The sequence below is a fragment of the Drosophila sechellia genome, chromosome 2L (assembly GCF_004382195.2).
Source record: "Drosophila sechellia strain sech25 chromosome 2L, ASM438219v1, whole genome shotgun sequence".
Classification (NCBI taxonomy): Eukaryota; Metazoa; Arthropoda; class Insecta; order Diptera; family Drosophilidae; genus Drosophila; species Drosophila sechellia.
The window spans coordinates 14,066,552-14,138,640 of NC_045949.1; the positions used below are offsets into that span (position 1 = coordinate 14,066,552).

Below are 72,089 nucleotides of genomic sequence, written 5' to 3' on the forward strand. Positions count from 1 at the left end.
CTGTGCCAACAATTTGTCAACCAAGCAGCCCGAAATACGCTTCATAAAATTAATACACGGAATGTTTTTACAATTATCATAAAATATACGAATATGAAACTTTCATAATTCTCAAAAGTAAACAAATTGTGACAGGAATACGAATTTAGAGACTTAACCTATACGCATAATGCAGATTCTTGAGTGACTTTTCTCGAAGGCAAAATATTTGTCTGCGATAAATCTCCATCGTTTCCCCTTCATTTTTTTTCTCGACCGCCACACGACCCAACGAAAAGATCAAAGCCAAATAGCGAACACATTTTTTATTGTCGTGCCTTATTAATAATGCTGAAAATGCTGAAGTTTTTAATACTCTTGCATGATTTGTGGCCAGTGACAAAATCCATTAGATCTGACATTTGGTGCGAACAGATTATGTTTAAATATATACCTTTTCGGGGTCTCGACATCTATGAAATATGGCTGAAAAGGGGTAGAATAAAAAAACCACATGAATTCCATTGGGAGCACATTAAATGCTTTATGTGTTTATGGTTACGCCTTTAAATAGGATATTTAATTAGTTTCAGTGTTTTGCTAGAGCATTGCAATCAATTAATTAGAGCAAATCAATTGCTTTGACCATGTGCTAATCACATGCATTTTTAATTTGTAATCGATTAAATTACCTGGTAAACTGGAAACTCAATTGGTCTCTCAGTACTACAGACTTTCGGAATGTGTCATTGTGAGTGCGAAATATCGTTATGTAGGACAACTTTATTTACCCGTTTAAGTGCTCTGAACTAAACACAGTCAATGTTTTTTATGGCAACTGATTTAATTCAATTGAGTTTGCTTTACACACATAATGGTTGAAGTTTCTTTTAAATAGTATTTTTCTGCCTTTAAGACCACCGACTAGTTCTCAGAGTTTTCCTCTGGTACATCCACTGAGTTCTGCTGTTGTATCTTGTGCTTCCTGCGATCGCGACAGCTGCCGCAGATTCTCATGCAGAAGAAGTAGATTAGCTCCAGGAAACTCAGACACGAGATTCCCATAAACAATCCGCAGATACCGCCGCAGTTGGAAATCAATGTGGATACTCCGAAAAGAATAGTGCGTTTAATGGCCGTAAACTGATGCTCCTTGAAGTAGACGGATAGTCGGGATCCAATGGCGCTGAAAGATGGTTTTGAATTTATAATATTATACATTTATATACAAACAGTGATGTGAGTTAGGCATACTCACTCCGTATGCTCGTATTCTTCGCGGAAGGCTCGAATGGTTTTGGCCACATCGTATTTGGCCCTGGATATCTCGAAATTATATTCCAGCGAAGTGCAGGCTGGCATGCAGTTGCAGGTGATGTCCACACTTTCATCAATACTCTTTGCCATCGTTTGGTTTTGCATCAGGGTGTACAGCTCATCCTGGGCCGATGTGTAACAGTTAATATCCTTGAGGCCACAAACGGGAGTACCAACAGGTTCTATACATAAAATCCGATCAGATTAAGTCAATATATTTAAAATGCCAAAGTTCACTCACTGGGCATCCAGAATTTGGCACAACCGCATTTGGAAACCGTATAGTTGGCCAGACATTCGGTTTGGCAATTGCTCTGGGAATAGGAACGGAAGAATCGCAGCGATCGCTCATCATCGAACAGACATTGGCGTCTAAATAGGGATATATATATGTTTTGTATCGCATAATGTCATCCGTTTTAACACGAAACCACTCACTTTTCGGGTGTAATTTCGTGCAAATTGTCGGTGGACACGACATATGCCGGCAGCACACTGACAAGGACCTCATCGCCATGAGGGACCAGGATATAATTGCCCGTCGTCAGCGGCACACTCTCCGGGGAGTTGAGAAAGACCTGTCAAATTACACATTAGCTGTGCACAGGTCCACACCCAGTTCTAACCACACACACCTTATAGCCCTGTTTGAAACTGCGACAATCGTAGTCGAAATTGTGCTGCAAACCCTGCAAAAAGGCGAAGAACCCATTCTTCACCGATGAGAACACCGTCCTTTGGGGATACGCATTCTGGCCCTGGTCCACGAAGCCAGTGTCCAGTGACCAATTGCCGGTTATGTTGTTCCAGGGCGGCAAATCCACATCGAAGTACTTGTTGAAGTCCACCACATCCGGATCCACATAGCTAATGAACTTCTCGTCGCGATAAATGTCCTTGGGTCGCAGGCCATTGAATTGGTAGCAGATGCCCTCGTCGGTGGCCACAAAGTCGAAGATCTTGTCGCAGAAGTAAAAGCGACCATTCCACTTGCAAAACGGCCCAGTCTCGTTCTTCGATATACTCAAGTCAATCAGAGTTTGGGTTACGTCCACGTTCGGCGGGTTAAGCTGCGATAGCAATGGAGTAAACCGCTGCACCACTTCCGAATCACAGATGTGCATTGCAACCGCCATTCGAGCCAGGCTAGGGATATGGAAAATGATTGGGGTTAAGACTGGTGATTTAACATATCAAAGCTTTTGAGACAAATAAGGATTAAAGGGTATACTCATGATCATGAATATCCTGAAATACTCAACTCCTCATCATCCAAGTCGCTGATATTGCCATTCTGTTTGTACTCCTCCCAAAGTTGTCGCGATACGTTAGTATAGTCAAAGACATTGCGTTCCATTTTAATTTCCGGGCAAATGGTAATTGTGGGAAAAGGTATCTTATGCACTGGGACCAAAGTCTCGTCGAAGCCAAGAATAACCGGGGATTCCTGCCACTTAAGATAGGTGTCCCAGATAAGTGAAACGGCAAAGTAAACGGAAATGCACGTGAAAAAAAGCCAATAAAGTCTGGAAGAAAATAAAGATATATTACAAATTCCTAAAGAGCTCTAGTTTCTAAAAACGCACTTTTCATAGATCGGTCTGTGAACCTCGAAGATGTAGCGTATGCCGTGAATGGTCGTGCTCTTCGCATACTCCAATAGTAATCCTTTGCAGGCTGACAAAGGACTTCCGTATCGAATGCGAGACTTGATGATCACATCACTTGGAACATCACTTAATGCAGCCGATGCAATACTGGCCCGGGTATCGAAGCCGGGAAGGGCCAATAGTTCCGGACCGGGCAGAATGCTGATGCCCGACTTCTTTTCCTCCTCGTCCTCCCTGATCTCGGCCATTGTCCACAGAACAGGACTCGTGGAATTCGACTAAGCTGCGCCACACATGCGGAGTGTCCTTTTATAGCCGACCCACTGCGATGGAACACCTCAAAACTGGGTGCGCTCTCCAGTTCCGGTGGGTCCTTGCCTGGGGACTTCAATTCGCACGCACTCATTTACTTAAGCTTAATTACTGAGCCACATCGCTGGCACTACTTTCATTTACACCATGTACTAATTCTTTATTTAAACTATGGAATAATGTTGTGCCTTTAATACAATGTTCCTAACCTACATCTTCAGATATAAGAACAGATCGCGCTACAGAAGAGTTCCTCGACTAACAGATACCCGTTACTTAGCTACCACCTACACTTACATACAGCTCATAACTCTTCGACGTCATTGAGTTTGTTAACAATCCCTAAGTTTATATTTTAATATGTTTCTAGGAATCAACCGAATGTTTTATCATAAATGTTTACCATTCTTTCTCTAGCGAGTTACGAAGCAACGAATTTTCTAATTACTTATAATTTAATAATGGAGTAATATTGAACATAGTTATGATACACAGAACAGTGCTTTGCTCGCAGATGAACTTCAAAGGTTTACCCCCTTCAGAAATTCTTTCCATCCACCTGGGAATAGGTTGGAATCCTTGCAATTGTAAAAAAGGACCACTTATCAAATCATCTCGTCGCCGACTTACCGATTTTGGAAGTATCATACGAGTAGTTACCGTGATTTTATGCTAAAAAGATTGTCACCCATGGTCGAAATGCCGGCGAACATTACTCTTTTTCCGAATGCTCGACATCGTTTAAACATGTTCCTGGAATCCAGTGGGATACTCTCCTTTTATGCCGGCCTGGTATTGGCATTGCCATTGGTATTGGTGGCGGTATCGTCTGGTGGCATTCGTGCGTGGCTTGATTTTGTCTGCGTGGCAGGGCGATGCACACACCCCACCTCCTGTTGCCAACTCTTGAATGTGGCTCAGTTGTTGGCACTTATTTGGGGACATTGTCATCGATATAAAACGGAAAGCGGGGCTTTTTGCCATGTCCATTGGTCAAGAGGCATCCGTTGCGCATTTTTCGAATATTCCGCCAGCTCTGTGTGGGTTTGGGTATCTGCAGTTTTTCTTTTTATTTTTTTTGGGTGCATTATCAGAGTGTGTGCATCAGCATTTGGATTCGCGTGAAATTCACTCACGACTTGTAATTATTTAATTTTATTGTTTGTTTTGTGGGCAACCGACGCGGCACATCGCCTTGTTTGCCGGAAGGAGAGTGCCTGCCTACTGTTTAACAAGATTTGGGTATCAGATCAATGGGCTAAAGGCCTTTTAAAACTACACTAAATTATTATGTAGATAAGTAGTGTAATGTCCGTGGCGAACAACGCCTACAGTGGGCGTCATACGTAAACTGCTTTTTTATTTGCGTGCAAATTGTATTCGCATCGGGGCGTGAAATTCTGTTTTTGTGTGGCTCGAATATGGTTATTAGTCATTAGGCTTATAGAGATAATTATTACTGGTAAGTGGTGGGCTTAACATGCCCTTAACTGAATTGATAAATGAACTTAATGAGCGGTAGTTATTTAACACAAATCACAAAGCAATGTTTTGAGCTCACATTTACGTAAGCAAAAAAAAAACTGGGACAGGTCGGACTTATTCTTGTTTGCATTTCGGTGACGTGGGCGAGAGTAGCTTAAAATCAATAAGATATGACAAAGTAATTTGTGTCCATTTATTTGATTTTAAAATCCACAAGCTCAAGAGCAATTCGACGTAAATAATTCATATTTTAATGTGTTCATACATAAAGGCCACACTCACAAAATATTAATGTACAGACGCTCTCTGAAATGGCACAAAAATTCAATGGTCTGTCTGCATTTTTAAATATTTTTTGCTTTTGCCTTGAGTGTGTGCATTTGATGGAACTGTAATTAAATTGGCGAGTGCTTCGAAACGTCACGACAGTTTACATATTTTAGCAATTCTATTTGAATAATTCATGCTTTTCCTGTGGGTGGGCGAAAAATTGTCGGAATTACCCTTTGAAGGTCCAATTCGAAGCTGTTGAAGAGCTGTACATCGGTCAACTACTTTTTTTTTTGCCAGCAGAGATATTCATTAAACATTTACAGTGGTCATCAAAATGAAAAAGTAAGAAGTGGAAATAGATTAAATATTGCACACAAAGCGCTGGAATTTTCTATCGAGGTTTAGCAATATAAATTCATTTGTTACTGCTTTTTTTAATCTATTTTTCACTATTGGAAAGTGGCGTATATTAGTTTTTTAAGCATTATGATACCAAAAGTTAGCCGTTATTGGCAATATATTAATTAATGCTAAATGATCAGTTTTTAATTCTTTTACAATAGCATCAAAGCGTTTGTTACAATCATTTATTCCCAGATTTTTCGATTGCAGCTATCATAATTAATAATTTGCATAATGCTCTGACTTTTTCAATTCCACTTGTGCCAGTTGACTGGCAATTATATATGGCGTCATAACACACGTTATGATCTCATCAATTCAGGCTGCCTGCCATCGAGGGCATAACTACGAGCATTCATAACCACCCAGTTTCGCCTTATGTATATCTGCCCCAGTCCACTGGATGGATGGACGACTGTTATTCCCTTGTGGCAAACAAGGACCACTCTGCCAACTTGGACGATTCGCATTTGTTTATAAATTATGAGGCAGGGACAGAGCTGACTGCAGCTGCTGATGAGTAGAGTTGAGTTGGCTGGAAAGGCAACAGGAAAGGCTGACACGCTGCTCACTCCTCGGCTGCTCGGTCAGTTTTCTGTAATAAATCAAAAGGAGTTTCGCCAGCAAATCCTCTGTCTTGGCCTGGAGTCTGTCTGCTTGATGTCTACCTGTCTGATGATGTGCTGTGCAGTTGCAGTTGCAGTTGCATTTGCAGTTGCAGTCTGTGGCACTTGCGAGCTGGGAAAATTTATGCATGGCTTCACATTTCTTCGAGTTATCATTTGTTACCTAAATTATGCATGTTGAGTTGCAGGTTTTGTTGTGGAATTACTCCAGACGATTAGCCGACCCAAGGCTAAATGTTCACTGGGATGGCTGTTGATGTCAGCTCGCAAAATTACAAGTTTTGCGCCCATTCCACATTGCCAAATGCATTCAAATTAATGCCCATGTTCGTATGCGATAATGCTAATCGAATATATTATAACTTGGGCTCGACTAAACAAAATTTCAATTATGAAAACTGACCAAACAAGACATTTATTGTATTATCCCTTCGGGAATCCTTGGCACATTTGTTGCGATAACGTTCGGTAGCTGCAAAAATCATGGAATATAATTAAATGTATAATTTAGTAAGCGATTCTATCCCCAAGCGCAACCACAACAAATTGTTTACAAATGGCCCACGTTTAATGTAAATTGTTGCTCACATTAGTTGCCACAGATTTTCGCTCATGATTATCCTAATTAAAAGCGTAATTTTCCACCGCATCTGCTCTTTTTCCCGTATATGTGCAAATATATGTACATTTATTGCTTCGGCACCATAAGTTTGGTAATAAATGTTTGCGTTTAGCTTAAAAACTTTTGCGTTAAAGTTGTGCAGTAGCTGGAAACGCTGTTTAATTATTGAAATTTTTATTCTAGTGAATATACAATTATTGTTTATTTAAAAGTATAATTATATTGCTGTTTGGCTTTTGTTTTTCTTTGTTAGGAGATACATTTAAATACTCTAAGGTTGAACAACACTAGTTGACCTGCGGAAACATTGTTATACTTTTTAACTGGCAACAACAGTGGCCAATATCCAGTGCAACCGTGTGCAATTTATTAACCTGACAATCCTAAGTCATTGCCATGACGTTTATGGCCGGCACACAGGGCAGAATATGGGAATTAAAATCAACTAGTACTTAGTTAGATGCGATGTCGGGTCGTATAAACAAGTGCATAACTATATGGCTTAAAATGACTGTGTCAACGATATTTATCATGGGCTTACATTGTCATTAATAATGCCGCCAACTTGGGCGAGAGAATTGTGATTCGCCGCTGGAGTAGGAGGAGTGCGGTGCACAAATTGCAATTTCTATGCAAATTTATAACAAATAATTACTGACAGCCATATTTCATTAGTAATTGCAGGCACTGCACACGGCGCTCGCACTCTCTCTCTCCATCGCGAATCACTAACTTGCAGTGTTGGGTATTTCAAAGATAAATTCGCAAAGGCAAGTCAAGTGAACTCGCCTCGTAACAGGCCACTTCGCACAGTGAGGCAATTAAGCTGATGACGTTGATAAAAATCAACAGCAGTCAAGCTGCCATAGCCCATAATTTATGGCCACCAAGCGGTCGAGTATCGGGGCAGTAGGGAAATTATCTACATATGAATATGTGGCGACACATTATTAAAAGGTTGAGAGTCTGTCGTATAACATGTCTCATATATGCACGTTTATGTGCCCGTATATCCGCCAGTGATCTGGCCGGATGACATACGATCGTTAACAAGTGCGATCAACTTTGTAACTATCTATCAACAATGATAGTCGTGCTAAAATAAAACTTAGTTAAATAGCAACGCTGCATTTGCCGATCGATTCGATTCTGGCCTTGTGCTTGATTTGGCCTAGTCTTTAACCGTTAATAAGTGGGCTTGGCTTGATTTATACACTATAGGTAGAGATACAAAGCTCATTTACATATGTAAATTATTATCTCATAACACGTTGTCAATTACTTAAGGTGATATTTGTGGCATGTTCAAAATTTGTGTTGCAATGGGCATTTTCAGTAGTTTGCAGGCGGCAATAGTTTGCAAAAAAGCGATTTACATTTCTTGGACTTATTTAAGTAAGCTAAATGTACAATATGTACATTAAAAGCATCCGATTTGCATTCAGAATCATTTCAGAGAAAGCATTTGCATTTGAATGCCAAGTAATGACTTGCCGTCAATCAACGCCTTCAAAATACAATACAAAACTAATTAGTGAACAATTTGATTTGATTGACTGACAGTTAGAATATTAAAATACAGCACGATCGAGAAATATTATTCGAATTTCTTTCGACAATCGCGCGTGCTAAGTGGTGGCTATAAAATCGTGGCATATATTCGCGGTGAACGCGAACAGAAATTAACATGCAACACGACAGCAGCCGCTGACAGCAGTCGCGATGGTGTGGCAAGGATGGGGCAGGAAGATGGCCGGAGTAGGGATCTGCGACAGAGTACGTGAAGTGTCAAGCTGCCAGCGAAAATTCCCGACAAGATTGCACAACAGCAGCATTGTGCTCATATTTAAAATGGCCAACGATTTTGACCAACGCCACAATGGACTCGGCCCGGTGGTTGGCATGGGATGGCAATTGGCCGTCGACGTCAGACCGCCAGATATAAAGTATTTCGTGCTTTGTGGCTCTCCACAGATTCTACACTGTTCAAAAAGGTTCCAAGAATCGAATAAGATAATAATTGATATGAACTCTTTATTCTTTGGATTTCTGTTTATCCTGAAATATTCTTAGTTGTACTAGGATACTATAGGAAGTACTTAAGCAGCTCCTTGAATGAGAGCTTCTTAGCTTATGGTTTGTTCTATTGGCTAGTGTTTTTTTTTCAGTGCAGTGGCTCCCAGAAGGCCTGTCAAATGGATCGGTTTCATGGCGGTCCCCAGGTACCAGTCGAAGTCCCGGTTGCAGACGTTGCGTGAGCACCATGGCTGCAACTTCAACACCTTCGAAAAGGGGCATCATCATTACCATCATCATCGATAAAATGCATTTGCAAGCGCATTGCATACAAACTGTTTGCTAAATTTATTTATATGTAATGTTCTCGGTCATGCATATTTAATGTTCACGCATTTTTCCCTGTTCTTCCGCGGCGTAAAAGAACCCGAAGACCAAAAGATAAAATGCAGTTGCCATTGACTTTGGCGACCTCAAACCAGGGAGCTCCTCCAACTTCATCCCAACCAGCTTGGCAGACAAGTAGCTGCTGTTCTCTCTGCTCCTCTGGTATCTGCATTTGTGCTTCTGGTTTGCTGGCCAGAACGGTTAGCTGTTTTCGCCTTGTTCCTCTCGTGTAGCGGTTGTCAGCCATCAAACTGGCCAACAACGACTTCTGATTCAGATTTGGTGTTACTTCGACGGAGCTTTGGTGCTTAGGCATGGCTAATGGGATTGTTAGTGTGGATTATAGCGTAAATAAAATGATACTAAAAACTAGGGAGGTATCATCGTCATCTATATGAATGGATAAATTTATAGGAAATCCTTGTGCTTCCAAGTCCTACTTGTGCCTTTAGATATGTATCTTACTGCTGATTTCTATATAATTTGCATTATGCATTCACCACTTCCAAAGCCAGTTTTCTGTTGTTGCCTTCTTTTCCAATGTGACTTTTACTTCGAATGTCTTAATGCTCAGGAGTTAAACGCCCGCATCCCTTATCCACCGAATACGAGTAGTGTATAGGAAAGTGTTCCCGGTGCTCATAAATCAAAGTGACATGACCAACTCTCGGCATTAATATTTCAACACCACAAATGCGGCGTCAATTCGCACATGTGGAGATGGGGCATGGAACTGAAGGAGACGACGTGACAGGGACAACATGCACAACGATGTCTGCAAAATTGTGTGCATAATAAATAAATATGAAAGGCCTTCATCATCGTGGCATAGCATCGCATCGCATCGAAACTCCTAGCACCACACACACCCAAATCAGACCGAGAGTCGATTCCAAAGTGCAGCTCACTCTGGCCATCAAATCAAATCAAGACAAGCGTTCAAACATGCAACATGAGCAGCAACCCCGACCAAAACCAGACCAACAGAGACACGCTCGACTAATTATGGAAATGTCATCAGACGTTGATAGTTCCCCCCTGTGAGGTCTGGTCTCACTGGCCAAAATGGAAAAATGCATACATTTAGTGCGCGCAATTTGCCTGCAATGCCTCGACACATGCGACAATTTTTAAGCAGCACTTGCACGGCAATTTATTAAACTCGTGCGACTCACTCCTTCGTTGCTTTCATTCTTGTTTTGTGGAAGAAATTAAAATTTTCGAGCTCGATTCGGCGGCAGTGGGGAATTGGGGGATTGGGGACTCAAGGAGTCGGGTGGAGGTGACGACAGACACTGGTTAAGACAGCCAGCGACGCCTCTCTGAAGTGACAAAAGTTCAGATCGTGGGTGGCAAAGTCAGACAAGACGGTGGCGTTGCCTCCATGCACAATGATATATGGTTTTGTCGGCTGTCATTTGGTTTTGAAAATTATTGTTGTGGCCTGCACTTGGGGTTTGGGTGTCTTTTGTTTATACTCTTCACTGACTCCGGGTAAGAGCCACTGCACTACTGCATCATAGTTATTTGGTTGGCTAGAAACTAAAGGCTCATTCATTCATTCGTCGTTCAGTGATGGTTACTTTATAAAAGATGCTCAAGAATTCGCTTTCGTTTGCTGCTCAGTGTTATTATTATTAATGTGTTTTTTCTTGAGGAACAGTATTCCATATTCGCTTACATCTTCTACCGCCCAAGTGTTTAGCATTCAGTTGTTTTTCTTTCATTTGCCCGGCTGCCAAGCTGCTGCTGCAATCGTAAATTTCAGTGAATTACGATTTTACCTGCTTTCGCACACAGCCAGCATGTCTGCATTTTAAATATGCAGTCAGCACTTATCACCAGCAAAGTTAATGGCCGCCAGGACGGACTAAGTTGGATCAAACACAACACCCAGTGCGGTGGACAGTCGGATCGCAATGTAATATACTTCATATATCGCCGGAGGAGCTTTCTTTTCCAATTGGTGGCTACCTTAACAATTTACATGCTGGCCAAAAAGGACAGTAATATTTTATTCGAGCTTGTCGTTTCGCTTTCGCTTTCCATGGTTTTATTTCTGCTTCGCGATGTAATATTTTTGTATCTTTTGGCGATTTTTCATCTCCATTATTTTGCAGGAAAAATAAATTTGCAAACGGTAGGAGAAATATTTTCACAAAATCCCCAACCAATAAATTTCAGCCACCCACCCGTTTCCCATTCCCCACTCCCCATGCCCGTTTGCCATTTTCCTTTCTTTCTGCGCGCGGTTGGGTGACAAGTCCAGCCTGGTCGAATGGGTTTCGGTGGGTGGAGTGGGTTTGGGATGGCTTGGAATGGGATAGTGCCTCCAATGATAAATGGTCGCGGCTAGAGGGAACTATAATGGCCAGCGCGATGGCGGTGGCTTTCACCTGCGATGTGGTATGAGCAGAATAAAACAAGAATCGGAAAAGCGTATTGCGGAGGGCGAGGGCCGGCGAGATCTTCATCCTCGGCTTGTCAAAAGCACTGAACGTGAACATCACTTATATATGAGCTGCATGCCCCAAAGCCCCTACCAAAACCCATTTCCAGGTGCCCACTCCACAACCTTTTTTGTCCAGAACGATTCTCGGCTATATGTGGCGAAATGGACATTTATGAAAGAATTATTGATGCCAGCTCCAATATGTGTGCGAGTGTGTGTGTGTGTGTGAGAGTGTGCGGGTGGTTGGAAGGTTTGTGGCATATTTTTTATGACTCCTGCCAAGGGACAGAGATGGTGACCAGAGTCGGAGCCTGAACCGTGGCCTGGCCTGGCCAGGTCATAGGGTGTTCCCTTCTCCCAGGCCCGCTCCTCCGTCGTATAATACAATAAATTGTCAGGTGGGGCGGCTAGCTGTCAAAATGCAGGGGCATAACTCTCTCTCTCGGCCTTCTCCACCATCCCCACCATACCCACCTTACCACCCAACCCACCCCATCTATGGCAAAAACGAAAATTTTAATTTATCGACGCCATATGTGGGCAGTGAGCAGAGGAACTATTGCCAGTCAACTGTGTGTGCCTGCCTGCCCCTTAAGTTCCACCTACCATTTCTCAACTTCTTTTTGGGGAAATATAAAACTTGATTTACTGCCATTTCGTGTGTGTGTGTGGTAGCTGTTCCAGTAGCTCGACTGGTATAATTTAGCGGCAAACGTAACCGAAATGTTATGATTTGTGAGCCAATGGATACGTACTAGCTATGTTACACACAGATATATATAGACTTTTTTCCGGTTGGTCTTGTTTGCCTTTGGCCATGACTTAAAGCCTTTCCGATACGATTTTGGGCATCTGGTTTTGGTCTGAAGCCAACTGTTTGTGTCACTTTTCCCTGAAAAATGAACAGGAAGCCAGGGAAATGAAATATAATTGTACGATTTTGAGTTCCAGCAAGTGCTTGGTCCTAAATGGGCACAAACCCTTTTGTGTGGCCTTAATCCCGAATTACTACTATCAAAGTTGCCTTGCCCAATTATAGAAGAGAAAACTGATTTGGTATTTAATTTTCTTTGATTTATTGATTTCTTTGTAGTGACTTAATTGAACATTAAAATATTGTTCATAATTACACATTTATGTTTAGGCATATGTATAGAATTAATTATAAGCAGTTACTCATATATTTTACAAGAATTTTACAACTTTTAGTTTTTGGACAATCTTTTCATTTCGTTAATTCCGTAATCGTTTCGCTTGAATAGAATAAATTAAATTAAAATTACCGTTTGCGTTTAGTAGCAACCACAAAACACACAGACACACAAGGACGAGCGATATTTGATGTGCTGCACTATGTAATATATATCATCGATATTAGATACATATATGTATGTATATCTAGACGCTAGACTCCTTAAGCTAAATTGTAAACACATTTGTATGTAACTACAGTACATTAGATCACTAGCTTTTCGTTTCACGAGTGAGTCATACATATACACCAAAAACACATAGAGATACGACGACGACTCAAGAGAAATGATGGGTTTGACTGAAGGCCGAACTTCCGCATGGTGCTGCGATTCAATCAGCGGCCTACTACGGATGCGAAGATCCCATCCTGGGACCGTATAACGAGTACGGCGCAAAGTATTGGGCCAGCGCCGGATGCGGCGGCAGTCCGGGCATTCCGGGTGGCGCCAACGAGGGCGGCAGCATCGATGGCTTTCCGTACGGATGATAACGGGCCGCGGACAGCGGACTCAGCGGCGGGGTGGGATAGGTGCGCTGGAAAAGCGGATGATTGGGCGGTATACCGCCGGCGGCCGCTGCACTCAGTACCGCGTCCGGCACGGAGGCCGTGTGGGTGCGCAGATGCTGGAACAGATCGTCGGAGGTGCCGAATCGCTTGCCACAGTACGCGGCATCGCTGCCGATCCACGAGCAGACGTACGGCATCTGGGAGGCGGCGGCCAGGGCGGCCAACTGGGCGTGGTACGAGGAGGCAGCTGCCGCCGCCGCCGCTGCTGCCGCACTCGAGGATCCACCCGATCCGCCTTGGCTTCCGCTGGATTTTGATGAACCACCTCCGCCGCCGCCACCTCCCTCGCACTGCGGACATCCTGCCGGACACGGCTGACCCGCCGCCTTGTTGATGTAGTGCGGACTGGCCGGACATCCTGTGCAGTAGGGATCGCGGCACACATTTGGCGTGGCCGCCATCATCGACTGCTCCGTCAGCCCCTTCATTCGGGCGTAGTTCAGATACGGATTCATCGCCGACGCCTTGAACATGGCGTGGTGTGGCGACATCAACGAGCTGGCGGTCATCAAGTCCATGGAATAGGGGCTGCCGTAACCTGCAACGGAAGTGTAGGGAAATTCGTTTTAAATAACTTATAAAAAATATGGCTCACTAAACAAAACATCTAGTTTGGGAATCGATTTTCTTAGCAATTTTGTCAATCAGCAACCTGAACTCCTTGATTTTGCTTATGCAATCTTTTATATATTTTCAAAGAATATTTTTGAATATATTTTTAATAGAAAATTTAAGAAACTGCCACATTTCTAAGCTTCTTACAAAGTACTCGCTTGCCTGGTCCCACCTAATCTCAACCACCCACAATTCCAGATGGCACTTACCGGGTGGATAATAGGATGCAGCAGCTGCTGCGGCTGAGGCGGATCCTTGCTGGCTGGCCGCGTGCAGGGCCTTCACATAGTTGGCCTCCTTGGCGGCGGCGAGGGCGGCTTCCTGCAGGCGATTCGAGCTGGCGATTTGGGCAGCCGCCGCCGCCGCTGCCGCTGCACTGGGACTGTGCATGGCGGCCGACTCTTTGGAGTTGCTGCGACCGGGCGTGGTGGAGGCGGTTGGCGGCAGGCCGGGACTGCCATTATGCTGCATCACACCACCGGCCAGTCCCGAGGTGGGGGTCCTTCTCAGTGAGCCGGCTGCTGTCGGCGATTCCCGGTGCTGCGAGCTGGCACTTTGGTTCGAGTCGCAGCGCTGGCCACCACCGTTCGCCGTCGATTTGGGGGTCTTAACCCGCTGCTGGGCACTGGTGTTGTTGCTACTGAGATTTGTGGCGCCGCAATCGGCGGCTGTGGTTATATTGCTGATGTTGTTGTTCGGCTCGTAGGGCTTAAATGTGGTCGGTGTCGGTTTGCTGCTGCTGCTGCCATGGGCGGGGGGCAATTGCTGCTGCTCCACAGAACCGGTGCTAACGCTGGATGAATGACTGCTAACCGGCGAGGATTTATCGCGTGCACTGCCATCCATTGATGCCTGCTGGCTGAGGCCAAAGGAGCCGGATCCACCCGATCCATTCGAGCCCTTCGGCTGGTGCTGCAGTTGCTTTGTGGACTTCTCGATGTTTGCCGCCAGCAGCTTGGGGTTTGTGGTATCCGCCCCAATGGCGCTGCATGTTTGGGCCAATAGCGCCAATGGACTGCTTTTGTTGTCCAGCTGCTGGGTGAAAGAAGAGAAGAAACGCAAAAACTTGGTTAAAATTTGTGTACGAGTACAATATCGTGCGTTTTGTGCCCCAGCGATAAGATCGCGTCCTCATTGTCTTTCACTCTACTTTGTTCGGCAAACACTTCTTTGCTGACTCTGCCCCAGATCCTTATCTTTTGCCACAAAACTGGTGTGATCTTGAAATGCTCGTGCAACTCGACTTCATGCTCCTTTCGGGCGACATAAATAACAGGCCCATGGTCGTAAATATCTATAATCCCACAGCAAAATAAAGGGAATTATGAGGCCATTAAAATGTTTGCCAAAAAAGTCGAACGGAGTGATATAGAAATACATAAATATTGCAATGTGGTGTCGGAAAAAATCTAACTACGCCCTTGGGAGTGTTTGTTATTTGGCCCATGGGTACAAATAAAAAACTAAGGGCGTTTCCTGCCGTTGACATCACTTTTTTTGGATTGACTTTTTATCTGTATAAATGAAAACAATCCATGAGGTCCGAAATCAACCAATTTCTCTTATCATAAATTAGAGTACTTAATATGGTGGTATATAGTCGCCCAACTCAATCCATCTTACTCGATTTCTACAGTTATGTGCACAACTAATGTTAATAACATTTAATCAGCGCTCATCAGGTTTTATGACCATTTCCAAATGAGCAATTAGGCTAATGAAATTATTAGCCATTCGCGATGTATTGTGCAATAAACAAGTGCCAAAGTTATGTGAGTTATGTGGGTAAAGTCAAGTTTTGGGGAGTTAAGTGGGGTGTGAAGAAAGTTCTATTATTAAATGAGCCACATTTAGGGGATTTTTATAATAAAAAAGATGAAAATTTGTATTCATTATATAGTCCAATATAACCAAAAACAATCATTTTTGTATTTCACCGTAGCTGCTTTGATTGACTAAATATTTAAAAAAAATTTTAGTCAACAAATCGCTATGATATCACTTAGACTTTAACTAATTATAGATGGCTTTATGCTTATTGCTTATCAATCGAGGTCTTCGTTTTATGGCTGTATGTGCACTTCTAGCCATACTATATATAGTTGGCCCATAAAGGCGATCGTATATATCAGCATTTAGAGCTATACGAGTGAAAATTACCGATTGAGTAGTACAAAGGGTTATCGAACGAGTGCCGACAAAAGCTGAAATTACAGTCGATCGTAGTTATAAGTGTACATAAATGAAATGAATATTGCCCACTCACAGTTTGTGCCATAAACACGAAACACGGTTTTTGCAATAAAATCCATTTCGCCGCATGCCATAAATTATGGCCAACAGAGAAAGAAGAAGAAGCAGACGCCGTGGCAGCGGAAAGGGAAAACCCAAAACTGAGGCGAGAGTTGAACGTTCATAACTCATCGCCCAACTACAACGAGCGCACTCACAGCCACATTGAATATAATGACGTACACTCGGCTTGTGCGGGGTATGTGGCATGTCTGTATATATGTATGTACGAGAGCGTAATTACGCTTATGCCCAACTGGCGCAAGTCGTAAACTACAAAATATTGAAGCTTTTATAACACTCAATGGGCCGCCATAAATTATTATGATACTATTGTAAAAATGGCAGAATTTCTTATCGGTACTTAAGGGTACTTTGGATGCCCTGTAATCAGAGTGCTTGTGTGTGCTCATGAAAGGAGTAACATTTTTATTTTTTGCAAGGGTATAATTTAGTGGAAAGGACATTGAGGCTTAATAGTATAACAACAAAGCAAGGCAGATGGTTTAATAAATAAAAAAAATATTGCAGCGTGTTTCATCAGTTACTATAGTTTAATTTTTAAAAATTGATATTGGTATTTAAAGATTTTGGTATTAAGCAGTATTACAGGGTATACTCTTAGTCAACCTATAGCCAGCACCATTTCTGCTTATTCGATTTGAATTTCATGTGGGCATGCCAAGGAACCCCCACAGTCGAATCCTCCTCATCAACACTTTATTAATTATTGGCGCAAACAGTGGGGCGAAACTGAGTCTATTTCGTCTCGTTTTTAGCACAATTAGTCATAATTTATTATCATGTTGATAAAGTTTCCGTATTGATTTTCGGTATTACGCATATTCGTGTCGCACATTTTGTGCTTCGTTTGTGATTTAGTTTATAAATATTTCCCAACCCCAAACTACGTACGTATACGTATGTATGTACGTACGTGGGCAGATTGAACAGCCCATATGGGGCTTGTTTAATTTATGATTGGACAATGGCTTCATAAAACGTAGATATACTTTATTTATATGTGCGAATCGAAATGGTATTATTACTCGGTGTCTGACCTGTTCATACAATAATTGAGGCCATGTGGGGGTAATTAAACAAATCAACTTCTGCTGTAGTGTAACTAGGCCTATCAAAACTATTTACTAAGCGGTCTCGAATGGTTTTTTATGAACATGCTAAAATTCGAGAATATCCGACCAAGAAAAATACTAGTTTTTAACACTTAATTAGCTCTTAAAAGCCAATGGAAAACGAAAACCGAAAAAAACGTAATATATACGTATAAATTATGAGCATTGTGATAATTAAAATGTTACACCTTGTGAAAAATGTGTATACAAAACATCGACACTAACAAGGTAAACAAACAACAAGCCGAGTATGGCAATAAAAAAACAAGTGACTACGACAACAACAGTAGTCATGGCTGAGCAAGTTGGAAATGAAACCTCAACTGAAATGCATTTAGTTATGCCTTTGCACAATCAAGTCACAGCCGCTCGTTAAATGCGTATAATTTAATTAGACACTTTGAACTAAACACACTCAGCTGTCATGATTTGATTTGATTTATTATCGTCTGTGTGTACATATTTTTAAAATGCTAATTTTATTTTAAAGGTGTGTTAAGTTGGCCACAGGGCGAGGAGTTGATCTGTTCGACTTCAATTGTTTGGATTTTACCTGGAAAAACCACTTCCCTGTATGAAAGACTGGCAACGAAAGCCACCGATTACCAAGTTTGTCTAATTGATCCAATTGATTCAAGATCTTAGCCAAAAAAAAACACCATTTATCATCACGCCATACAAGCTATTTGCTTAGCATTTCACACAAGTGTCACTAACAAATGCCTCAAGTATTATACAAATTAACAAGAAAAGCTAAATGTGTCAAACTATTTTATAGAGCCCCAAGCCACTTCCCCGCCAGCCCATTGAAAACACTCAACATTTGAGAAGTATGACACATCGACATACTTAAGTCATCATCGCACGTAGACTTGGAACAATAAAAGAGTCTCTGGCAAATAAAAATAAAGTAAATTATAAACAAATAAAAGCGGCACGCGAAGCTTTCGGATTGATCGGGGGTCGAAGGCAAAGTGTATGGCTCACGCACTCGAAGAGCCCTTGAAAAAGCACACTTTATGTTAATATGACAAACAAAATGTTGAAACTTTGTGTGTTTCACTTTTTTTTTTGTTTTTTGGTAAAACACTGACATGACAGCCAAGTGGGGGGTAAGTTTAATTCGAAGTGTTGTAAGGGAAGTCATGCTGAAGACAACGTAAGTTGGTGTAGAATTGTTGACTTCGTCTGACAGCTTATCAAATTGAATATTTTGATCGATTTACTTTGAAAGCCCTGCCAAAAGGTATTAGGTTTTGAAAAGAAGCACTTGAATAGCTTTTTTATGAGGGTTATCGTCGAGGTTATTAAAGTAAAGTAGCTTTAATTTCATATATCTGAATTATGTGCTAGTAAACAGCAATAAAACTTATCTATAATGGATTTCCAGATTTATCTGGCCGACTCCTTCGACTCTTTCTTCCACATTTTTGCTGGCCATATTTTGTAAAATGCAATTTTCAAAGATTCAGCGGCTCAGGAAATTTCTTTCCCTCGCTCACATTACGATACAGAAATAGCTGCTATAAATATGAATTACAGGATAAGCATAAAAAGCGGAAATTGTGTGCCGCCGCCATCGTCGACAACGTTTTGCATAAGCCAACGGCAACGTCTTTAGCAGACCTTTCCTCCCAGCTGAAGCCCAAATCCCACCCAACCCAAACCCAAGCCCAACCCAATCCAAGCCAACCCAATCCAAGCCAACCCAACCCATTCCAACTCCTGACTCAGTTTTTTTAAGACGCCCTTGCAGTTTTGCCGGAGAATTATAAAATAAGCGATAAAAGCGGTATAAAACTTTATGCAGACTTTGTATTTTCTTCTCTTTCCAACGCGGGCACTCCCTCTCTTTCTGGCCCACATCGCGTATGCTCAAGACCCTGAGACTGGGAGTGGGTACTCTATCGTTATACATATTATGCATGTATATTATATCATTCCGCCTGTTAACACCTTTTTGTGTACGCTTATTTATATACGATTTTTTCTTCGTTTTGGGGCGATAATAAATTTTGGCTTGGTTGGGGTGAAAGAGGAACAAATATAAATGTATATGAGAAATTTGCATAAATGGCTATAAAAATATTAAGAGCCTTGGGTCCAAGTTGAATTAAATGATTCATCTAGAGTTTTAATATTGTGGGCTGGGCGGTTAAAGTCTAGAAATATAAAAAACTAGCTTGTCGCTTTGTTACTATTTTTTAACTAGTTATTAAGGACAAAACTACCATATATGAACGCACTCCTGATTTATGCAAGCAAGTATCGCCTTTTTGGATCTGTTTTAGATATTTCAATTTTAATTTGTTAATATTTTCTTTAACTTAATTATTAATGAGTGAATTTAATATCTAAATTTAATTGCTTGTCAAGAGTCAAACATGTTAAATGATACAAATATTTAGTTTATAGGGTGGCCTCACCCCTTCGGAAACCAAAGCACATGCCAAAAGGTCACAAATGATTAGACCCTCCGCCCAACCGTAACCCCATTACTTAGTGCTTCGTTGATCCTACCACATGCATGTAGACTGCCCGGCCAGTCCGACCACAATTGGAATTCAATATGCCTGTTGGTTTATTTTCAGCCGGCATGGCACAATGAGAGAAACACAAAACCCTGTCACATTAACTGTCAACTGCCGCACAACTGACACTTGTCATATTGACAACCGACAGCGTCATTTGACTGTCAAACGCGGGCCAACAGAGTGAACAAATAGCAAATAAAGCCGAGATCCGACGAGGCCATCCCTGGCACTCAAAAGGCCGACTGTTCGCCTGTACGACTATTCGACTATTCGACTATATCCATGTGGCATGTGGCAATGCCTGGCATGGCATAGAGTTGCCACTGCCTGTGAAGAGCACTTGGCGTTAGACAATGTTGCAATTTTAGACGTTGCATGAGTCCCCAACTGTCAGCCATATCATTGCAATTGTCACAGTGGCTTGCTGCTGCAGTTGCTGTTGCTGTTGCACTGGGTGCACTTTGAGTGACACATTAATGCCATTTTCATGTGTCACTCTTTCTTTCATTTGCAGTGGCCCCACTCGGCGGGGTCTCTTGGAAAACTTGGCTGGGGTCGTGTCTTGTTTCTCTGTTAGATTTCATGTCAGACTTTTGTCAACATTACGTGTCTATTTAGTTGTCAGTTGGCAGTTGTTATAGCTTCGCTGCTGCTGCATTTTCCGTTGTTGGCCTTTTTTTCGTTTTGGTTTCCAGAGCTGTGTATGCAAACATTTGTTTTTCGTCGCCGCATTCCTCACTACTTTTTTCTCTACCAGTATTTTTTGTATACTTATCTTAGTTGTCTATTTTTTTGGTGTAGCTGTGCAAATTACTCTGTTGTTTTTGGCCTCTTTATTTGCCTGGCGAATATTTTGTCTATCTTTTGTCAGGTGCGGCTTATTTGATTGCCCAGGTGGGTGACTCAAATTAGGAAACAAAAGCGATTAGGGTAATTAGGGGATGAGAATAAATATTTAGGCGCTTAAAATAGTTGCAATTCCTTGGGTTGCTCGTAAGCGAAATTTCCCAAACAAATAAAGCAATCGCAAGGTAGGTTCAATAGCTTTTGAATGGATTTCCCACTTTTTTAAGGTGCTACATCAAAGTCGTGGGTGATACAGTGCGTATACGCAATGCAATTAACCCCATAGCCTCTATCAAAATTAATTGCCACAGAATGAGAAAAACATTAACAAGGCAATGTTCTTCTGCAGATCTATCACTTAATCCCACTTCCCTAAGGCAATGTACATTTATATTTTTTTCTTTGCCATTGATGTCAACGCCAATTGGCATATTCCATTATCCCGCTCATCACTCATGTGGCAGCAGAGCAAAACACAGCGTATACAAATAAAATACGACTCAAAAATGAGGCCTCTCAAGGTTGCTCTTAGATTAGCGCAGCTGTCTCAGCCTAATGGTGTTTATTTTTTCAATTCTCGCCATCTCTATCTGTGTATGTCCGCTGTGTATCCATAATTTGGACAACGTGTTTATCAATCATACGCAACGTGCGCCTGTCACCTGCCATCCTCTGTCCAGCATTGTGATGGAATGCGTCAACGTGGGCGTTACTTTATGACGGGCTGTACTTCCTCCCGCCATAAAAAAAAAACACTGGCTATATATGGTTTTCGAAAAAAATATTTATACATATTCGTAAATAAATAAGGAATTAACAGCTGTGAGGGTTATGCAAACGCGTATCATTGTTATTATCACCAAACGCAATAATTTACTTTGCGAATTCTTTTTCAATGACTCTGCTCAAATTATCTTATTTTTTTTATACTTCATCTATCTTTTCGGCAATGTGTCTTGCATTAGGTTTGCTTAGAACTTGTAGTGCTATTAATAACAGCACTTTATTAAGATTTATTCGAAACTGGGTGAGTAAAGTATCATAAAGTCTACAAATATATGAACGTATTTTTCTGACTTGACTATTTAAATATCCTATAAGACAATCAATCTATCTAAAAGAGTATATTCTTCTGTAGATCAGCTGAAACACATACTTAAGAGCATATCTTGTTTTGTTTCTGACAATCTTATTAGCTGATTCTTTAATACATCAAGATCGTTGAGTAAAGTGTATGCAAACAGTTTAGCACCTCAAACTGGATCATGAGAGGGGTTCACAGAATTTAAATGCAACATTCTCGTACCCTCGAACAGCGATTATTTCACCACAAATCTTTGTTGTTCATCAAGAACAATAATTTCGATATTTTATTCCCCCCATTTAGAGGAATTCGCATTTATTTGCGCCTGTGTGCGGTGTGGCAGCTGTTGGCCTGGCAAATTAGCATAAAACCAAGCAAAAGGTGTCTGTCATTGCTGTCAAGTGAATTGAATGCCTGTGCCCACATGCGGCATTCATTAATTCCTACTTTCCGACTGATCCGCGCCGTGTTTGTCGCTCATTTTTTCTCGATTTTATTTTTATTAAGAAAAATCTTTAAGCTGACAGCTGACTAAATTAATTTGACAATAATTAGCATTTCAAGTTGTCAGCGTTAATGAATTTCCACCCCTTCACCTGATGCGTTCGCCACCATCGCGATCGCATAATGAACCCAACGACACTTTATTATTTCAGTCCACTGCAACTGCAGCATTATTGGTGTCTCACTGGCATTGTTGGCTGTCAACTGGCTGTTGCCTTGGCTCGCCTGTCAAAATGCCAAATGGCCGACAAGCATTGGGGCGGTTCGGGAAGTCACGTTCCGAAAAGTCCTAGAACTAGTCTCAATTACCCATTAATTAAGAAAATATGCATAAATTAAATCACATCTTAAAAGGAAATGCAAATCTATTACCATACGAAAAATTGTCAGTTAAGTTTTTCTTGGTTGTTTAGTTTTCTTACACATCCCTTGATAAAATCTTAAATCAACATGGTGAAAATCCCGAGAAAGTAAAATTCTCTCAGTGTATGTTGCTGACGATGAGCCAGAAGATGCGGATCAGACCCGCCCAGACCCACAAAATGTTCGTTCGGAGGTGTCATTCGCATTTGGCATCGCGTTAATTACGTGTTATTTATAATTATGCCGCTCTACAGTTGCGTTGACAAGTGTTGTCAGCATCCCTTCCTTCTTCCTGCCACGCCCTCCCTGCCACCGCCCTCCCATGATTATGTTTTCTCTGCACTCGCAGTCTCCTCGATTTTGGCATAATTCATTTTACCGGCTTCCTTTCCGTTTTTGATATGCATTTTTTAACAAGATTATTAAGTGGATTTGTTTTTATCGTTCTAATATGCACTTTTGGTGGGTAGTTTATTATAAAGTTTCTGGCATAATCTAGTATTTCAATTTATTTGTTTTTCTTTTAAATGGCTGCAATATTTGTTTTAATAAACATAAAATTAAACTTTAATGAATTTAGCTTAGCCATGGTTCACTGTACATATGCAATAGATAGCGGTACAGAAACGACTAACTGAAAGCTCGGTAAAGGAAAACAAATTGTTGTTGCACTTCCGTTGCCAGTCAACTCTGACAGCAAGAAAGAGATGGCGATAAGGGGGCAGAGGGAGATAGATGGAGAGTGGGATCTTCCACTATTTTAGCACTTCGCGCCGTTTCTGCCAAACTGACAGTTTTGTGTTGCACAGCTGTTAACCCATCTCCCCACCTCCTGACCATTACACAAAAAGTTTTTTTTACGAAAATTGCATAACTAGACTAATGACTTTGGTCTAAAATATTATTACAAAAAGGGTTTTAGTTTTCAAGTAGCAAATAATAAATATTTAAAATCTTGTGTTAAATTGAAATTAAATGCAAATTTGTACATTAATTTTGGTTCAGTGCAGATACAATTCGCGAATAAAAAATGCACTTGGCCTGTCTATTCCAAAAAACGAAACTGAAGCAGCTGGATTTTCGAGGGGAGCAACAGAGACAGGGAGTACGACTGAATGACGTGCTGACGCCTCTTCACTCGCTCGCTCCCCCTGTCCCTACCCCTGCCCCAATCCCCCTGCAAAGCCTTCTGCCTGTCTGCATAATAAAATGCGAAAATATGCAAATAGAGCCAAATAACGCGAGCAATGCAACCAACAACATACGGCTATGGAAAGGGGTTTTAGCGGGAAAAGCGGGCTGGGTATCTACCCCTTCGTTAGATTTTTTCGCTGCGATAAGCCGAAGAAACAGAAAAAAAGAAGAAAAAAACGGTGCACATTTTGTTGTATTTTTTATTCGCAAATATACGCCGAAATGACAGCGCGACAAGCCAAAAAGACAGCGGAGACAGCTGAATAAATGAATTGCAGTAGGTAAATTTTATTCGCAACACTCGCTCGGCTAATTTGAATAGGCAGGGCCCCTTAGGTTCCCCGCGATTTCCTCGATTCCCTCGATAAAGATGCTACCCACACGAAAAGTGTGGAAAGCCTTTGTTCGGTGCAAGATATTTGACACGTGATAACGCACAAGCCGAGCCTGGGAAAATTGCAAGAGGCGTGAGATGTGCATTGCATTGTTCTGTAACAGCTCGATGCACTTCCTACCCTTTTTACAGTTTTTCCCCCTCTTCAAAGTCCATGGAAATGGCTTAGATGCAAGTCGAACAACCAATGTTTATAATTACCGTTCCTGATTGATTTGTTATTCAAATGTTGATGTTATTCAGCATTTTTGACACACGATCATAATCAAACACTGCAGTATCAACTGAACGATTGTCAATGTTCGTGGGGCCTGTCAGCAGCATTTCCCTGCGTAAGTCAAACGAATGTTTTTATAACTTGACATTTGACATGACATTCAAGTCATTGGAAAGTAAAAACTCTGACAGTGTCTTTAATTCGTTTTATTTTCCCCATACGTTTTCTTTTATTTTCGTTTTGTATATTTCAACCTTGCCATTTTTGCCTTGAAGTGTCACAAGTACTGTCTATCTATATGGGCGGGGCGGGGGGTGGTGTGTTGGGAAAGTGTCAACGGCAGTCGAAAGACAACAAAGCGAAAGAAAAACGAAAGCCAAGAAGAGCTAGAAATTTGTAACCGAATAGCAATCAAAAAGTGTCACTTTGACACATGTCAGTTTGTATTTAAATGAACTTTTCCGCCTCTTTTGTTGATGGGGCATATTTCATTGTTTTTTGAGCTCAGAAATAAAATTAAACAAAGTGGGGATAACATTTCTGCCAAGTGTCAGTCGCTTTTGAAGGCTTGAATTCAATTTTTTCGGGGCAAAAGAAAAATAACAACAGTCACCCATAGTCCCATCTAATTTCAATTATTAATAAGAAAATTGATATAAATTTTAGTCTAAAAAATTGCACTGCTTTAAAGGCAAAGCTGTAAATATTTAAATCTAAAGATAATTTATATTCCATTTAATTTCTTTTGGTCTATTGTTGCTTCGTGTGACGACCGGGCCTCAGTTTCTTTATCGCAATCGGTCGAAAGTCACTTTCACTTTCGTTGCTCGCCGTAAATTGAGACCAGCTTGCAACACGAAAAGTAATTTGAAACGCTTTCAAATGACTGCCACAAAATTAATGGACACCAATCAGACACTCACACAGAGTGCGACTCGTTCAAGTGGCGCCAATTAAAATGATTAACATCGCGATAGAATAAATAAAAAATATACAGCCGAAAAAAAGTGTCCACCGAGCGGGCAACGGAAATAAACGGAATACCCGATGATAAGAGGGCTTTGATAGCTCACAAGTTGTTTCAGCGCATAATTGATGTGATTGAGATTGATTGTTTATTTGTTTTCCGCCCATTCAGTGGTTTGATTTGATTGAAATTGTCGCTCCCCAATCGGAACCCAAAAAAAAGGCGCCGGTTTGACCGCTTTGTGAGCTTATCAGCATTACATTTTAGCCTACTTCTTTATATACACTTTTTTATGCGTCCCGTCTGGTTTCCATTTTACAGAGAAACCTATAAATATGAACAGTCTTGAATGCTTTGGGTTTCTTTAGAATTTCAGAGCTTCAAAAGCAATTTGTGTGCACTTAGTATCAAATGTTTTCTTGAGCTCGGAAAGTCCCATTTTTCCAATGATCTGTTTTGAGGGTCTTTGTCAACGGGCATTTTTTGGCGGCCAGCTGATTAATATTTATACACAATCTTAAGCCAATCACTCATACGCCCCGTAACCAACTTAATGATTGATACCATTTGAAACCCATTTAATTTTCACCAGATTACCAGGGCATTAAGAATGCCGCCGTAACGGTCAAGCGTTTCCCCTGGACATTTGGGAATTATGGGATTTTTTTCACTCTGTGCCTCGGCTTTAAAACCAATTTGGGCAAATGTGTAAGGTAAACCCCGTTGTCACATGGCGACGCCATAAGCAAGTGCTTGGACATAATTAAGGTCGTTAGGGGGAATGCAAGTGCCGAAACCTTTTCAGCGAAATCTTTTTTAAGTAGCAGAAAAATACATTTTAAATATTGATATATGTATATTGCCTGCATTCCCTTTGTATTCCAAAATAACACGAAAGTACTGCACATAACATATACTTTAAACTTGGCGCAACCCGTTTAGTCGTTCAATTAAGTTTGTGACACATCTCATGATGCTGTTAATGGCGATGATGATAATGCAATTGACAGTTATCAGCGGGCACATTAATTTGATTACTTCTATATGAATTTATTGGTTAATTTGTTGGAGCATTTTACGATTATTGACTTTGACTGTTTTATAACCCACATTCGCCCACCCCCTTGGCTGGCCCCTTCCACCAAATCGATTATCTCGGGCCATAATTTGTAATGCCGCGACTTAACTCTATCGAGAAAAAAAATACATAAAAAACGGGTTATTATTTTGCGGTTTAAGCGGCGATTGCAATTCATTATCATAGTTGCCGCCTCGCGTGCATTTAAATGAATTCATTGAGTTTCACCCATTCAATTTGTACATACGCAAGCATTTAGCTTTCAAAATGATATTTGCCATGAATGGTTATGACTATGGTTTTGAATTGAAGGGGGATTTTCGGAGGTGTTGCCAGCACGATTGGTTGGGGCCGAGTTTTAACTGATAAATGCCGTTTGATTGTACCCCTAAACGGCAATAATATTGTTTGTCCGAATCGGAAACACAGTGTTGGACGCTGCTGTTCGAGTTTTATTGCTCTTTCTATTTCTTACTCGATATTTATAGTTGCTTATTAACGAAATTGGATCGTTAAATTTATGGTCTCACCATAAAATGTCATAAATTTATTAATGAACTGCCGCAGATATCGATCCAGTGACTGTATACTTTTTTTTAAGTCTGTTCCTAATCGGTTTCTTATCTCTCCGCAAACCCAAGTGTTTTCCAGATAATCTATATGGAATTCAGTTCAATTGCAATTTCAACAGGCGAAGCTATTGTTAGACAGATCGATTGATTGATTTGTTTGAATTTATTGTGCATTTTGATTTGATTAGAGTACAGTGCATGATGCATAAATGTGACTAATGCTTTATTTATAAACGCTGATAAGAAGCAGTCTAAAAATTAAATGATCGGTTTATTTCAGGCGGGATTTTATGGACTTCCTGTATTTTTAGCATACTATCAAATGGCTTAGCAAAATGTATACACCTCGTGTAAATTGACTTTTAACCCAGCCCAACCCCAATTAGAGTGCCATAGCAATTTCGCTGTATATCTTGTACCTCGCTTGTCTTTCTCGCATTTCACATATTTAAAATGTTCCAAGAATTAATTAACACTTTGGACAAAAACTATTATTTGTGTGCGAGTACAAAAAATTAACATGACAGCTCTAGACATGGCAATTTATCACCGGCATAACACGTTGGGGCAACTCTGCTCGACTCATTTGTTGTAGCCTGTAGCCTGGCATTTCAGCTGTTGATGACACTTTAATTAGAGCCACACGCAACACACAAAGCCCAAAGAATGGCCCATTGGGGGGAAAATTCGCAGGGGAAAGGCCTGAGACGGAGCCGTTATGTCAAGCGCACACTTTAACTGCCAGATCCGACCAGTTTTGTTGGGTTTATTTGGTGGCCCAAACCAAACCAAGCAGCCTGTGGTTAACTGAAATGAACGTCGGACTGCATAAATGGCCGCTTGACTGACACATTTAATTATATTAATGATGTTTGCGGTCAGCTGACATTTGCACTTTATTTACCTTTTTCTGCTGCTCTGTCAGTTTAACTGTCCGACCGTCTGACTGTCCGACTGTCCGACTGACTGACTGGTCTTGAGCTCATGTTAAGCTCTGACATGAGCCCGCGCGAACTGGAACCGAAGCTGACTTTCACGTTCACGTTCACATTTCAGATTTCAGATTTTGAGTTATTGCCCAACAGATAGCTCAGCAACGGTCGCATTTATTTCCATTTTGCGACGCCGCTGCCTTCTTCGGTCAAAAAGTTTTGTAATTTTTCAACGTGTGACAGAAAATTATCAACAGTCACTTTGAAGATCTCTCTTTCGGTTTCTGTGTGCGTCGCTGCTTTTATGGGGCGCCACATAAAAGATATACAAATGATGACACTGACAGCTGTCAGGCTTAGTTTATTTGATTTTATTATAATTAATTATAAGCAGCTGCCATTAATCATTGAATAATTTATAAGTTCGCAGATAGTATCGCAGATAAAGCACAAAAGAAGAAGGTTAGTCAGTCAACGGCAGACACGTAAACATAAATTAACTCAAAGTGCCGCACGTAAGCTCTTAAAGGAAAAGGTATTAGCAAGAAAAAGCGTATATTTGTCCATTACAGTACTTACTAATAGAACGTCATAATTAGTGCGAGTATACTAATAGAATGTCATAATTTACTGATCGACAGAAATGGAGATTACATCTCGTTGCTTTAAGACGCATCACTCAAATTTGTAATGAAACCCAGATTCACAAAATCTAGTCACTTGGCACCGGAACCAGTTCATCATGGGCCTCGTATGCAGATACGATCCGTTGATTTATGGGTTTTGGCTCATTTGCGCCACTGAAAAGCTTTCACACGACCAATATGGAGATGGCTGGGCTCTCCTTTTCGAAATCAGTAAATCACGTAGCTCCGAAAACGCTATTTCAAATTACCCAGTTAATGAATGTACTCATCGTGCTGGTGCCATAAACTGCTTCCGTTCTTTACGAACAAAATGCGCTCAACAAATTAAAATGAAAATTTATGAGTCTCACGGCAGTTCGAAGAGAGATAGTTTGGATAAAGTGAGTGGGGGAAATGGGGACCACAACAACTTTGACTCTGATTAACTGCCATAGTTCCTCGAACTACGGTCGTGTGTGTAAGTGTGCGAAATTGCATTTGTTTTCTGTCATTATAAATTCAAATTTGGCGCGCCATAAATTTAGATACAATTTCCAGAGGTGCACTCGACTCTCTAAACACTTTCAGGCGGAGGCAACTCGGCTGCAGATTTACATAGTTTAATATGAACAAACATAAATAAGTTTTATGTGCAGATATTGGAGAATTTATCGTTTTACGATTGTGAATTCGCTATTTGCCTCTTCCCCGCCCCCCGCAAACAGTTCCGTTTGCTAGCACATGGCCCAAAGTCTTCTGGAAGTTTGGAGGAGGTTGTTCGTTTCGGATTGGTGCGGTAGTTTCATACATATTTCGCCAGTGGCGAGTGCTTACAGTCGACATTTTTATTATTTATGAAATATGGCTCGACAATCTATTTCAGATGTCTGAAACGTCGATAGTTTGTTATTCATAGCTGCAAGTTTTATAATCGAACGTAGCGAATTGGCTGTTATTGCAAGAATCTGTACTACTCGTCTTAATCTGATTAAACCATGACAACTCTGGCATTTTTCTTATTCATATTTTGATTTATCCAGAACTTAACCCTTAACAAGATTTGTTCTACTTAGCGATCGGAACACCAAAGTAATATAATAATCTGTGTAGAGAGTGTGAAGAAAGCGAAAACAAACAATATGCAATTCACGTTCTTCTAATTAACATTTAAAAATATTATTAAATTGTTATACCAATCAATGTAAATATTTTATATAATATAATAATAGTTTTAAGGGCTTTTAGCCGAATCTATCCATCAGATACCTAACCCTTTCTATTCATATTTTATCCAATATTAGACAGCTAAACCAGCTCACTGAAAAATAAATCGCATTAATCAATGAGCTGTATTAGGCGATAAGCGTTAAGTCCATATAAACGCAATAAATTTCTGATTGCCAAATAAAATACCTTGTGAGAATTATCCCCAAAACCCCAAAAATGAGACAAAGAGATGGGCTTACCGCTGTTGGGGCAGCTGCAGCTGTCATATAATCCGGTCTTAAATAATGATGATTGCTGGATTGCAGCATTTTATTATAATTTGTTAAATCCACTTTGACGGCTTTTCTTTGGTGGTTCGGTGGAGGTGTTGAGTGGTTGTTGTTGCTTTTGTCCCGACCGCAAAGTACGGCAGCGCGCTTAACGGTAAATGCCAATTTATGTGGCGTGTGCTGCCAACTCGTGTGAAAAGCGGCGCCTGCGCCTTGCCTGAAATATTTTCCAGCTGCCTGACTTTTCGCTGATTAAGCCGTCCACGTTTCGCGGTTCTCGTTGATGTGAGTACTTATTTATGATAATTTATTATTGTGTTTATTTTTTTCCTCTTTTTATTATTTATTCCGATTTCGATTCGCAATCGTTATTGCTGATGCTTGCTGGGCTTTGTTTGTAATTCGATTTCATTAATAATTCAGTGCTGTGGCGCAGGGGGGATTTCTCATGCGTCGAGTTGTGACTTTCACGCCAGCGGCATATTAATTTGTTGTGATATGCTGGCTTCGCTTTAATTGTGCAATAAATTCATTAAGTATTATAATTGCCTCAGCGGTATTTAATATTTATATGTGTACACGATACAGATGTGTGTAAAAAAGAATTTACACACTACTTTCTTTGCTGGCTTGCATCTATTTACGTTTGATTCACGCATGGGCTTTTACAATGTATTCATTTATGGGTTTCCCTTTTGTTAGATATATGTATGTACTTTATTTATTTCTTTGGCTTGGCCGTTTTTGGTTAGTGGTTTCGCTCGAATCGTTGAGGGCGCGTTTTATGATGAGGCACGTACGTTATTAGATGGTTCCGGGAACGTGGGGATATCCAAAAGTTTGCTATTTACTGAGCTAATTTTGTTTCACATGTATACTTTGTTTTGAACTCAGTCTAATTTTGATAAAGCACAAAGATCACTCGAAAACGACTTAAAAAATAGGCGATTGTGTTGACTTTCTCGTATATATTTTTTTCAAAATTTTTTTTTTTTGCGTTTGGGGGAAGTGCATATGTATCCGCCTGGCCGATTTCACGCTTTCGCACTCACAACACAACACTCCGGTCGTAGCAGTCCGTCCGTTCAGCGCACGTACGAACTTTAAACGTGAAATAACGAAATTCGACTAAAAATCTATAAACAACATGACGTGCACGCTCCTTTTCGCTCTTTCGTATCACCCCCACTCTCCAATCGGCTCTCTCAGTAGTTTCGCGCTCGCTTGAAAACCAGTTCGCTCTTTGTTGTTTGTGGCCGTTTTCGTTTTCAACAAGTGTGCTTTTGTTGTTGTCCGAGGCCATGCGCTCCCCTTTTTCTTAGGGAGCGAGAGCGAAAGAGCCAAGTAGTTGGGGCACGAGAGCAAACGTTTTTAGTTCTGCGCTCTTTGCTGAGCGCGCATGCTTTTTGCTGAGGCAGCGAATTTCGCGTGGGAGCGGAGAGCCAAAAAGCGCAGTAGAATTGGCGGTTAGTAGTAGATGGGTACTATGTGACGGAGAAGCAGTGTTGACGATGGGAAGTAACGGAAATTTCTGGATATTTTTGAAAATGTATATTTCTGCTATAAATTTTATAAATAAAATAAAGGGTTATCAAGGTACCCGGTTTTTTAAAAAGTTAAAAAAATTTTGTATATTAACTTATACTGTACAAAAATTCTAAGGATTTTTAAATATTATTAAAAAAAATAATAAATAATTAATATACACACATGAAGTGAAAGATTTTTGGAAATTTTCAATTCTGGCCACAAGTATCTTCACACTTAGATCAAGCAATAATTTAATTTTGAATATTGCGTATACGCCCAGTTGGACAGTTTTTCTTTGTGCTATCTCTCAGTACTAAGCTAAAAAATTCCAGAAATGTATAAATAAAATCTATGAAATTAAAAATAGAGCCAACACTCACACACAACGCTGGGCACACCGACACCAACACGCTCATTGGACGATCGCCGCTTCTGTGTAGCCATTTTGGGTAATTTTGTTGCTGTTGTTGTTGTTTCACAGTGTTTCGTGGGGAATTTATTTCCACACATGTGTGTGCAGCCATGGCGCTTGTGTGCGTGTGGAGAGCGGAACGGCGTCGGCCATAATTGTTTACGAGCAGGTGGGCGTGTGTGTGGCGCTTGTTGGTGTGCTAGAATGAGTGAGTGTGTGAGGAGGGGGTGGGGAATGTGTTAAAAGCTGCAAGCCGAGGAAATATGATTTAGAGCACCAGAGACGCAACGAGAGAACCATTTCCGTGGAGAGAACACGATTCGGTGTATTTCCCTCACTTCGCAGAGAGAGTTTTCCCCACTGTAAACAGAAAACAGCTGGCGAAAATCTCGGCTCGCACATGAAGACGGGAAATGTCTGAGAAGAACTTTTCCCTCACTTTGCACACTGAAATCAATTTCAGTTTCTTACTTAGCAGTTAAAAATGCAACATATAGATTAGAAGGAGAATGTAATGGTCAAAAGTAATATTCTTACAGCTTTAACATCCTACAAAAATTATAAAATGTACAACAAATTTGTAATAAAAGTTGTTGATTAAATTTCTCTTATTGCTTAATATGTACATATGCCGTTTAATATCTAAATAATAGCTTGTTTGGTTGGGGTCATTTAAGAAATCAAATATAGGATTCATAATCTCTGGTTAAATTGCTCTATTGGGTCCGCATCATCGTAAAAAGCAAAAATGGTCGTAAAAACACAACCAAGACCACGCAATTGGTTAAATATTCAAAAGGCGAAATGCTGCTCTAGCTTTATGGCATTAAAATGTTTAGGATTTGAAAGAGAAATACACAATTATACTAATCGTGGCGCTTTGAATTAACAATCAATAATTTACATATTTCGGCCATATATTGACAGCTGCCACTGCTGCTCCACGCCTTCTTGGAGCATTTTTGGTGATGCTCTCATAAAATGCCCCCGTCCATTGTGGATTTTTGTCGTGTTCATTAAGAAGCTTTTGAAAGTTTCGCCTTTCAAAAACCATAAAATGTTTATTTAGATGCCACTTTAATGGCGGACAGAGTCAAACGTTTTATAGCTTCCTTTTGTTTCACAATATGGTTTTAGTTTATTTTTGGAATTAATAGACTCATTTCTGGTTTAACACAAAACAATCGAGTTTCAATTAACCACACAAAAAGTATATGTCGTTCTCGCTCTCCGGGTAAACCACAAAATTAAGTGGCTAACAGTATTTTGTGGCCACAACACATTACAAACCACACAAGCGAACTGAAAAAAGGGAAATTATAATAGAGAACCGCGTTTGCCCATATCCTTTTTTTTTGTACGCGCTTGTCTGCCGCGCCCAAGCGAATATCCCCAACAGACAAATAAGCAGGGGTGCGTTTTTCACGGTGCGGGGGTCGTTTCCGTTTCGGGCTTTTGTTAGCATTTTAGCAGTTCATTTATGCGGCTTACAGGGCGAGCAGGCGGCACATGTGACCGGAAAAGCCCTTTTAGTAACACAAAATGGTCACCAAAGTGGTTGAGTGCTTGTTAGTTTGCGGGATGTCTCGGGAATAATTTGAGATGTGACAATGGGTTTGGAAAAACTTTCTCATTCCTCTTACAGAGAACTATTTGACTATATATTTACTAGTCATTTAAAAGGTATCAGTATCTATAAGTATGCAATGTTTTGCTTAAAGTAAAAACCCTATCGCTTTCGTAGATCCTGCTTTTCTAAAGGTCTAAGTATTTGTTTTATTACAACGTTTAACTTTGAACTACTCAACAATATTAATGTATTCCTTGGTTGAAAGCAATAATAATAAACCAAAATGCATATGTAATTATCCGCAGTGCTGCCATTTGTATGCTGTACCCTCTTAAAAGATGCTGCAGTCCTCGGCTGCATCTACTTACCCGTTGCTCGATTGCAGTTGAGCTTTCCCCCTTGCCACGCTTTCTCCTATGCTTTTCATCTTTTTACCCTTTGGCCACATTTTCCGGGCGACTTTCCCGCTGTATATGTGTATGAATTATGTGCTGCACACTTTTTAACCCCTGGCATATTTTACAAGCTGCTTTACTAGCCCCGTACTTATACTTTGGTCTCCAATAAACATACAAACGCACTTACCCAGTGTTTGTACATGGATGTCAGGAGTGTGTGTTTGTAGGGTTTTGTGTTTTTTTTTCCTGCTCGTTTGTCGTGGCCTCAAGTGCGCTGGTGAGTTCATAAATTTGCCCACTGGGGCGTATGAGTAATGTGCCAAAGGGGCTTCGCTTTCTTCATGTAGAAGTGTGTGCAACACACAAAAACGGTTGGGAAATGAAAAAATCTAAAAGCCATAGGCCAACAGGCAACATATGCAGCCTTCAATTTAATATACTTTACTTTTGGAAATTGTTTTCAAAAGGGGCGAAAAAGCTTAAAGCAAAAGAATGTAAGCTGTGTCTTTAGATTGCATTTCTTTTATACAGGACAACCCTGAATACGTTCGAGAAACCTCAAACCTTTTTATTTTGTTCATAAAAATGAAATTTAAGAAAAACATTGTATTTTTAATACATCACGATGTACACCATGTTCTACAAGCTGCCAAGCATTTTAATTTCCTTTTCTTCGCAATCTCTAAGCATCTAATGTTTATTGCCCATTATTATAATTGCGCAATCTTTGCGATGCAAAAGGTGTCCCGGTCTTGGGCCAGTTTTCCTTCAGTTGGCCACATCCGGTCAACTGGCGGCGTTTATCATAATTGCAGTTCATTTGCATGCCCGGGAAAATGCAGTTCGCTTTTCACATGTACACTTTTTGCCGCTGCTGCTGGTGCTCCTCTCTTCATCTTTTCTGCTGTCGCCTGTCGCCGCCTCTCATGCGGCAACAGCAACTGTCGCCGTTGCTGTCACTTGATGTCGCAACGCATTAGAATATGTTGCATGTTGCCCCTGTTGGCCCACTAGCCGCTCGTCCCTGCCCAGCAACTGGCAACCTGCAACGGTTGCAGTTGCATATGCAATATGCAGGCGCGGGCAAATTTTTATCTTATGACAGCTGCTGCTACCTCTGTTTTTTTGTAATGCCCTTACTGAGGGTACTTACATGTTTTCCAAATTCTGTTCAAATATTATTTACAATTGATTTTTATCTTCATAATAATAAATATTAAATGTAAATGTTTTTAAATATTAAAGTGTAATTTAAGTTATTAAATAGTAAAAGCGAACTAAATTAATAATTAGTTAACTTAAGTTACAAAGTTTCCTCTGTTTTTTCCCATAATGTTTTACTTTCTTATCAAGGATTAATTGTTGTTAGAGCATTTATTAAGTCGTTCTTCCGTTCCACTTCTGGGGCGCCTATGCTGATTCAGTTGCAGTTGCTAGTCGGAAAAAATATGTTGCTGTCGTGCCCGGATTGTTGCTGTTGCTGTTGCCTTGTTACATGTTATGCCCTACGCACATGCGGCTGGTGGCGTAGCAACACACAGAGTCACACAGTTGCTGCAAGGAGGAAAAGGCGCCCGAAAACAAATGTCAGCTGTAAAAATCATAAATTTAATGCAAAATGCAAAAACGCTTTGCGCTCCGCTGGGCTTTTGCTCTCTGACAGGTGACCCCTTGCACCTCGCAGTTGGTCCACCCTAGCTCACAGCACTCTGAATTTCTGCCGCTTCTAACTGAAATATGATATATGCGAGGTTCTGGGCGGAAGCTGCCACAATGCTGCTTCCTGAATACTCTAAATGAAGGAAAAATTAAGGATTTAGGATGGCTGTTATTAATGGCATGGATATGTTGCAACTCAGAATTTAAGCTTGAATGCTATGAATAAGGAGAGATGATAAGGGAAAAACACCTAATCAACTCCTTCTATTGTGTTCCACAGACTTATTAATTAGTTGAGCTAAATCCATAAAATATTCGATATGCTATTGTCCAGATATGTCGAATGGCATTAGGCTAAACTATAGTTATAATAAACACAACATAAATTTCAATCAGAAAGCGAAGCGATCTTCTTGTTAGGTTCCACACGCATAATACCATAGGTAAACAAAGAGATTTGAAAAAAAAGCAACAGAAATACCTTTGAAGATAAAGCCAATCAATGATGTCACGCCTTCTTGTCTTTTGGCCATTAATGTGGGCTGAGAGCTAATACGGCAGTGTGTCTTGACACTAAAAGCATTTTTCCGTTCGACAAAATCTTTGTTGTTTACATTTCGCCTTGAGCTTTCATTAAAAACAAACAGAAATATATTTCATCGAATGACAAACAATCAAATTAATTGCGTTTTTATGCAAATTCGAATGGAGAAGAAATAAAGAATTCGAAATGATGAAAATTAATTGCCAATATTAACGCGTTTTAACACAAAAAGTATGTTAGATATTGTATAAGCGATAACCAGCAGCAGAATCAGCAACAATAACAATAAAGTAGCATTCAAGTAAATGTTTATATTTTTTGTCCCCCCTTTTTTGTGAGCTTCAAATTTGTTATTAATTAACATTCATTAATTATCATCAAAGTGACTCGGAAGAATATAGCAACTTGCCTGCCTTTCGTGGCCAGCGCTTAATTTATAACTTATAAATATGCAGCAATTTATTTAACACGATGCATGCGTTCGATTTGGCTCGCAAATGTGGCCAGTGAGTGAAATTTATTGGGGTATTTAGCGATCGGCTTTAATAATCTGCGCAAAGTCTTCCAAAAATTTTAATTTATTTTTAAGAGCTCTTGGAGTAAACCATACAGTACAGGAACATGTCTTTATCTTGATACTTTAATATCCCATTTCAGTTTAAAGTAACTTTCCCACTTGTTCTTCAGTTAATGGCTCAAATCGATGCACACTTTCCAGGTGATCCGCGATTGAAGCTAAATGAGTTATTCAGCACCTGCAATGGACCAGTAATTGTGTTGTTGTGGAAACCCGTTCGCTTATAGACTGTATAATTTGATTACCCTAATGAAATGTTAAAAGTTTTGAGTGATCATCTGATCCCAGGTAGTTTTTCGCTCACCGGTTCTACGTGACTCCATCCGGGATGCAAGATTTGCCGAGAAATCTTGCTCGATGTATGTTATAAATATAAATATATAATTTATATTGTGTCGGCACGTTGCTGTTGATGGAGCCACTGACGCGCGATGCCACCCAGGAACCTCCCCCCTTGATCCGCCGTACCCCTTGGACGAATCTTGGATCCCCATCCAATATGGAGCTCAGCAGCTCTGGAAGATCACCGCGGTCCGATGTTAATGGGCGTGTCAACTAAATTATGAGTTTCGCACACACGAACGAAAGGCGGCAACTCAGTACCGACCGGTGGAGATCACATCCAGCTGGGTATTAAGTATATGGGGAGCAGTGGAAAAATGCTTAAGTAAATTACAGTGCGTGCAAATGTGCTTGTGAACATGAAATTATAATGTAGCCCCGAACCGAGCGTGTTCCGTTCCAAGCCGCTCCAATTTACAATTAGTCGATGTTCTGCCCGCCCTGGTCCCCTGCCCCATCACTGGGGGCTTTAATCAATTCAGCTGAGTACTCGCATGTCTGAAATAAAATATAATAAAAAACGAGGAATAGGGAAAATAATGATGAAAATTAACAACCAGAAAGCGGTTTTCATCTTAAGTGCAGTTTATGCTTGATTATTATGTTTGCGGGACGAGTTTCCGGGTGGTTAGGCATCATGTCTCGCACAGATGCCAACATAAATATGGCAATTGCGAGTTCGCCTCGGACCCTCTGACTAAATGAGTTAATTTGGTAGCCAGGCTGGGCCGAAAAGTCAATATGCTCGTTGCCATTTTCCTGGCCATTGGAAATGCCTCACAGAGAACGAGTGATGTATTCCATTTTGGTTGCAATCAATTTTTGGCCTCCAGTGATATGTCAAACATTTTCCGATTCAGGATTGCATTGCATATTTTTGGCAAAATCAAAGTTCATGCATTCATGGAGTATAGCAAGTGCCTCTCAGCGAAATATGTACTGTATTTTCAATCAAACAGATGTTTGTTAGCCTTTGGCTTACTGCATATCAATGCAGCACACAATATTGCATGAAATAATAGCCAGCTTAATCATGAGCAGCTATCAGTCTAAAGTTGTAATTCAAACACGAAGATCCATTTTAAGCATACGTTAAATTAAGGCGAAAAAGTGGAAAGGTCAATATAAAAACTAATTATGTATTAAATTTCACACTGCTAAGTATAATAATGGTTATATTATAACTATGTTAGAATAGACATTGACGTTATATTTATTGAACTGAAAAAGCTGGGATCCTGTCTTTATTACTACGAAATATTTAAGAATATACAAGATTTGAGGTATAAGTATTTTAAGTATCTTTAATGAGGGGCAACTAAAACAAATGGATGCAAATATCATTGTTTATGTTGAGGCATTAACGCGTGAAATCGCCACATTTGAAGCACTTGCACTCGGTGGGCTCCCGAAGACGTATGTCCATGCTTCCCATTTCCGGCGAGGTCAAACGGGTGCCGTCCGGGTCATAGCAGTGGGTTAGAGTGATGACCTTTTCCTTGAGGAAGCTTTCGCGGCAGCAGTAGCACTCCTAGAACACATGGAACCTTAGAGTCCGCTAACTCTTTAGAGGCAGGATTGAAACTCACTTTCAGAAACCCCGTAGGCGTTATCACCGATGGTTGCACCTGACTGTTGCACAATCCCTCGCATTTGTTGACGATGACGTCGGCATTGCAGGTCCTCTGCATCCTGCCCAGCTCGTCGAACTCCTCCTTGATCAAGTGGATCTCCGACTTGAGAGTCTCGCAGTTCTCGTCGCCAGTGCCCTGGCTATATCGCAATGCCCTCAGGCATTGGGGCACTAGGATTGCGGCCACGAAGAGCAGTTCCTGGACATGCATGCTGACCCACTCCCAACGCCCAACTGTTTGGAATCGCTACACCCGGAGGCTCTTTTATACGGAAGAGGGCTGGACCCGATTGGATTCCATGATATATGTCAATGACTGGCTGATGGAATGTTTGTGTCCTGCCCAGCGGGTGAAAATTTGGTCGCTCAAGTTGCGGTAGGACATGGCAATTTACACATCGCTTTTGTGCTCCGTTAATTGGTAATTAAATCAAACGACTTGACTACAAGTAACGATGTCGACTGTATCGATTCGATTTTTTACACGCTAAGCCAAATCGACAAGTACGGAATACAAATATTAAATAAAATAGTCTAATTGCAAAAAATGTTATAATATATAATTTTTATATTATTTGTTATATTACAATAATTACGAAATAAGAATATAAAAAAGAATAGTCTAATTGCATAAAATGTTTTAATTTATAATTTTTTTATTATTATTTATATTACAATAATTTATTGGTGTGAGCAATAAAGTGGCAAATACTTTCAGCCTTAATCTTAAACGCGCTTGTTATACAAGGGGCTTTCCCGCAATTTTCCGGCCACGTAAACAAAAAATGAAATTGCAATCTGTCTGAAGTTTTCCACCTCTCGTGTCTGTTATAGCCTGCTTATGGCCCTGTTGGCCCTCCTCCCCTGTTGGCATCGTCTTTGTCTCGTCCAATTTCGCAATAACCACATTCTCTCTCCCAGTATCTGTAGCTGTATCTGTATCTGAATCCCTCTGTGGGCCCGACCATCGCCTTTCTCCACTTCACTCCTCTGTGGGCCATGGTCGATGGTTGCGCTTTAGAATCATCGACGCAAACGCAAAAAGTCTCAATGGCGCAGTAAATTATGTTTTATTATGCAATAAAGTCAACCATAAAAACGCTGCAATAAATTAAATTAACTACTAAAAATGCTGATTTTATTTTTACCCTCCGTTTGCGAAATTGTTGTTCAGTCAGTTCCGTCTCCCCATATATGTATACACACGAGTATTTGAATACATAAACAAGGATGCATGCTTGTGTATCTATCGCTCGGCGCAAAGTTTTGTTCTGAATTTTTGGTTTACTGTCTGGATTTTTGCCTATTTTTCCTGTTTTTCTGTCTGCGAATAGTCTAAATGGTAGTTTGCTCGGGAAAACCACGGCGCTTAATGCTGGAACTCAAAGTGTGACTCTGCAGTTCTTTTTTAAAATAGAAAAAAATATAACTCTCAAAACTTATTTACATTTCTAGACTATATGGCAACTTTAATTCTTTAAAAAAATATTTCTAATTACAAAAATTTATTTACATTCCTTATTAAAAAGCTGAATAATATGCGGCTTAAATGGCGATGTTGTAGAAAAATTCGTTAGTATGTTCCGTTCAGATAAAAAAAATTTGGTGGTGCCACAATGCAGCTCAGATCAATGTTCAAATTAGTGGCATTCCCTAAGAAGTCCCGACATCAAAGGATAACCAAGGGTAAAAAATACATCCTGCAGGCTTCGTGTCCATGAATGAAATCCAAAGCGACACACGACCGGCAGCAGTAAAACAAAAGCGCAATGCTTTAAATGAATAAATATGACACATAAATACCATCCAACAATGGATAGCCCGTGTGTCTCTCTGTGAAAAAGGAAAAAACAACAAATTCAACAGATTCGGAAAGGCAAAAAAAAAAAAATACAAAAAAATCGCAAACATCGTAACAACAAAGCCAACCGACCAAGCGACAGGGACCGACAGTTAATTCCGCGAAAGAGGAAATTACAATTCATGCCCTTTGGCAGAACTCCATGATTATCAGATCGAATTAGTGTCTGCCTGGGCATCTCGTCCTCCCGTCCTCCAATCCTCCTTCCGATCCACGGATACTCTGTTTGTCCTGGGGCCACATGAGCCCCACACATTTTTTTTGTGCCGCATTCGGTGGCGTTTCGACCCTCAACCGAACCATTTGAATGAACTTGGACCGGCTGCTCCTTTTGTTTCCCGTTAACAAGAAATACAACAATTATGAGTGTGTGCCCCGTCTGGCCGAGTCCTGTGGAACCTGTCGTGACCAGAAAGTTGCCCTTATTTTTTGGTTCACCGTGCGTTCATTTCGTTGTCCGCAGACAAGAAAAAACGAAAAAATATGTGGTAAAAAATACAACATTTTGACTGACTTGGCTGGGAGTTGTCATTTAGGCGGGAAGTGGGCGTAGCCATTGAATTCGTATATTAAATAATCGAATTTGATAAAAAAAAACCATCGTTTTCAAATAGTTAAATACCTAATAACATTTATATATGCGATGTCTGGATTTTTTCTAATAGTTTTTTAATTTCCCCCAATTGATTGGTTTGCCCTTGCCTAATTGATTTAGAATTAATACTTACGGTCCGTGTCTCGTAACGCCAGCTGTAGAAACATACTAGAAAAATGATTATCGTCAGACACATTAATTAAATTAAGCCGACTTTGGAGCCTTGAGGCTGCCTGTCTGATGACTAGAGACTGGGAGTGAATCGGTCTGTGGTGGCTCTTAGTTGGCCAAATCGCTGTTGACTCATTATGGTAAAGACATGTGTTAATTTATGTAACTTTCCCAAACGGCCATTGCGACGTTCATTAATCATTTTTTTAGTTTCGAGATTTTCAAGTTGGCCCCATGTCTCGCGGTGTGCTGCCTACTCTTTTATGTTATTTTTAGTTAATTGTTTGCGCTGTAAAATGTTTATGCGTTTTGGCCAGCAGCTCGGTTCGGCTGCCTTTGCCCTCTTTGACTAATGTGTGCCGCGTGTTCACATTTTTGTCTCAATGATTTATAGTTGTCCGCTGGACAAAGTCATTTTTGCTTTGGAAGCGGTTTTGTGTGCCTGCAAAACGTATCAATCATATCGGAAATTAATTTTGATAGCCACATAAAGCTAGTCATATAAAAAAAGGTGGAAAGTGGGAAAAACAAAGCAACGTAATGCAGAATCCTCAGTTTTGGTAATTACCACCTAATGGATTTATTAATTTTCTATCGAAATTCATTTGAGGAAAATAACTTAAGACTGTTTTCCATAAACAATTTGGTAGTAGTACTTTACAAGTGCAGAAATAGTGAAGCGAAAGTAGGCAGCTCCACCGATTTGCCCGTTAGCCACCTATCTCTACACTGCCCTGCATAATTATGGTGCGTATGTGGCCCGAACATTCAATCTGCCTGCCCCATCCAAAGCTTAAAAACAAAACCCCTAATCAGCATTAAGGCGCGCATAGCCTATTATTAACTTGATTACAATTCGGGATAAGCGAAGGCAGCCAAATCAGCTGGGCTATGTGTGGGTAACACCCCGGCGATCGGCGCAAAGGGAGGGTCTATATGGTGGGAAGTGAGGATCATTTTGCACGATTTACGAGATACGAGTTGCCAGTATATGTATGTAAAGTCGAGTACCCGGGGCTAGAGTGGCGGATAATGGTTACGGACACTGACGATGAGTGGATGGTGGCTTCTACTCTCTCGCCGTGGAATGGAATAAAGACTGCCCCACCGTCGAGCACATCCATCAATCGTGATGGATAACTGACAGTTTGGGGAGTTGCGGGTTCTCAATTTTCATGGTCAGGCTTCTCGGTGAAATAAAGAAAAATTCCATTTACCCGTAAACCCAATTTGTTGATCATTAATCATTGATATATGTATACGGTCAACCCGTTCGTCTATTCGTTTAGTTGCTGCGCTTATTTGGCTGTTTAAATGTAGCATTGACCCAATGGGGAATTGAATTGATTGCGCATGTGCCGCGATAATTGGCATAAATTAATATGGCCAACAAATTTAATTAGACATAAATCAATGAGTTTATTAAACAGTAGCCAGCAGACGGCAACCAGCAGCCAGCAAAGCAAACCGGCAGCCAATCATGCCAAACCGTTTTCCACCAATAAACTGCCGCAAATTGGCTAATACCGAATGGCGTTATATGTCGAGCCCAGAGTTATGCCCGTTTCCCTCTGTCTATCTTGCCAACGCCCACCAGTCTCGGCGCGCACATTAAAAATCAGTTAAATTCAGAAACACTCTACCCACTGACGCCCCGCGCCAACGAAAAATGTCCATAAACAATTTCCATGGCAAAAAGTCCGACCACGACTCACTGGAATCGAGGGACCTCTCACTGTGCCGGCTGTCGAGAGACGCAGCTGGATTCGAACTGGTTATGTGAACGGACTGGACTCGACTTCTGTGTGCGGTTGGATGTGCCACCAAAAGCCATTTGGCACATACATTTCAAACATTTATGGTTATTATAAAGCATTTAACATTATTATGGATGCCATGGGGCATCTGTTACAATCCGACGGCCGACAAACACCGGCAGCAGCAGCCCATATAGCCGGCTTAAATAATCACTCTGCGGTGTAATTAGCAAAATATTTATTGATATTTTCGTAAAGCGTGTGCAAAAATAGGCAATGCAATTGGCCAAATGCTGCAGCTTTCGGTGGAAATCTGCATTGCAATTGGGGAAATCAGTTTTCGGATTTTACATGCCATTTTTGAGACAATTTTTAACTATACAGATATTATGTCCATTAATATTTAAAAATCATAAATATTTATTGCAGCTATTTTCTGTTATGTTCAGCAAAGTCATTTCTAACATAAAATATTTTAAAAAATACTATAGTTAAATGCATCACACAAATGAATTTAAAATGTATTTATTTCGAGACGGACTACTCATGTTGGCACTTTATAAAACGACATTAATTGATTTGGCATTTGTAGCTTATTCGACTGGACACAATCTCCTACCGAATCAAGCTTATTTATGTTCCACAAAAAGGCCAAAAAACGAGCAGAAACTTGACAAATAAGTTACGCTTAATTTTCTGGCAAGCGTTTAAAAAACCGAAACACGCAACAAGGCAGTCAGCCACCTAAAGCAAAAGCCATTAAAAGCGACGCGACACTTTTGATAACAAATTCAAAGCCCAAACCGAAGCCAAAATGAAAATCAAAATCAAATTCGAAATCCAAAGCCGAGGCAAGTTCAGCTTGACAAAAAATAAAATCAAGCCAAACTTACTATACCGAAAATCAGAGGCTGCCCATAAACATTGAATTTTACGACGCTGTGTGGTCTCGTTTGACATATTGTGGGCTTTACGATTCCAAAATTAATGACACCATGGCCCAAGTCAGGTAACGGGCATTGGATTGGATTCGACTGGATGGGATTGGGATTGGGGGCGCCCTGCTCTCCGGATTTTGACTTGGCTGGTGCCATACCGGTTTGGGAATGTATATTTGGTTGGGCGAAACGACAGCCTCATCAGTTAATAAGACACATACCCATTTTTATGGCATTAAACGACGACAAGTGAAACATAAAATATATATTTACTTTATTTTTATGCGCGGTTGGTCCGCTTTAGAGCTCAAAACTCAGTTGACAAAGCAATTTGCAATGCAAATGGATCGACGCGTTTGGTTAGTTTCTCGCTTTTCTAAAAATTCATTCCGTTTTGCGTTTCGGCAACTGTGTTTTTTATTGCTTTGATTTCATTTCAAATAAATCGTAATCAAGTGAATTTACGACCTGTGGCAACAGCGACTTCACATTCCCTTGAAGCTTAGCTTAATTAATTTCAATTTAATCTTTTCCGAAACAAAATTTATGATTCAATTGCATTAGGTGGCATGTAAATTTTTCACTTGAGCTCATTAAGTGTCGAATCGAATTGATTAAGGATCGTGATTAAGGAAAATTAAAATACAAAACGCATAATTTTCTCAAATGTCAGTTGATAATTTCTGTTTGATAATCAGAAATCGCAATGAGATAATATATAATCTTTAAATACTGATACATATATTCATTAGGAACATTTTCATTAATGAATGGATCATTTTTTAACGTATTATTTCTTAATTGAAAGCTTCTTTTACCATCTTGCTCATATCTACTCAAACGTATTATTTAACAAATTATTACTATAATTTCCGTTTTTCTGCCCTACAAGTTGAGCTTCTCAATATGAAAAAATGAACCTCAATTAATCATTATTTGCAACACAAGACACAAAAATCCGGCAAAAAGTGCCATAATAAATATAAGTAATAGCTGTTGCAATTTTCGCACTATATCTCGTATATTACATAATGTAGAAAGTGCGTGCCGCACAAACACATGGAACGTATAAAAATAATAAATTACACGGAGCGAGAGGCAACTGGAGTCCCGGTCGAGTTGGGTCGAGAAGGGATTTTTGTGGAGCGTTTATTATGCGCACAATAAACGCGGCGGGCGCAGCGGCGACATAAATTAAATTTATGATGCTTATAAATATTCCACAGTCATTTGTAATACAGCAACAAACGAGGGCAACAGGATAACGCAAGGATGTGCCGAGCCTGTCTGTTAAACAAATTGTAGCCAACTCGGGCTGAGGGGAAAGCAACAAACACACACACACACACACGCACTCGCGAATGCTAGGGAGATACATATTTGATTTATGGGTGTGCGCAGATGAATAAAGGACTTTCAACTCCGAAAACCCGATTGCCACCACTAGAAGTGAAAAGAAATCGTCCATAAAAAATCGCCATGTGCACGCATATATACAATATGTGTGTGCTTGTATTCAAAATACAAGTTTCAGCCACCTGAAATAGCCAGCGAATAGATATGCGGGCTAATTTATGGATAAACTGTACAAATATGATTTATAATCATCGAATTTGTGATATATATCTCGGCTGTCGTGTCGCACATTACTGATTCTGACCCAAATTACGGTCTATGCGATTCTCGACTTGGTGTTGAGTCGCGAATGCCTATTCAATTCATAAATCACCATATGCTAAATATGCTAAAATTTCACTAATGATTTGAAATATTTAAATATTCCAAATGTATCGATTTGTTTCTTTCTTAAGTTAATAGTTCGTTGGTAAGAATAGAAGCTATATAATTCGATTATAATAGGACTTAGTTACAATTCTTTTGCATTTCAATTCAAATAAGTACTTCAATTTTGAAAATATTTGCCTGATTTATTTTGGTATAACAACAATAGATATTTGGTAAGAGTTCATTAAAGGATTGATAAACAATTGGATAGCTTAGTGGTCAACTCAATGGTAACCGTGTCCGTGCTCGAAGCCATGATCCTGACCGTGGCTGTGTCCGTGTCCATGTCCGTGGTCCTGTTTCAGCGAATAGCTGTGGGAGCTGCTTCCGTGACCATGTCCATGACCATGAACGTGACCGTGCTCCTCGTGGCCGTAGTCGTGTCCGGATTGCGAGGAGTGCTCCTCGAACTCAACGTGTCCGCCCTCGTAGCCGCTGTGTCCATGTCCATGGTGCTCCGCCTGGTGGTGATCGTGGAGCTTCTCGCGATGGACATGGGCCTCGAAACCCTTGTGCTTGTCCGCCGTGTAGTGGACAGTTCGCTTGTGGCCATCGGCGTCAATCAACTCATAGTGTCCGGTAACCGTGTGGCCATGTCGTGACTCGCTCTGTGACTTTACATCCCCAGTCTTGTGATCCTTGACGCCGTATTCGAAGTCATATTCAGCATGGGAGTCATGGTGATCATCGTGCCCGTGATGGTCGTGATGATGACCGTGATGTTCCTCGTGATGATCGTCGTGCGATGTTAGATGCACGGAGGCATGACTGGTGGCTCCACCATGATGGCCGTGGTGTTCGTGGCCGTGGAAAGGAGCTGCCCGGATAGCCGCAATGGCCAAGAGGGCAAAGGCGATGCAAAACTAAGGGAAATCAAGGAAAATAATGAATTCCTTTAGTTGTTATCCTTTTTCGCTGAACTCACCTTTTGAGCCATGGTACCGCAGCTAGTTTATGAGTTAATCTTAGCTAGACTACTGTTGTCTGATCTCCAGACCAAAGTGAACTGTACCTAAACACCTTTAACCCGGCCTTTTTATAGTTGGCATAAATCGACCCCATAGGTTAAACTTTCAAAAAAGAATTGGTAAATCGGTCTTTAGTTACGCCCCAATTTGCAGTTCAAGATCAGGTCGTACTTTCGCCCCAGAGACGTGCAATTATATTCGACTGGCCTTTTATTTAGCTGTTGTTTCGAAAATCGGTAAAAAAAATAAACATAAAAATGAGGAAAGAAAAGAATGGCAGTGTAGTAATTCATTGTAAAATTTACTGTCGCAACAATTGCCAATTTAAAGTGGCATTGTTTATGCATCGCATCGCTGTCGTTGTCGGCCATTATAATCCCCCGGCTTGAAGTCGGATTTGGATTGGGATTGGTATATGTGGGCATAGCCAAGAAACAAACGAGCCAAAAGATTTATATGCCTGACAAACGTCTTCGAGTCGTTGACGTCAATCAGGCCTGACAAAAAGTCATCAGAATTGCAGTTTGCAGTTCTCCCTCGGCAGCGGCTTCTTCATTTTGGCCAGATCGGAAAGGCTTGTCTGCTCTCCTCAATCCCAATCCCAATCCCATCCCGTTTCCCGATCCCGATCGGGATCCCAACTTTCGGTGGACTGTTGTCCCGCCAGTCCGCCTGTCAGCAGTCAATCGGCTACCGTCTGTCAATGTCGTGTCGCCTTCATCAAAGGCCACATTCGAGTTGACAATGGGGATATTGGTTCTGTTTTGTAATCCGCAAAGGATACGGATTTTCGAAAGTGCTCAAGTCTTGGCAAGAAGAGCTACGTGGCTGGAGGGAACATAGTTGAATGCAATTTGCATTTGATGCGTGAATTAGCTGGGAATGTAATAATTGGATGAGAATGTTCAGGAAGAAGGGATAGAACATGGCTAACAGATTCAAGGATAATCAGTTATATGATTCATATTATTTATTATCTAAAATCCCTTAAATGATGCTCCTTCCTTTTTATATAGATAATCTTATGCAGCAGTCGTAGTTTAATTGATACTGATTATGGTAACTGGGCTTATGCATCCAAAAGTCGAGGTCTGGGAGCAGTGAAAGCCCCCTTCTTTCATCATCGAAATTGCCCTTATGGCAGTGGTCTGAACGTGGCACAGACCCGCAATGTTGCTGCTGCAAGTTGAGAGTCGCAAGTTGCAAGTTGCCAGTTGCCGTGGCTGTCGACTCATCGTTGTCAGTCAAAGGGGCAAACGAAAGGCTGCGTGGTTTGGTTGGCTGGTTTCGTTGTCAGTGTCATTGCTGGCTGCGTTTTGTGGGCACATTTCGGCTGCTTGATTACTCATGTCAATCAGGCTTCCAAACAGCGACGACATGCTGTCAATCTTTGTGTCATGGCCGCTAAAGTTGTTGGTCGGTTGGTCGGTCGTTTTGGCCGGTTGGCCAGTTGCTGGAGTCGTACAACAAGTACGCTTGATTGCCGGGCCCAAAAGGCTGGGTAAAAGGGTAAATACAGGACAGCAACAGCAAAAAATAGGAGGCGATGGGGAAAACCGATGATGCCACAAAGGTGCCCGGTGGCAGTGACAGGACTGTAGTTGTAGCCCATTCGATTGATGTGCATTGTATGTAAATTGGGCGGTCGTTTTCGCATTTGATGCCCTGTCAAGGGATAATCAACAGCAGCAACAGCAGAAGCAGGAACAGCAGCAGATCAACAACCGCAGACAACGAAGGGACAACTTTAACATTCACTTCTACTCGTTGCAAGTCGCAAGTTGCAACTCATTATGCGTCGCATACGAAATTGTTCCCCACTGTAACGAGCTTAAGAAATACGATCAAAATGCCTCGATAATTTTTCGCACAGCACCACAGCGACCATAAATATCCTTCACTGGTATCCTGCCGAAAATTGAAAACGACAATGTTGAGGGCTTGTTGACAGATACTCATTTGACAGGATCCCATCAACTGTCACTGTCAAGCGAAACATAAACTAAAGCGAAACCGAATCGAGTTTTGAGTTCCAATATCGAGTTTAATCGCGATTGTGGCTAGTAAAAATTATGGAACGTCATTTAATTGGACTTCTTAATAAGCTGAATACTCTTTACAAATGGAAAATATGTTAATACTAAGCGAAAGCATTTTAAAAATGTACTGCAAGCTGGCAAACTAATTGAATAAGTTAATGACTAAAAGCAATTACATGATCTGAAAAAGAGCAGACATTATCCTTTACGCTCATATATAATGTTGTTAAATTTACTTTGAATGATAATTTAAACATTATATGGCTATGAAAGAACCTGTTTAATTGTATTCACAATACTCATTAACGAATCTCTCACACTACATACAATTTCTATACTTAGCTTTCCAGCACTACCTACTTACATCCGAAGCAATGACAATAAAATATCGTCAGGCGAAAAAGGCGCAAGAAAATGCGTTAAGACAATTCGCAGCAATTGCAATTGGACAAGAAACTGGTTGGAAGGCCATAAAGTTAGCTGTAATCGGTAATTGCGATAAATAAAGTAAGTGGCCGGGTTCGAGGTGTTGGAACATCCAGGGGAGGATGGGGAGGATGAGCACATGCCCCCCCACATCCCAGGCATCCCGATGCCATCTCCGATGCCTCTGCACTCCCGAGGAGTGTTGACAATTCTCGTCAATTACGTTGTAATGCGTTTGCTCCATCGCAGCTGCCTTGACGTTCCAGTTGGGCCACTTGATGCATTGCTTGACACATTATGATGCTTGATTTGTTGTCATGGCAATTTTGCCACCATCCACTGGCCATCTTGACCAGGCCTCAAATGGCATCTACCCAATCTTCACCTCTCTCCATGTCAATAACTCCGCAGGCAGCGACGCTGTGTAATGTGAATTTTTCACTATGGACAAATGAGTTTGTCGCGGCCTTTTTGCGTTATAATTACAAACGCTTTTTGCTGCCTCTGCTGTCTGTGAACAAAAATAGTTAGCAACGCAACAACATTGCTGAGCTTACCAGTTATTAATGGCTAAGTCTGGACATGTTGGTATTTATCAGGTTGCCTATATATCCTCTCCTTCTGCCAATTTGTGATCGCTTGTTGTCCCCTAATTATTTGCTCAGCCAGTCAGGTATTTATGGTAAATTTCTTACATATTTAGAATGTAAATGAAAATTTATATGAATGTGCTGGCATATTTTATGAAATTCTGTGCCCCAATGTTAACTATGTGTGCAAGTATTAGAACCCATTAAATTCGCACTTAACCATTAGTTAATATGAACAATTAGGAAAGCTCATTAACTTATACAGTCCAGAGTAGAATTTCGAGTGCAGACAGGAAAGAGTTGTTCAAAGACAGCTTGAGCTGGGAATCAATGAAAAAGTGACTGTAATTGATTGTGAGGCCATTTTTGAACTGAGCCGACAAATACGCTTAATAATGGAGCGTATCGCGTAATCACAGCACTCGTAATTGCCTCCCATGGTCTCGATCGGAACAGTAGCCACTGGATATAAGCAAATTATGCATGCTTCCAGTCAAGCTGGATTGAAAGACTTTTTCACAAAACGTCTTACCAGTCATTATAAGCACTTGTCATTAATGACATTTTGGTCGCCGATACTTAAGACATTATCTCCACTCCAGGTCCCACGAGTGAAGTAGAATAGTCCCGGCGGAGTGGAGGGAAACCAGGCAAATTGTGTGGCATTTCCTGCCACTTGAGACTCCGTTTCTCATCTGATCTTTGGCGGCAACCAATAATTATATGCGCCATAAACGCTTTGTCATCTCTCACTCGATGGGGCCTAGAAAATGCAGATTAATGCCCGCTTCTGGCCCGGCCTTTTGTCATGAGCATAATTTTCTCATCGATCTTCTGATTAATCATAAATTGTATGCCTCGTCTCGAACTGCCCGCTCTTTTGTCCAAAAGCCGACACACACATATGCCTCATTAAAGCAACTTCTTTTTCTTCCTTTTGTCCAAGGTGGCGGCAGCGACTCATATAGATTAATTTGAGGCCTGTGGGGCCTGTGAGAGATCACGTTCGATTACATCGGCTGCCAGCTACCAGTGTTCCACATTTGATCGATCTATCAATGATATGTGGGCCATTATAATCGAAATAAATGGTATGGCTGAAATGCACATGCTAAGAAACATACCGTTGAGGTAAGTTAAAATTACTAAAACTTAAACTTAAATGGCTTAACTCACATTGGTTTGGATTGCCTTTATATGTAAGATCGATTCCATTTACTTTTGGGTTGATTTCTATACAATACCTTATTTGCATACATTAATTTCGATTTAATTGAATTTCTGTCACGAATCTTCCTGATCAATGGGTAATATAAGGTACCCCCCTGTGGGAAACGAAGTGCACCCAATTAGTTTGCAGTTTTGGTGACGCCCAAGTGAATAAACCAGGTACATACGAGTATACCCATTGTAGAGCACTGTTGCCTTCTGGCTTAACAGATGCCCAGACTAATCAGTGGCTACCAGATCTGCACAACAATAGGTGCATGGTGATGCATATCGTGTTACCTTCACCTTGTCTCTGCATCAAATTTCACAGTTGTGTGAACCTAAACCGACAGAACTAAACCATACCGCATACGATACCAATTGCAGGGGATTAGCCGAATTGGTGGGGTACGATGGCTCGTCACTTGTATTGTTTGGTGTCTGGAACTACCGGGTTTTTTTTTTCCTTTTTTGCGATCTGTATCTTAATTCGTTTGTTTTCATCAAATTACAAAATTGCGTGTGATAACAATCTGGTAGTTGAGACTGCGAACGAGGCCCTAATCCCCTGACGAGCAGTTTCCTTCTTACTGAGAGCTGTCCATCATGGAATTAGATATTTATCATAAATGTGCAGAGGCCGTAAGGAGTTTCGGGGCGAAACTCACACTCGAAGTTCGGAAATTCACCCCTGGGTAGGGCCGGGCCAGCCCCTAAGTGCCATTGTATTTGACTGTCTGTCAGATTTGAGATTTGCTAAGCCGTACAACCCCCCCACCCCACCACACTTGCTGTTTACCCATCAGCCATTGTGCTACATATTTTGTCAGTTGTCTACCAAGTGAGTATCTCCGGTGCTCATCTCTAGGCCCTCTATGCTCTACTCTACTCTGCATCGGCTTATTTAATGCATAAACAATTGCTTCCATCAGGATTTCACAAAAAGTCGACAAAAGCAAACAATACCCAACCATTCCCCCTGGACTCTCAGCTATGAGCCCTCCTCAATCCTGAGCTCTGAGCCAACAACAGCTGCTGGATGGAGTGGGAAACGGGGTTCTGAGTCGCTTCAGCTTTTTTCCAAACTGGATTTATGTTGTGCATAGCGATTAGCACAAAGGTGAGAATAGATTCCTGGCATCACTGGGCGTTTTGAGCTGAGTGGTGCAGTGAACAGGAACAACCGCAAATATTTGTACTTCTCAAATTGAATCTTAGTTGTGCCTTTTTTAATTACTTAAAAACAAAACCAAATCCAGTTTGAAACGGAATCCAGTGAACATGGCTTACATAGTTGTGAAATGTGAGAAAAACTTTTGAACGGATTATTCCGATTTTTGCTCTGCTCGTTGTTTCCAACAAAAATGCAGAGATTATTTAAATAATCTCAAACTATTTGTATGTAATGATAAAACCAGGTATTTCTTTAAATTACTCAATGAGAGTATGAGTATGTGAGGATATATGTTACTCTATATTTTGTAAAAGCGTAAGCATGTTGTATATTTTGTGTGAGATCGACTAATGACTGAAACTAAATCCCGAATGTTTGGTCATGTTCGCTGGTGTGAGATTTCCTGCTTTTATCAAACTGAGACCTGGCCAGAGGTTCCACCAGTTCCTATTAGTATTGAATTTCGCTAAAATCATCGAAGGCTTTTTAGAGGGATATATGTACGAGGTAAATTAGGGTTGACCCACTCCAACCCGTGCCATGGCTCTCAATCAGACCTGGGCACCTAATTAGCTCTTGGTTTTAGGGCTCGAGGTATCAATTTTCCCTGTTTCGCATCGAGTAACACATACATATGTGGCAATGTCTGGTAAATGTATTTGGAAAAAAAGGGACCAATTTCCAGAGTCCTGTGCCACCTTTTTGCCCACCTAAATGGGGGCGCTAATCTCTGCAACAGAGATTAACAGCCGAGCAGACACAGAAACCAATTTTGTGTGCCGGCCAACTGGCCAGGCAGGAAGGCAGAATGGCTCTTGGTCGAGTGACAGCAGCCAGAAGGCCTAAATTTACGGCTTTCTGGGTAATTTGACACTTCGGACAGAATAAACGAGTGGAATGAGAGCGAGGAAGGAAGGGAGCGGGTAGTCGTTGCAGCACAGGACATGGGACATATTACGAGGCTTAGGTCCTGTAGGGATATGGGTTCGAACTGGTCGAGGTCGGACCTGTGGTCACCGAGTGTCAATTGATCACAGACGTCTGCAGATGTCATTTAATTTTCTGGTCACGCCGTTCAACAGAAATGATCTTGGGGAGTGAGATGAGATGCTTTGCTGCACGGTCAAATCGATTTAACCTTTAGCTGATTAAAACAAAACGATTTGTTGTCCTACAACACAAAGTGCATATATATGTATATGATAGTAGCTCTTTATTTAATTTAAAACGGATTGTGTACCTTTTATACACACTTATTTTTATTCCTTAAAGTACTATATATCTTCTTAGTAATTCACTCCTTTTTAAATAGAATTGTTTTTAAGTCATAGTTTGGCCTCTTGTCTTTGAATCCATTCCTGTAAAATTGAGCTACTGTATCTACAATTGTGATGCGAATAACTAATATTTATGGGTAATCAAATCAATGGTGTCCAGAACAAGTCCGCCTTTGTTGCCTACTGTTTTGTGGTTCAATCAATACAGGATTAATCATTTTTCCTAGCCCACTTCATTCAATTTACAAGCTATGCACATATTTGCACGACCAGAGCCAGTGCAGGCCCAAATAAAATGGGGAAATTCATTCACATTCAGAGATGACTTATGCATGCCCATGTACACGACAAATAACAACAGTGGCAGCAGCAGCAGCAGCAGCCAGAAATCGTGTGTGGCATTTCGACCAGGCCCAAAGCAAAAGACAGACACCCAAAGACAACAAACGAAACAATCGAACTGAAAAGCAGACAGAAGGCACAGACAAAATCCATCTGTCATACGGTAGTCATATTCAATCATGTATTCAATGCAATGCGATGGGCGGGCGAGTTTATATTTAAATAAAAGCCCCATGTTTACACATCCAAAACCCGGGGGGTGCTCGAAAAAACCAATAGAAGACATTGCTTATGGACCGAAAAGAAAATGAAAATGAATGAACAATGAGGAAAAAAAAGGTTGTTAAATATTTGCATTTTCTCCCGGCACTGTGTGTGTGTGTGTGTTTGCGTCAATGTTGCCTCTTCAATCAATAAAATGTCAGAAATGCATTGCGCAGACAGAAGGAACCAGTATCGGATGATTCTGAATCAGAATCTGTATCTGAATCTGAATCCGTACTGGAGTCGGAAGCAGAACAGGGACGAGACATTGAGTGACTGACGGACTGGACTGACTGCGTGGCTTGGCTCGGTTTGGGTTGGTTGATTTCTAGGCATGACTGATATATGGCTTGTATTGACATGGACACAGTTCTTGACTTTCATTTTAGTTGGCTGGAAACCACCATCAGTCAGGCGGCCAGTCATTCAGTCTTTCAGTCAGTCAGCAGCGCGCTTGTGTCAATATGTCAGTCAGTCAATCGGTGTTTGCATAAGTCTTCGCTCCGCAGATCGCCAGGTCTTTGATCGCCAGGAAGACTGATTAACATAACTTTCCGACAAAGGCACCCATACAGCCAACTGGCGCCGACTGAATTTTGATTTGATTTGGAAATATAATTTGTTTACCATTTTTATTTTTTCGCAAATATGAATACAAAATAATAAATAAAGGGCTTACCTCAGACCAGAAGCGGCAAAATTCAAATCACATTCCATTCGCCATCTGATAAAGACGAAATTTATTGCCACCGGCGATTACAACCAATTTACGATTTAAGTTATTTGCCCATATCATTTCTCAATTGTACAAATATCGCATACTTTATATGGTATATGCATTCTGCAAACGAACTCAAAAAGTTCCGCATTTAATGACCCATAACATTTTGCCTTGTGTTGTGCATACGTAATTCTGAGATTTATTAATTTTGGTTCATCCATAATGGGTGTGTGACACGGCACATGCGAAGATTCGATAATTTTGTCTAAAAAATAGGAAAGTCGCATGTATAATTGGATTTTTACGGCAGTCATAAAATGTTTTAATATTGTGCTAATTGATGGAGCTGTGGACACGACAATATCCGGTGATAATAAAAGTTTATTGTTCAATAAGTATTACACTTTGAGAATAAGCACTTCATTTCTTCAATAGAAATTTGATAAGTTATTCTTAAATGGAAATCTACATATTCACTCTTCTTACATTTTTTCTTTGTTAGAAAAAAAAAAACACATTGTTTCCTATTTTTCGATGCACATTACATTTTTGTGCAATCAACAATTTCTTTCACTCTAAGTACACTTTATGCTGAAATAATAGTTAGTTCAAACTACTTGCAAAAAAAGTGAAGGAAAGCAGAATATTCACATAACGAAGGTCAAACATTGAGAATTAAACTGTTGACAGTTCTGACAAAGGAAATGATTGGCAGTTTTTGGACTTAAGCCAAACCGAAAAACGGTTGGCCATTGTAGCAGATACTTGTTTAGCCGTTCTAAGTCCAGGATTTGTTTTCGCATTTGCTTGGCATTATATTGATCCTACTTACAGATACCCATATGTGCTCCGATGAGCAGCCGGGGGATAACGAATGTTTGCATATGCAGATTTTCCCGGGGGGTAGTTAAATCGCACAGCCGACCAAACTTTTCAACATGTCAACTGTCTCTCACATAAATCTAACCTTTATAAGCATTTAATTGGCCAGTCTACTGGGCTCTACTCACATCTTTAGTTTAGCCCTTGCCCGAGCTCCATTTGTGCGATTACCAAAGTACGTAGAGTTGCATTATTTATGTTTCAGTTTCTATTTATTTTGAATTTGGATTTTTTGTTGTGTTTTCATTACTGGGTGACCAGGCTCAAGCCCAAATTGTCATCCTAAAAAAACAAAAGGAAAAAATTGGAACTGCAATCATCCCCTGAACCGGAACCGGAGTAAAGTACTCTCTGTTTGTACACAACACATGCTGCAGTTGTTATTGCTGCATTTAAGCACTTTGTGAGAATGTTTTGTCATTGTTTATTTTACCCAAAGCCTGAGTGGGCTGGATGACTATTTTGCGTTCTAGAATCCTTGAATCTATTCCCTCTATCGCCGTAGTCATCTATTCATTTATTTTTGTACTGCCAGATCCTTGTGGTTTTGAATAAGGCTGTCACATATGTGAGCATTTTGTGCTAGGCTCTTCATATTTTCAATACAAACAGTGAGAGATATTTTGTTTATTTGATTCGGGTTTGTTTTCTTGTCATCACATCCGTGTGGTCCAAAAATCCACTTAAAGCGGAAACTATAAATTCTTAACAAGTTCTACTGAGTTCAAGCCACTTATATATCTTTTTCCATTCATATTAAGTTATCACTTAATTTTCCAAGAAGCAGTAAACTGAAGTCTTGACCGAACTTGGGATTCATTCACAAAACCACAGAAAACATAACTCTTTTTGAAATTCGTTTCTAGGAATTCGAGAACGTGTAGCACAATTTTTACGTATTTATTTTGAAGATATTTTGTAGACTCGCTGCACGTACTTGCTCGGAAAAGTTGCCCTCTCAATGGTTTTAATATGGTCTTTCGGCGAAATTTCTTTATTTAAGGAAGGCAGCAATTTCTGGTAGTTCTTGTATTTTCAACTATCTGGACATTAGATCGAAGTCACGTTCACTTTAGCTTGAGATGAAAATGTTTGTGTCAAAGATAGCATTTATTTGTATTATCTTCCATGGGCATGTATTCCATAGGACTTGAAATAAACCAAATATTAATTTGCAAACGAATTTATAGATATAAGTCATATGTTTGTTAGAGCAACATAAGTATTTTTAGTTTCTTTAAAGTCCTTTATTTATATTTTTTTACTCTTTGTTAATCAGGGATAGGAATAGCCGATCAGAGCAAAATATCCTTTGAAAAGAACAGCAGAATAGAAACGATCTTTCCACGCATTTGTATAAGTCTGAGATGGCGACAGATCGAGATAAGTACTTTCTATTTCACCTTTGTCTTGAATTTTATTCAATTACATGTGGGTTTCTTTTTTTACGACCGAAATAAATTAAGGATAGAAAGAGGAGCGTATCGCATCCACTTTGGAACCTGAAATCCCAAAAAAGACATTTGGTGTTACACTTGAAATTTATGACATCCTCTGTTTTCCAGTTCCAGTTGCCACGCCACTCATTGTCTTAACGATTAGCCTTTGTCCTGCTCCCTGCTGAGCTCTACTTTCACCCCGAACCCAGAAAAAGTAGACACTACAAGACACTCACGTCTGTGGAACTAGAAGATGCCTATCGCGATTGGCAAGACAGAAATATCAATTTCTCCCTCTGGTTTCCCTCAGCTATCTTTGCCTGCCATTGAAAGTGTTAATTGAACCATAAGCGTAACCATAAATGGATTTTATTTCCTAGCCGAAAGACAAAACAAGAGATTTCCGAAAACCGAAATTTATGTCCCTCATCCTCACAAACGTTTTATGGCTTTGCCCATCTTTGTCTCTCCATTGTTCTGCTGGCACAAGGGATTTTCTTTATTCCCGGGTGTTTGCGGGGCATGTGTCCTTGCCACTAAGAGAAAAGGATCTGGTTTGCTTATGCAATTTGTTGCAGTCCTCCACTACCTTTTGTGAACTGCATTGTGTTTACTCAGTTTGCGGATCTTGGGAGATCTGTTAAACAGTAGCTCTAGTTGGGTGGGTTGCTTGTTGAATGGACTTATAAGGAATTACATAACCTTGTGCCGTGATATAACGATGGGAGGGAGTGCTACCGTAAGTCGATCTCAAAACCCTGAACTCGAGAAGGTTTTAGGATCAGTCCATGCAATCAGTGCGCTAAGATCTTGTGGGTTGCCGTGTTGAATTCCGTGGAAAGATTTAATTTTTGATCCTAGTCTAATTCTTAAGTACAATGTTTGCTTGGCATGCAATTTTTTCACTGCGGACCAAAATTTTTTGAGAATTTCCGTACTCCCACCATAACGCGATTTCGAACGTAATTTATTCGCAGAAATACTGCTTCAACTTCAGCCTGGCGTTTAAATCTGGCAGAATCACAACATCATAACTTAACGCTGTCTTACCTGATGCCTGGATGCCCTTGAGAAACGCTTGGACTCGCTCCTTTTCGCTGGAGTTGCCCCCATTCCCATTCCCATTTGGTTGGCCATCCCCTTGGCCAAATCACGACACAAATGCCGTATAATCACTTGTCGAACGCTGCTCAATAATTATAAGAGGGCGCAGTAGGTTGGTCCCGGCCATTTCGCATGCAGCGCGTTGCTATTAGGGCCCTGATTTCGTTGAAACCTATCAAAATACATAACAATCAGTGGGCTGGGACGGGCTGATCGCCCAACTCCGCCGCCGGGGCGGCATATATAGCGATGATGATGATTTCAGGCCGACAGCTACGTAATTATATCGAGCAAACATAAAAGGATCGAAGCGACCGGGGTCCCAGACCATCATCATCCAGTCACCATCAAATCAGAGTCCCAGGTCCCAAGTCCCAGGTCCCAGCTCCAGGTCCCTGTTCGCGATGGAGGCGTTGCCAAGACGCATAACAATGAAAACGTTTAAGCCGACTAACGAGCGAACGGTGAGCTGTAATCTTCTTCTCCGCCGATGAATCTCTTTCTTTTCAGCTAAAAAATGCCCAGCGACTGGGGGAGGCGCCTTGAATGAAGTTTAACAAATTAATATTAAATTACGTGCCAAATTGGCAGACATCGAAATGAAACTAAACGCGGCGCAACGAAACGAAACGACTTGAACTTGAACCACATCAAAGGGAAGGATGCCACTGGATTTCGAAGCAAACGATTTCCAGCGGCTTAGAATTAATGCCCTGTCTGGGGAGCTCGCAGTTCGGATGGAGTCCCCATATGCCATGGTAACCAACGGAAGTAGGAATTAAGCATTCGAGGCTGCTTCGGCTTGGCACCCCAAATATACCATAAAATTTGCCCCATTGGCGCCGCGTAGTCATCAGTGATTTAGCACACGTTTCTGTAGACGGACCTTCTCCACTCGCCGCAGATTTTTATTCACTTTTTCTTAGTTTAATGGCGTTCTTTTTAGGGTTTTATGGTCGTTTTGTCGGTCGTTGGGTCATTTAACGGACTCGGGTGCACTTTAAAATTGATTAAAGTGAAAGGCAAAAGGGTATCCGCTTTTTGCCCGTTTTAATAACAGGACTCTTGCGGCGCTTTTCGCAATTAGCTGTCATTCATCAACATGGGACAGCTTAATTGTGCGGTTGCTATGCGAAGTTGAATGAAGGTATATAAGTCGCAAAGAAACTATCATAGCAGTCTGTATTGATACACTGGGGGAAATCTGTAGTTTCCTGCGAGGGAAATAATTAAAGTTGCCATGCAATCATCTAACTTGTAAGAAATATAATAGAGAGTGTAATTAAGCCTTTATTTTTGGAGATACATCATTTTACTTGGTTTCATAATCCCTTCCAACTCATCGTTAGTAATCTTAGCTGTTTCGCAGTTTATCCTGCACTTTGTTAAATTCGAAACATTTTAATTCGATTAAGTAAGTTTAGATCGCCCCACCGACTCCATAACTATTCCTCCTGCCTCAATGATTTATTGCTAATTTCCCGTCAGAACAGCCAAGGCAATATATCTCCTGCATATGGTCACGTAGGGCCCAACCGAGCTGAAAATAACCCAACCCATTAAAAGCCAATGATGGGTGGGTGTAGTTGTGCTGTTAATAAAATCTAATATGCTTAACCACAAAATGGTTGTATTGGGTCTTGTAATTATGCACCTTAATTTGGCCCATTCCCAGCGTCACAGCTTTGCCACACTAATTGTATATGCAGCCGGTGTGGAAGCCATCGTCAGTATTAAAAGGGGATTTTCAGGGAGGTGTATCCAATCCCCACCGCCCGATTGTATATCTTTGTCTTATACCTGCCAGCTACTTATGGAAATCGCTGTGCACTGAGCAGACTATGGAAATTTTCATTTTATTGGCGCCCAGAGCGTCTTGACTGCTCGTAGCCCTCTAACTCCAACTTCTATCCCGCCTCCACCTCATCAAGCAAGCCACACGCACTCTGGCATACCAAAATCCTATAAGTAATTGTCAACGTACTTTGGCGCCTCCTCCGCTCCGCCGCTCCTCCTCCACGAATCCTCCTCCTGGCAGCCCCAACCATTTGTATTTATATTAATTAAGCGTCGTTGAGTTGTCTTCCTGTTGCTGCGAACTGGGAACTGGGAAACTTGGGACTGGAGGAATGGGGAATGGAGATTCCTCCCTATCGACAATGTTGTTATCTGTTCAGCTGTCGTCGTTGTTGTAGTTGCTGCGGCTTGTTTTACAAGCTGGATGGGCTTAGGGTTATGGACTCGAAACTCCGGCATTGCGGCACTCTGTTGCCAACCCAACCCCACCGTTCAGGGGCAGACATTTTAATTGCTTGAAATTGATGATAATTAAGCCGATCTGCATATTTGTACTTTCGGAATGTGCTTTGCTATTGTTAGCCAAATGAGTTTTTGGGGGAGTCCTCCCTCTTGACTTTCCCCTTGTCCATTAGGCTTATCGATTATGAATTTTGTTCCAATCAGTTTACTTTCGGTTTAGGCAATTTGATTAGCTTATGAATAACAACGTTGATGGGATTAAATCTGTGGCTAAACATTTAAAATAGTATCTTCCGCTCCCTGGATGTGAAATGAATAAATTGCCTTTATATAGAATGTAATAGATACGACATTCAACAATATTTAAATAGGTAAATTAAAAAACTACATTCTCTGCTCTTTTTTATCGCTGGGTCTTTCCAAAGTACTTAGTTATGGTCACAGCCATTTTGCGCACCCTTAGTCGAGGATTACTGTGTACTTGTAGGGTTTTACCGCTAATTACACTTCATCCGGATATTAAGTACACACAGACTGCACCCAAGCCACATTAGGGCAAACGTGGGCGAGTGATCAATAGGGGCGAAGCCATAGGAGGACCTCAAGGGAAGTAATTAAAGATTTCCAAACTGTTGCGACTGAAGTGTATAATTCACTCAATACTTTCGCTAAGGCATACAATTAATCAGCTCTTTCAAAGGTGATACTTAGACCGGGTAATAGTAACAACCTTCAATTAAAAGTCAATTAGCTTGGTCCGGTCTGGGAAGAGCTGGGGGCCCTCGGAAGGATACGGTTTGGGTCGGTCATGTGAAACAATTTGAGACAGCTGTCGAAAACCACACGTTGCTAATTGTTGGCTGTAGCCGAATATGTGTATATATAAGTATGTATTTGATTGGTACCTTCGAAAGGTGGGCGAAACCCGCAGAAGATTAAATAAGAAAGAACAAACCTTTTTGCACCTTTGCAGTGTCAAGCGATGATGACGTTCAAAAAGTAGATACACTAGGAGTAGTGCTTTCCCGAATACTCTATAGAATATATTGAAACTTTTTAAAAATAGTAAATAATAAATCTGTTATGTATTGATTTATATAAAATTATTCTATGAAGATTAAATATCTTATTATATCTAAACTTATTATCCATATGAATGAATAGCTAGAAAGCGGACTCTTGCAGAAGATTCAAACTGTATCTCATAGCGCATATACCCTTGCTACTTTCCGAGTCCGGACAACCACAAATACCCGAGTGTGAACACATTACCCGGACCAGGGGCATTGAGGTTAACCCGAAGCGGCAGTGACAAGGATGCCAGGCGACAGGAAGTGGTAACTACTAAATAAGCAGCTCCGACTTGTGGGTGTGGCCAGTGGGAACCGGGCCAGACCAAACCGAACGGAACCGTGTGGAACGGAACTTGACCAGGGTCAGCAGTTGGTAGTGAAGCGCATGTGACAAAAGTGGGATGAGCTGTGGAAATGCCACAACACAATTTTTCCTTCCTTTTCCTTTTATTTTATTTTATTTTTTTTGTATTCATTTGTTAGGGCAGACGTTTGGCATGCAGGACTACTGGTCGTTGGTGTCGTTGTCAGCTTACCGAGCTGGTTTTCTGCCGGGTTTCTCCGGCGGGTTTCTCAGTCGTGGCTGGTTGGGCTTAATTCTGTTTTCGGGTTAAGTAAGTGAATAAGTATGCGCTAAAATTCAGTCAACCGCATTAAGTATTTAAGCACTCAGCACACGCTCAGCACCGAGACTTACACACTCGTCGGGGTATCGCATTGCCATTGCCCCGCTTGGGCATTTCCCATCGCTCCCCTATTCTATAGCCTATACACTCGAAGAAAAATGTTCAAAAACTTAATTTACGTGATAAAATATAAAAATATTTATCATGCTTAAATAAATAAGCACTTAATTTGTATAAATATATATTCACATGTAATGTAAGTTACTGAATAGATTATATTTAATACTGAATTATTTTTCTTGTGTACGTACCTAGCATCTGCCTTGGCGAAATCGCTTGGTTAGCATTTTTCCACAACAACGCATACACTTTGAGGTAGCTTTTCCGCTAATGAACGCATTAGGCGAAAAGGCGACGACACAAACGATGGATGAGGGAACCTTGTTGCCGGCTTAGTTCCTGCAATGGTGGGATATTTTATTAAGTACTTAACATGCCGCTTTCTTTGCGCGCAGACACATTTAGGCTCCCCTGGCATTTGCCTACAATTACCGACTTGCTACAGTTATGTGGACGACGGTACGCTGAATTACACAACGTTTGAGGTTAAGCGGATTTTGTAATTATCCGACTCGTAGCTACAGCGAAATAGATGGGGGGACCTAAGCATAGGCTCTGGTAAATGAAAGGGCCATGGGCTTGCACCCGGCTCGAATGTCTGACTTTCGAGCTGCTTAACTCTTCATGTCGATCGCATCAAGCCATTTGCAGCTGCAGTTGGTAAGGCCACGGTGTGCAGCCAGTGTAGTTGGTTAGCTAAGTGCACTACATCTATATTGTGTTCATATAAAAACATAAATATAATTGCAGAAGAGTAACTCAAGGCTTAGGGGAGATTAAAATGATTGAAAAAGAAATTATAAAAGAATTGTATTGCTATGATTTCTTTGCTAAATGGAACAATTTAATATAATAGAGAAGCATAAATAGAGAATTAAGGAGAATTTATTAAGCTCTAATCCTGCATTCTTGATTTTTGGGATATCTATTTTCTCTGACGCACACCTGCTGCTTAACAGATACCCCCTCTAACGATCGGAACACTAAAGCGGTGTGCATCGTCACTACGTGTTCTTCGGTCCGTGGTGATAATATGCGCACGGCCGTCTAATCGCGATACATTGTTGCTCCGGAAACTCCTCTCTCTATATGCTACCCATAATTTCATTCTGCGGCTGCATTTACCGCATTTCGCTTGGCTAACACCACTCACGAACCAAGTTAAGTCATTACTGTGTGTGGTGATCGCTGGCGTCATGCACAGGCACTCGTACACGCTTATGATTTCCAGAAATTACAACTACTAATTGTCATAAAAAACCATTAAGCACATTACCATTTATTAAATCAGGCAGGGAAGCGTGCCTCCTCCGGCCCCAAATGCATTTCGCTTTAATTATGCCACGTAGCAGCGCCGCAGAGTGTCGATTGGCGGGGGATGCGGCGAGTGTTCTGAATTTCCACGAAAATTTCATGTAATTATATGTATGTATGTATGAATGGATGTGTGGGCAGGGGCACCATACCCATGCGGCATATTTTTTAATAAGTATAGGTGGTGTGGAACATCGGCGCCAGCCACCCGACTGCCTTCGATAATGACTCGATCCCTGAGGTTCACCCTCGCTACTCCCCTCCCCCATTTTCAATTTTCCACTTGCAGCTAATTCAACAAACAGCAAATGTGCCAACCAGATGCACGTGATAGGTATGCTATAGAGTTAGGCAACATTGTCTTCATGGACGAGAGAGACACTCCCTTTCGATTCTGTACGTGTTAGCTCTTATCTCCTTCCCCCGGATTTCTTTTGTATGAATTTCATATTTTTATGGCTTCGTGGAAAGGCGAAAAACTCATAAAATTTATAAACGCACACAAATTTGTACGTAATTACAATAAAAACCCATAAAATATATCATAAAAATCCAAAAATGCCCATCGCCAAACGCACTTACAGGAAGCCGCGAGGGAGTTTCCCAACAAAATTTCTAAGTAAATTTATTATTATGACACAATTTTTATGCTCTTTACGATTATTTTTTGTCGTGTGTCGTCAAATGGATGTGGGGATGTGGGTGTGTGAGTGCGGGACATTTGATAATTTATGGGTTGAGTTTTATTACGTTTGATTTGTTTATGTGGCAATTCCGAAGAGAGCTGGCCAACGAAAAAATTATAATAATAAATAAGTTTGGCCTCATCCCAGCCGAAAGAACCCATCCCATTCAATCTGATAGGTGTGCGCGTGTAGCGCCAGATTTCCTGTCCACGATTTCGTTTTATATTTCTGTTTATTATAGGAGGAATAATTGCACGCTGCTCATACTAATGAAAGGTTGTGGGTGTTCATCAACTGCCAGTAAGTTAGCAAAGGGGGTTTCGAACGAGGTCTAGATCGATCAGTTCGAGGAATTTCAAGTTGGAGGTGCCTCTAATAGAATATAAACAGCAGAAGAAACCAAAAGCAACAAAGCTGCTTACGATATATGTACATTAAAAGTTCATTCATCATATATTTCATACATTTTATAGTATTGCATTACGAATTTCTTATTAGAGAATCCTCCTATACGAGGACTTTCTTAAATTGCTTAAATCTTCTGGCATTCTTAGATAAATCCCAATATTTTCGCCATTAAACCCTCTGCAGAGGGACTTTCGGTTGAGAGTTCTTTTTCAAAACACCACTCGATGCATCAAATCGAGCATTCGATATGTTAAGATCCAAATAAATTGTTGACATTTTCGACGAACGCTGGGCGAGAGGCCAACCCAAATGTCCTTGTATCCTCCCGCCTCCTGTTTTGAAATTAAATACATCTGTCGCTGTCGTTGCTGTTGTTTTTGTTGTGCACTCTGCTGTGGCTGCTGACAAACTGGAAACCATATGAGAACAATAATGGATTGGGTGTCCAGAGCAAATCCTAGAGATGCCGGGCTACGTGCATCTTCCTGCTTCACGCTCAACTGCAAGCAAATGTGTGGGCAATAAATTATAAATTCGTTTGACTTCTGCTGCCAGCCGCCTGCTGCCTGCTGTTTGCCGAGAATGGGGCAGAACCGTATAGAAGGAGTGTGTGTCCTGTCCTGTTTCCCTTTTCTATGGCCGTTATCCTTGACCGCCACCCTCGCATTGAAAGCGTGTCCCTGGCACCTACCCGACTATCTGTGTGTGTGTGTTTGCCCGACCATAATTCACCGTGACAAGCCAAAAACCATTAGTAAAGGCAATAAAAATGACAATAGAAGTCAATTTCCATATTGTGTGTTCCAGTTTTCGTTACGGATTTTCCATTGTGAATGTCCCTCTCTGCTGATGCAGTTTTTCTCCAGCAATTTTCAGCCGCAGTCAACGTTTCCAGCGCTTAATGAGCATGTTCCATAAAATTGAACAATATTCAAAATGAACGCCCATAAATATGTCACATAAATCACACCGAAAGTGGTTCAAGATATTAGGGCAATCAACATACAAAAATTACGTCCACCCATCATCAGCGCCATCAACGAAATAAACCGCCTGTTCTGGGTTTTACCATACATTTCCGCCAAGGGGAGTGGACACTTAAATTAATCGATTAAATTCAAACTACCTACTGTTGGGTATAAAAAAACTAACCAGTTAAATTTCATATATATTTATATTTTTGGTTTATAATATAAACCATTTCAAATGCTTAGATTTTCGTTTCTAATATGTAATACTATTTTAATACTTTCCGTTTTCATTATAATTCAATATTACTTTTTAATAAGCATGTCTAAAATGTAGTTTAAAAATAGATGAGTTTATTTGCCATATTGTTTGTTCAGCACTGTTGAGTTGACACATTGCTAAGCTTTTTTGTTCTGCTGAGCTGATTTATACATTCTTTTAAAAACGAAACGAAAATTCCGTTGAAAATTAAAACTGTCATATTTTGAAATGTTCTGTGTCATGTTTATTTGCTGACATCCGATGTGCCACCAGTGCCGAGTTAAGTTTCAGCTGTAAATTGTATTTTCAAAAGAGTTTTCCTCTCGCTCCGCAGACAAAAATAGCGCCAGGTCATGGAACATTTAGAAAATGAGGAGGCGGTACCAGAAACAAAGCGGGAAATAACTTTTTATGGGACTTAGGCCGTCTCGGGATATTTCCTTTATCGCATGCCTCTCCGTTCGATGGTTTTCGATGGTTGCGGGAGGTGGGGACGGCAGGCGGAGGTTGTGAGGAGATTTAATATTGTTTATGAGGCATCACCCAGTCAAAGCGAGAAGAATTAAAATGTGCAACGACGCGAAGGAGGTTGAACTGGCATGGAAATGAAAATGCCGCCGCCAACATAAATTATAGCATTTAGTGTGAAAAATGTTTAAATAAATTAGTCTGCACGAGAGGCGTTTTGGGGCTTGGTAGGCATTAAGGGATTAAAGCTTTGGAAATTATAACATAAATAAAACCTAAATTTTTCAGTTATTAATTTTAACAGTCGCGTATTTCAGTCAAAGCTTTGGGTGTAAATTAGTCAAGGTGGATATGAAATTATGTATTACATCAAGGGGTTTTTCATAAATACTTAATGTAAATATCTTACATTTTTATAATATGGCGTACATATAGAAACAATTGACCTGGAAACCATAATTTTCATGTGTTTATCGCACGGTTAGAGCCTTTATTAAATCGGAATCAGGGTCACCGAAGTTCGTAAACAGGTTAATAAAACTGTCATGAGTGCCAGCTCAAACGCTGCGGGACATCATTGTCAGGTCAAGACCTGGACCTCGCCAAGGACCTGTGTGACATGCATGGACAATGAGGCAGCTGAAAGGAATGGAATTGCAGCAGGACTTGGTCATAAATTGCCTGCTGTTTTCGGCTGGGATTGTGCTGGGCCGAACTTCTTCCATACTCGCATGTCGCCCAATAATAGGTGCCAATAAAAATTTATTGCAGTTTGACCACCATGAAATCATCGTTAGGCAGTGACAGTTCCTGCCGCGTTCGGGTCACCTCCTCCGGCAACTTGAGAAAAGAGATCAGATCGGATCAGGGGATGCTCAGTGGGAAAAGGTCAATGGAATCACCGCAGGACATGGTTTGAGACACGGAGAAGGTGAAGGTTGCCCCTGCCGCCCACATAACTTGACTTCGGGCTGGCCTTCTGTCGTTTTCCCCAGCGATGGCTCGCACAAAGCGCACACCAGCTCACTCGGCTCGTTTGTCACATTTAACAGATTTGTTATCCTGTCGAGTTAATGTCGGGCACACAAGTCCCGACTGCCCGACTGTCGCACACACATGTCCTGGCACCCCCTGCACCCTGCACCATGCATTGCGGGTCTTGAGTCCTGGCTGAGTCCTCGATTCACGGGAATCGCTTGACAGGGACCTTGGGCTGGCAATAAAAACAAAAGATTGATGGCATTGGGCACACGTTCGATTTGTTTTCCTGTTGCTCGACAGCTCGCCCACCCCTCCTCTCCGCTGGGGCATGTCCTTGTGCCTTTTAGTGCTTTGTAATGTCTTAACATTTGACACATCACTTGGATTTCATTCCGTACACCGGCAAACAGCAGCCCACCCCGATATCCACTAAGGATATTGCTCGTTAGTTAAGGTTTCTAATAAATTTGTGCAACACATTTCTTTCCTTTCGGGGCTTGTTGTTGCCCGCCATCCTCTGTCGTCGCTTGTAACATTTTTATTTGATAACATATTGCATTTGCCCTTTTCACGAAATCTTTTTCCTTTTGCCCGTTCCGTTTGGTTTCGGATTTCGAGTCCACCCCGAGAATCCCAACTGTTTTCCCAGCCGTTTTGCTTGGTTTTCCTCTCTAAAATATTGGCTGGAAACTCGAGCCATCGTCTGGCGTCTCAACTGGAAGCCCAGTGGCCAAGTGATTTATGGCGTCTGTGTTGGTCATTCAACTGCATTTGATTTAGGTTGTAAATTGTTGTATATTGCGGCCGTCGCGTTTCGCTTCCTGTTTATGTTTGCTCCCTAAATTCAGGGCCCTTTTCCACTTTCGCTGCTCAACATTTTTCGCTAATGAATTTATGGCAGAATTTATGGGCGCGGTGAAAACTTTGAGGGTAAGTTGCAATTCGTATGGGCTCGGTTAAAAAAGTCACAGGAAAAGTCAATTAGAATAATTTAGAAAAGTTTTACTTGCGAAAAATATACAGTTGTTATATGAAAACACTTAAATATATGAGTCTTACTGTACTTAAAATAAATCTTATAATTTTCCTTGAAACCGTTTCTTGAATTATGGTAAAAATCGAAGCCACTCTGAAGGTTCTTGTCATTCACGACATCTCTCCACCAAGAACAATAAATCTCGCAAATTTCACAGTCATCCAATGATCATTAGGAAAGTTACACGTTCGTTATTTTTCTGCAGCTTCACTAATTTTTTCTACGGCTTTTTTGCGGTCATCAGTGGCTTAGCGAGATGGAAGGTGTGAGTCATCTATGACAGGCGAATATTATCCTTTGGCGGGACGAGAACGAAAGTGATAAACGATGGCGGGAAAAGCGAAAAGCGAGCTGAGGAATAGAAACAGGAATTGGACGAGGAATGCCAAAGAGCCTGACACTTGGACGTGAGCACACAAATAACACTTAACACAATAACAAACAAACTTTTCGACTAATGACAGTCCAAGAGCAAACAATTTATCGAATGCCAGAAAGGAGAAGCCAGCAGGACGAACACATACACCCATTCGCACCGAGAGTTCCTTTTGCCAAGTCATTAATCTTGTTTCGCTCTGGTCGATATGGCATGGATGGGGCACAGGGGAAGTCAGCGGGAGTCCCAATACCCGATTCCCAGCCATGTCGTCGTTATCCTTTCAAGCGTGAACACATGCGATTACGTCTTGGTGTGTGTCCTTGTTGTTGCCAGTTTCCGCATTTTCCTGCGCCAGGCGGCTGCCATGATTAAGTGCCATTTTGAAAAGTACTAAAATCCTGTTGGTCATGGCCCTGGACCTCAGCGCCCCACACTACACACCGTACCCACCGCCCCCTCCCGCCAAACTGGCAATGTCAAAGTGTCAATGATATATGTTATACGCTCCGATAAGACGCCCTCTCTGCGGAGGTAAAAGGACCTGGGCGGAAGGACCTCTGGGTGGGTTGTAAAAATCCCGTGTTTCTGGCTCGACTGCTGAAATCTGTGCACGTTCGCACAATAACATAATAGTTCCCGATTCTCCATCTTCTCTCGCTCTTTTTATTTGACACTCGTTATTTTTCGACCGTTTTTCTCAGTGTCTATTTGGTTCTGCGCGTGTTAAAAATGACTTGATGCATTGCCAAAACAGTTAATAAAATACAGGATTGATGCAGCAAGAGAATACGGTAATAACTTTTATCTTATTTTATTTAGCTGGTTAATTTTAGTACAGGTGCCTTAATTTAACTGCTGAATCACACTTGATTTATTTCAGTAATTGTTGTTATAAATGGCGCGACTACTAAGTGTTTAATTTAGCGTTCGAAAAGCGGTACAAAATTAATTAGGCTTCATTCATTAAATTTATTACTCATCGAGTTCCGGGTTAGCTTTGAGGATTTTGATATGACAATCATTAGAATGATGATGGATCATTAAACAATGATGTGAGTGATTTTGAGGCTTGCACTGAGCCCGTTGTAATAGTTTAAAGAACTAAAAACATAGTATCTTTTGACATCATAAAATGTTTTTTTCCAGAGATTTCTCGATTGAAAACGTGTAGTTTCCCCAGTTCCGGCAATAGCCTCCAATTTGCCGTCGGTGCTGGGTTTTCGCCAGCTGTAAATTGATTCGGCAAAGGCGAAATCTCTCAAGTGGGTGCGAAACTGATCGTAAACAGCCTCTTTGCCCACTCGTTCCCACAATTCCAAGTACTTTCGATGTGATCGAGAGATCTCGTACCGACAAGACTGATGATCGTATGCATTGGGCCATCTCGCAGCCAAAAACCAAAACAAAAAAAAAAGGCCAGCTGAGAGAGAAACGTAACCGGAAAAAATCAAAGGCAAAACAATGATCAAAGCTGTCATTACAGATCGAGGGGCGGTCTTTGATCTTGCGCCGCAATGTGGTTCAGTTGGGGGATTTTATGTTTTGTTTTTTATTTGATTTTCACTTTGTTCTATCAATCAGCGCCTACTACTTTGCGACCGACCCGAGAGGCGAAATGGAGAAGGGTATACGGTTTTACGGATCGGTTCCGTTCGGCCTGGGTTATAAAATGATCTTGAGAGCAACGGTGCGGTATGCGTGTGTTTTCCTTACTTTTCACGTAATAAAAACACATTAACAACAACAAGCAACACGTTAATTTCGTTTAAAAATAAAATAGACGAAATAATTGCCGTTGCAGGGGCTTTCCCACCGTCCTTCGCCCACTAAGTCGTTGGAAAATCGCATTTGATGGATGATGGAGGAAGTCGTCGCTTCTCGCGCCTGTTGAGCATTGGGCAAGTTGTCGATTTGGGATTTGGGATGTGGATTTCTGTGGATTACCAGAGTCAGCTGCTGTGTAATTTCGTGTATATACATAAAGGCATTTTGTGGATTTCCTGGAATTTATGCGGAATTTATCTTTCTTTCGAGCATTTTACGTGCTTAATTTGTTGGATTGTGATTGATCTTTGGTTTGGCGTTTTGCCGACGTCGGCATTTGATTAAAGGTGTAAATACGAGGTGTGATGGGATTGACGTACTGTGCTGTATATTCCAAAACGACTTACTCGTTGTATGTCATTGAGGTATGCAAGAATTTTCCATTTTTAAATTACCTAAACATTGTCAATTAGCTGCGATAAATGTAGTAGCCTTAGGAAACATTTCACTAATTTCTATTTGTGTTCATTAACAAATCCAGTTTAAAGCCCACCGAAATGTCAACACGGGCAAAGAGGCAAAGCAAAACAGCTGCAAATCTTCTTCGAAAATTTCCAACAAAGTTTCCAAACCACAAAAACGTTTTTCAGGGCCTTAAGAAAGAAATTTATGGCATTTAAAAACCCCTTTATGTGTCTTCGTCAAACGCACTCTGGCTACAAAATTAGAAGCAGACAGCGAAGACACACAGAAGTTTTTCTATTAGAAATCACGTAAACTGTCGCCTTAATTTCAAATGAATCGAAACGTTTCAACCGAAGCCCCCAAAACAGCACTCCAAATAATTTCAGCTTAGGCACGATTCTCTGCCCCTGAACCATAAATAATGGGAGTAGAAGATTCGGTCGCGACTCTCTATTCTGAGAACCCCTTTTCTTCGAGAGGCGAAAGAAAGGGCTATCAATTTAATTTTGATGGTATGGCCATCCACAAATCCTCTCGATAGAAGCCACAAAGAAATCACACAAAGAAATTTATGTAATGCCTTCGCAGAAGCAGCACTGGGTATGGGTATCTTGATTTTACTCATCTTGATCTGGATTCCGTGGCTACTGTAACGCACAGTTTTCAAATGTAACAACAGTGTAACAAATTGTGAGTGCTTCTGTTGTTAACACGGTTAATAAATCACAATTGTCCAAAGAAAAAGGTGTCGAGGTGAAGATATGACTCCGCTCAGAAATCCGTGACTCGTCCCTTGCGCTCCCAGTCGCCATAGCGCGTGGGTTCTGGTCCCGCCTGTCCACCGATTTCCCCGGTATACGGATTGGTATTATTGGGCCACGGTTTTAGTGGCTCCTTTTCGTGTGCCGGATGTGGTGCAC

At 41.0% G+C, this 72,089-nt stretch overlaps 5 protein-coding genes across 6 annotated transcripts in view; all 5 read right to left on the reverse strand.

Annotated features, from left to right (window-relative positions):
* Nucleotides 1-742: 742 nt before the first annotated feature.
* LOC6611270 (pickpocket protein 28) lies at nucleotides 743-3,190 on the reverse strand. Its single transcript, XM_002035789.2, has 7 exons — nucleotides 2,883-3,190; nucleotides 2,559-2,822; nucleotides 1,932-2,442; nucleotides 1,735-1,874; nucleotides 1,538-1,668; nucleotides 1,238-1,478; nucleotides 743-1,165 (listed from the first exon to the last, which is right to left on the reverse strand). Exons 1-7 carry the CDS (start codon nucleotides 3,152-3,154, stop codon nucleotides 904-906), a joined length of 1,821 nt encoding a protein of 606 aa, XP_002035825.1. The 5' UTR covers nucleotides 3,155-3,190; the 3' UTR covers nucleotides 743-903.
* Nucleotides 3,191-12,540: 9,350 nt separating this feature from the next.
* On the reverse strand, nucleotides 12,541-31,267 carry LOC6611272 (zinc finger protein Elbow). Of its 2 annotated transcripts, none has more exons than XM_032717221.1 (3): nucleotides 30,124-31,267; nucleotides 14,128-14,950; nucleotides 12,541-13,841 (listed from the first exon to the last, which is right to left on the reverse strand). In XM_032717221.1, the coding sequence occupies exons 1-3, from the start codon at nucleotides 30,190-30,192 to the stop codon at nucleotides 13,081-13,083; spliced, it is 1,653 nt and encodes a 550-aa protein (XP_032573112.1). In that variant the 5' UTR covers nucleotides 30,193-31,267; the 3' UTR covers nucleotides 12,541-13,080. The 2 variants fall into 2 exon arrangements, with proteins under 2 accessions (XP_032573112.1, XP_032573091.1); XM_032717200.1 differs by having other exon boundaries at nucleotides 14,128-14,953.
* Nucleotides 31,268-38,462: 7,195 nt separating this feature from the next.
* On the reverse strand, nucleotides 38,463-39,307 carry LOC6611273 (partner of bursicon). The gene is made up of 2 exons (XM_002035792.2): nucleotides 38,775-39,307; nucleotides 38,463-38,716 (listed from the first exon to the last, which is right to left on the reverse strand). Exons 1-2 carry the CDS (start codon nucleotides 39,027-39,029, stop codon nucleotides 38,546-38,548), a joined length of 426 nt encoding a protein of 141 aa, XP_002035828.1. The 5' UTR covers nucleotides 39,030-39,307; the 3' UTR covers nucleotides 38,463-38,545.
* Nucleotides 39,308-46,042: 6,735 nt separating this feature from the next.
* On the reverse strand, nucleotides 46,043-46,941 carry LOC6611274 (histidine-rich glycoprotein). The gene is made up of 2 exons (XM_002035793.2): nucleotides 46,851-46,941; nucleotides 46,043-46,788 (listed from the first exon to the last, which is right to left on the reverse strand). The coding sequence occupies exons 1-2, from the start codon at nucleotides 46,860-46,862 to the stop codon at nucleotides 46,150-46,152; spliced, it is 651 nt and encodes a 216-aa protein (XP_002035829.1). The 5' UTR covers nucleotides 46,863-46,941; the 3' UTR covers nucleotides 46,043-46,149.
* Nucleotides 46,942-71,755: 24,814 nt separating this feature from the next.
* The window catches only part of LOC6611275 (succinate dehydrogenase assembly factor 4, mitochondrial), a 671-nt gene continuing 337 nt past the window's right edge, over nucleotides 71,756-72,089 (reverse strand). The window contains exon 1 of the mRNA XM_032725290.1: nucleotides 71,756-72,089. This exon is cut by the window's right edge and continues 337 nt beyond it. Coding sequence (XP_032581181.1) covers nucleotides 71,941-72,089 — 149 coding nt within the window. The 3' untranslated portion in view covers nucleotides 71,756-71,940.

Bases quoted from the DNA above. Each gene is read 5' to 3' on its own strand.
- LOC6611270 (XM_002035789.2), bottom strand. From the start codon at position 3,154: ATGGCCGAGATCAGGGAGGACGAGGAGGAAAAGAAGTCGGGCATCAGC. The intron at 1,875-1,931 runs GTGTGTGTGGTT...GTAATTTGACAG, and splicing joins GTTTCAAACAGGGCTATAAG to GTCTTTCTCAACTCCCCGGA. The intron at 1,479-1,537 runs GTGAGTGAACTT...TTTTATGTATAG, and splicing joins TGCCAAATTCTGGATGCCCA to AACCTGTTGGTACTCCCGTT.
- LOC6611272 (XM_032717200.1), bottom strand. From the start codon at position 30,192: ATGCTGCAATCCAGCAATCATCATTATTTAAGACCGGATTATATGACA. The intron at 14,954-30,123 runs GTAAGCCCATCT...TCTTTCACCCAG, and splicing joins CTGCAGCTGCCCCAACAGCG to CAGCTGGACAACAAAAGCAG. The intron at 13,842-14,127 runs GTAAGTGCCATC...CTTCCGTTGCAG, and splicing joins TGCATCCTATTATCCACCCG to GTTACGGCAGCCCCTATTCC.
- LOC6611273 (XM_002035792.2), bottom strand. From the start codon at position 39,029: ATGCATGTCCAGGAACTGCTCTTCGTGGCCGCAATCCTAGTGCCCCAA. The intron at 38,717-38,774 runs GTGAGTTTCAAT...CATGTGTTCTAG, and splicing joins CGCCTACGGGGTTTCTGAAA to GAGTGCTACTGCTGCCGCGA.